At 46.3% G+C, this 71,104-nt stretch overlaps 2 protein-coding genes across 2 annotated transcripts; one reads left to right on the top strand and one right to left on the bottom strand.

Moving 5' to 3' along the window:
- The first annotated feature begins 22,153 nt into the window (after positions 1-22,153).
- Positions 22,154-44,030, top strand: AP3M2 (adaptor related protein complex 3 subunit mu 2). The gene is made up of 9 exons (XM_081221202.1): positions 22,154-22,210; positions 23,661-23,998; positions 28,042-28,213; positions 31,743-31,880; positions 36,904-36,989; positions 37,241-37,374; positions 38,990-39,197; positions 39,455-39,599; positions 40,755-44,030. The coding sequence occupies exons 2-9, from the start codon at positions 23,726-23,728 to the stop codon at positions 40,853-40,855; spliced, it is 1,257 nt and encodes a 418-aa protein (XP_081077328.1). The 5' UTR covers positions 22,154-22,210; positions 23,661-23,725; the 3' UTR covers positions 40,856-44,030.
- Positions 44,031-46,234: 2,204 nt separating this feature from the next.
- Positions 46,235-69,409, bottom strand: PLAT (plasminogen activator, tissue type). The gene is made up of 14 exons (XM_081221124.1): positions 69,314-69,409; positions 58,491-58,586; positions 57,427-57,475; positions 55,695-55,832; positions 55,229-55,339; positions 54,743-54,917; positions 53,983-54,074; positions 52,604-52,778; positions 52,076-52,161; positions 51,032-51,227; positions 50,803-50,939; positions 50,525-50,665; positions 49,497-49,663; positions 46,235-47,070 (listed from the first exon to the last, which is right to left on the bottom strand). The coding sequence occupies exons 2-14, from the start codon at positions 58,563-58,565 to the stop codon at positions 46,912-46,914; spliced, it is 1,701 nt and encodes a 566-aa protein (XP_081077250.1). The 5' UTR covers positions 58,566-58,586; positions 69,314-69,409; the 3' UTR covers positions 46,235-46,911.
- Positions 69,410-71,104: the final 1,695 nt, after the last annotated feature.

The following is a 71,104-nucleotide window of genomic DNA, read 5'->3' as shown; positions in this document are numbered from 1 at the left end:
TTATTTATTTTATTTTATTTACTTTTAGCTGCGTTGGGTCTTCTTTGCTGCACGTGGGTTTTCTCTAGTTGCGGCAAGTGGGGGCTACTCTTTGTTGAGGTGCACGGGCCTCTCATTGTGGTGGCTTCTCTTGTTGCAGAGCTCTAGGCACATGGGCTTCATTAGTTGTGGCACGTGGGTTCAGTAGTTGTGGTGCATGGGCTCAGTAGTTGTGGCACGCTGGCGTAGTTGCTCCGCGGCATGTGGGATCTTCCTGGACCAGGGCTCGAACCCATGTCCCCTGCATTGGCAGGCGGATTCTTAACCATTGCACTACCAGGGAAGCCCTGTCCCTAGAATTTACCTCTTCTGGATAGTTCACATAAATGGAATCGTATAATATGTGATCTTTGGTCACTGGCTTCTCTCACTTAGCCTAGTGCTTTCAAGGTTCATCCTGTTGTAGTATGTATCAGTACTTGCCTTCTTATCTATTCATCAGTTGATGGGTATTTGGGTTGTTTACACTTTTTGGTTTTTATGAATAATGCTGCTATTAAAATTCGTTTACCAGCTTTTGTGTGAACATATGTTTTCAGTTCTCTTGGGTGAATACCCAAGAGTGGAGTTGCTGAGTCACATGATAACTCTATGTTTCACCTAGTGAGGCACCACCATCCCGTTTTCCACAGCAGATGTACCATTTTACATTCCCACCAGCAACAGCAGCAGAGTCTCATTTCTCCGCATCCTCACCAACCCTTGCTAATTTTTGTTTTTTTATTATAGTCTTCTTAGTGGCTATGAAGTGGTATCTCATTGTGCTTTTGATTGGCATTTTCCTGTTGACTAATAATCTCAAGCATCTTCTCATGTGCTTCTTGGCCATTTGTGCATTTTCTTTGGAGAACTGTCTATACAAATCCTTTGCACATTTTAAAGTTGGGTGTTTGATTTTACTTGTTGAATTGTAAGTGTTCTTTATATTCTAGATACTAGAGCCTCATCTGATACATGATTTGCAAATATTTTCTCCCATGTTTTCAGTTACCTTTTAACTTTCTTGATCGTGTCTTTTGAACCTGGATGAAGTCCAATATCTATTTTTGCTTCAGTTGTTTGTACTTTTGGTGTCATACCTAAGAAACTATTGCTAATTCCAGGTCATGCAGATTTATACCTGTTTCCTTCTAAGAGTGATAGTTTTAGCTCTTACATTAAGATCTTTGATCTATTTTGAAGTTATTTAAAATTTTTAATTGTAGCAAAATACACATAGAATGTGCCCTCTTAACCATTTTTAAGCATACAGTTCAGTACTGTCAAGTATATTCACATTGTTGTGCAATCAATCTCCAGAACTTTGTCCTCTTGCAAAACTGAAACTTTATGCCCATTAAATAACAACAACAACTCCCCATTTCCCTCTTCCCCCAGCCTCTGGAAACTGCCATTCTATTTTCTGCCTGTATGAATTTGACTCTGCTAGATGCCTGGCATAAATGGAATCATATAATAATTTGTCTTCTTGTGACTGGCTTATTTCACTTAGAATAATGTCTTACATGTTCATCCATGTTGTTGCATATGTCAGAGTTTCCTTCTTTTTTAAAGCTGAATAATTGTGCATTATGTATAGGGACCACGTTTTGTTCATCCATTCATCCATTGATGGACACTTAGGTTGCTTCCACCTTTTGGCTATTGTGTGAAAAGTGCTGCTATGAGCATGGGTGTGCAAATACTTCTTCAAGTCCTTGACTTCAATTCTTTTAAATATATTCTGAGAAGTGGGATTGATGAATCATAAGGCATTTCTATATTTAATTTTTTGAGGAACTGCCATACTCTTTTCTACAGTGGCCACACCACTTTATATTCCCACCAGTTGTGCAAAAAAAAGGATTCCAATTTCTCCACAGCCTTACCAACACTTGTTATTTTATTTATAATAGCTGTCTTAATGAGCGTGAGGTGATATCTCATTGTGATTTTGATTTGCATTTACCCGATGATTAGTGATGTTGAGCATCTTTCATATGCTTCCTGGCCATTTGGGGGATTTTTGTTTTTGTTTTTGTTTTTTTTTTGGCTGTGTTGTCTTCGTTGCGGGGTGCGAGCTTCTCTTGTGGAGCACGGGCTCTAGAGCACGTGGGCTTCAGTAGATGCGGCGCGTGGGCTCAGTAGTTGTGGCTTGTGGGTTTTAGAGCACAGGCTCAGTAGTTGTGGCGCATGGGGTTAGTTGCTCTGCGGCATGTGGGATCTTCCCGGACCAGGGCTCGAACCCATGTCCCCTGCATCGGCAGGTGGATTCTTAACCACTGTGCCACCAAGGAAGCCCCTTCTTGACCATTTGTATTCCATCTTTGGAGAAATTGTCCATTCAAGTCTTTTGTCCATTTTTTATTTAGGTTGTTTTGTTGCTATTGAGTTGTAGAAGTTCTTTATATATTCTGGATATCAACTCATCACTGATAAGCCGAGTAATATACTGTGGTGATATTTTCTTTCTTGTACAACTTTGTTTTTCCTGAAATTAACACTTACTTCTTGTTTGTTGGCTTGCTCAGGTTTCTATGTACCCAAATCCTTCCTCTTTCACTCTCCAATAGAACTGTATAGTCCCTCTCCATTCTTTCCCACCCTTCAAATGCACCAGGTAACCTGTCAATCCTCCTCTTCTTCTTCCTCCTCCACTTTCTTTCTTACTTTCTTCCTTCTTTCCTTCCTTCCTCCCTTCCCACTCCCTCCCTCCCTCCCTCTCCCCTCCCCTCCTTCTTTCTTTCTTTCTTTTCTTTTTTTTCTTTCTTTCTTTCTTTCCTTCTTTCTTTCTTTCTTTCTTTCTTTCTTCTCTCTCTCTCTCTTTGAGTCCACATAGGTTTTAGATATTTTCTTTTCTTACTGTAAGTTGGTTTTCATTCTTTGACTTGGGTACTCAGTGAGGCCTTTCAGTTTAGATCCTCAGGCCCTTCAGTACTGGGAAATTTACTAGATTAAAATTTTTTCCTTCTCTCCATTTTCTCCATTCTCTATAGCATTCTGGCTAGTAAGATATTAGACTTACCTGGTGGCACAGTGGTTAAGACTCCGTACTCCCAATGCAGGGGGCCCAGGTTTGATCCCTGGCCAGGGAACCAGATCCCACATGCATGCTGCAACTAAGAGTTCGCATGCTACAACTAAGACCCAGTGCAACCAAAACAAACAAACAAAAAGATATTAGACTTCCTGCGTTGGTCTACTAATATTTCAATATTTTCTTTACTTTTTTTCCCTATACTTTCTGGGATATTTCTAGACTTACTCTCCCAGACGTTTTATTGAACTTTAAAGTTAAGATGGCCATACTTAAAATTTCTGAGTTCTTTCTTGGTCTTTGTTCTCTATTGATCCTTTTTCATATTGTTCTTTTCTCATTCCTTGCATCCCCTTTACCTCTCTGAAGATACTAATAATAGTTTTTGTTTTCCTCTTCTAATGGAAGATGCTTAATTACCTTTCCAATTTCTTCTATGATAAAAGACCATTCATATTTTCTACTTTTTCTTGGGTCATTTTTGTCACTTAAATTCTACGTGGAAATTATACATTTCATCTAGATCATCCAATTTGATGCCACATAGTTCATAATTCCATGAAGAAAACTTTTTAAAAACTCTCTTTTATACCCATGGTTACATCTTTCTTATTCTTTTCCATTTTTACTTTCTTTTTTTCCTTGATCAGTTTTCAATGTAATTAATTTCAATTATTACTGTATATTCACTTTCTCTTCATAATTTTTCCCTTTTTTCTAATTTAGTAAGATAAATACTTAACTCCTTACATACTTAATCAAGAGACTTCTTTTTTTTAAGTTATAGTTTGGCAAAAAAGTTTAAGAGTGTATAGCATTGTCTGGTTTCTTGTTTGTTGGTTTTTAATTTTATTTATTTATTTTATTTTTGGCTGTGTTGGGTCTTTGTTTCTGTGCGAGGGCTTTCTCTAGTTGAGGCAAACGGTGTCCACTCTTCATTGCAGCATGCGGGCCTCTCACTATTGCAGCCTCTCTTGTTGCAGAGCACAGGCTCCAGATGCGCAGGCTCAGTAGTTGTGGCGCACGGGCCTAGTTGCTCCGTGGCATGTGTGATCTTCCCAGACCAGGGCTCGAACCCATGTCCCCCGCATTGGCAGGCAGATTCTCAACCACTGCACCACCAGAGAAGCCCGAGGGGCTTCTTATAGAGTTGGGGATTGGCATTAGGTTGCTATATTAGTATAGTAACATGAAAAAATATTAGACAATAAGCTGAGAAAATTCATTGCCTAATTGACCAAATGCAAATGTTCATTAGTCCCTTCATATTCTTTCCTATTTAACTGTATGTGTGCTGAAAGGAGTAAGAGATGGATTGAATAGAAGCTAGTGGGTAGTTTGGCAGCTGTGGGAAGAAATGCCCATGGATGCTTATTCCAGAGATGAGAGAAGAGAAAAGAGAAGACTTTGACATCTGCATTAGGTTGTGGCCCTTTCAGAACTTCTGATAGATGAAAACCTACTAAGAGGGCAATCTGGGAGTCTGAAACAAGTAATGACAACTTAAAATTGAATATGGAGGGGAAAAGGAGCATTTCACTTACATACACAGTCAGTGTTATTACCATTCCTTGATAATTTAAGAATAGTACTGGGAATTATTTTATTAGAAAATGTCCAGATATTTTCCTGAAAGTGTTTTCAAGCTTAGGAAGAGACCACTGAAATTATTTTAGCCTCTGAACCCTATCCTCTGAGTTTTTAAAATTTTATTTTATTGAAGTATAGTTGATTTACAATGTTTTGTTAATTTCTGCTGTACAGCAAAATGATTCACACACATATATATATAGCTTTTCATATTCTTTTCCATTATGGTTTATCACAGGCTATTGAATATAGTTCCCTGTGCTATAGAGTAGGACTTTGCTGTTTATCCATTCTCTATATAATAGTTTGCATCTGCTAACCCCAAACTCCCAATCCATCCCTCCTGACCCCCCTCCCCCTTAGCAACCACACATCTGTTCTTTATATCTGTAAGTCTGTTTCTGTTTCATAGATAAGTTCATTTGTGTCATATTTTAGATTCCACATATAAGTGATACATATGGTATTTGTCTTTCACTGACTTACTTCACTTAGTATGATAATCTCTAAGTCCAACCATGTTGCTGCAAATGGCATTATTTCATTCTTTTTATGGCTGAGTAATATTCCATTGTGCATATATATATGTATATATGTATCTCACATCACATCTTCTTTATCCATTCGTCGATCCCTATCTGTTTTTTATTATTCATAGTGCATAGTATCCTTATGATCTTAATGGAGGTGTTTTTGTTTTGTTTTCTTTTGTTCTTACAGAGGGGGGATATGATTTTAAATGAAAAGTTCTAATGTTTTCTCAAATATCAGTCTTGTTTTGTTCCTCAGAAACTTGGAGAAAATGGAGCTTTCAGATAAGAATCTAATTTTCCCTCAACATCTGATCAGAAAAAATTTCAAACATACAGAAAATTGGAAAGAATTGAACAATGAACACCATATACCCACAAATTAGGTTACAGTCAGAATTTAATTTTTACTGGCTTGAATTCATATTTGCCTAAGCCACTGAGTGATGTTGAATCAAGTGATAGCTCTACCATAATTACGTAGAAAGTATTCTGTGCCTCCTGGTAAAGCCAGTGTTTCATAAGAGCTCTGTACTGTGGCCAATTTCATGAATGCTTTAAACAAGCCAACACAGGTCAGCTGTTAGCTGGGTGGAGGAGCTTCCAGAGAGTTCTCCCCAGCTTAAAGAAACAAAACTTCAAACTCAAAAAGTCATCTGGCTTGCTGCCTAAGACATCTACAGATTTTGGCTCTTACGAGGAGGTGTTGTCCATGGGCATAACCTAGGACTTTCTGGTTGCACAACAAGGGAGCAACAGCCATTGCTCTGGGCTAGAAGGTGACACAAATAGCAATGAAGAGGAGGGGTAACAGGGATAAAAATCCCCAACATTGATTTTCCTAGAAGTTTTACCCTAAGATTAGTGGTAACTGTCCCTGCAGATGGCACACTGCTCTCCCCAACGTACTATTTTTTACAAATTCACACAACCTTCTCCAGGGTTTCCAGAGCCACAAAAGGTTTTAAAGAAAAAAGAGAACACAATTCTTTGAAATTGAAGGAAAACAGTGCCAATCATCTCTCTCAGTGGGTTCCAACTACTGTATGTGATATCACAAGCTATATATTTCAATCATAGTAATTGCTGCATTTTGGCAAATCATCATGTATCTTTGGCTTCTTTCTTTCTCTGGAAGTTCTTCAGTTAAGAACAGCTGCCAAAGCAAAAAGATGGGTGCTCATCAGTGAGCTGCTTTTCACAGAAGAAAAATAGCATTGTGGCTGAGGAAAACCTATGTCAGTACATCTACCGTTCTTATCCTGTAAGAAGTGAAGTATATTTCTCATTGCTGAAGCTCCTGGGGACAGCCCTGAATGCACAGCTTTGAACACAAGTGGAATACTTGGGTGAATATTAAGATAATACTTTTAGAATGGGGCTAGAATTTTTAAATAATAAAAGTCCCTCCCTCTTTTGCCTTTCTGAGTGCATGACCTTAACTCTAGATCAATGATCAGCAAATATTTTCTGTAGGAGCCAAATAGGAAATATTTTTTAAAATTTTATTATATTGAAATATAGCTGATTTACAGTGTTGTGTTACTTTCTGCTGTTCAGGAAAGTGATTCAGTTATACTTTTTATTCTTTTTCATTATGGTTCATCACAGGATATTGAATATAGTTCCCTGTGCTATACATTAGGACCTTGTTGTTTATCCATTATCTATGTAATAGTTTGCATCTGCTAATCCCAAACCCCCAATCAATCCATCCCCCACACCCCGCTTGGCAACCACAAGTCTGTTCTATATGTCTGTGAGGCTGTTTCTGTTTCATAGATAAGTTCATTTGTGTCGTATCTTAGATTTCACATATAAGTGATATCATATGGTATTTGTCTTTCTCTTTCTGATTTACTTCACTTAAGTAGGATAATCTCTAGGTCCATCCATGTTGCTGCAAACGGCATTATTTCATTCTTTTTTATGGCTGAGTAGTATTCCATTGTAGATATATAGCACATCTTCTTTATCCATTCATCTATCAATGGACATTTAGGTTGTTTCCAAGTCTTGGCTCAAACAGCAAATATTTTAGTCTTTGTGGGCCATACAGTCGATCTTACAAGTATGCAACTCTGCCATGGTAGTGCAAAAGCAGCCAGACAATACATAGAGGAATGAGCATGTTTGATTCCAATTCAACTTTATTTATGGACATCTAAATAAAGGCTACATTAGTTATTCACAAAACACAGACCTCATATTTACTCTGCACAACCAAACTACAGCATGAGCTAAAATTTCATAGGTCCACTACACTGTTTACAATGGATGTTTCCTCAAATATAGTCTAATTCTTAATGGTTAGAAACTTTTGATTCAATTTGTGAAGCCACATCCAACAGGTACCTACTGTATAGCACAGAGAACTATACTCAATATTTTGTAATAACCTATAAGGGAAAAGAACTTGAAAAAGAAATATATATATGTATGACTGAATATATATGTATAACTGAAAGTAACACAATGTTGTAAAGCAACATAGTTCAATTTAAAAAGCTGTGAAGCCTCAGGATTAGAGATTCATACTGAGCCTATATTTTCACCGTAATTTGAAAAGTGATGTGTAAAGGTTACAAACAAAGGTTTTATTTATTTATTTGCCTTATGCGGGCCTCTCACTGTTGTGGCCTCTCCCGTTGTGGAGCACAGGCTCCGGATGCGCAGGCTCAGCGGCCACGGTTCACGGGCCCAGCCGCTCCATGGCATGTGGGATCTTCCCGGACCGGGGCATGAACCCGTGTCCCCTGCATCAGCAGGCAAACTCTCAACCACTGCGCCACCAGGGAAGCCCACGAGCATAGGTTTTAGAGTCAGTCACATGTGAATTCAAATCCAGCCTCTGCAGCTTTCTTAGCTGTGTGATATCAGGTAAATGGAAGAACACTTCTCCATGTTTCTTCACTTGTATAACAGGCAAAGGGGTGGTTTAGAAGATTAAAAGAAATAATGCATATCAAACCCTCAACACGGTGTTCAGTAAGTGCTCAATAGATGTTAACTCATTATCATTATTTGGTGAGTCATTAATAAGTAACCATTTTTATTTGTATCCGTGTGGAAAAATCATCCATGTCATTGGGATTCAATAGTTCATTTCAGTGACTATATACCATTTTGTAATTAGGAAAAGTGCCCTAATGTCATATTTGTTTAATTGGGAAGCCCTGTGATTAATTTGATATAACAGATCAATTATACAGTGAGCTCCCCGAGGTGTGTATTTAGATGTTTTGACACTCTGACTACCTTTCCAAATCTGTGAGTTAATGATACTTGTTGTCCACGTATACTGTTTAAACTAATATTTATTAAAACATTTTTTAAAAGAGCTCAGGCACCTTATGGAGAGCTCCAAATCTCATTAGATGGTGTTCAAATGCAATTTTAAAGGGATTTGTAAACGTTTTTTCTGTTTTTGGATAATACATGGTACATAGGACAAAATCCAAAAGGTACCAAAGACTATATAGTGAGAAGGAAGTTTTCATTTCCCCACTACATGCTCTAGTTCCACAGTGCTCTCCTAAGAAGATGCAGAATTTCCCTAGTGGTTAAGAATCTGCCTGCCAATGCAGGGGACATGGGTTCGAGCGCTGGTCCGGAAAGATCCCACAGGCCGCGGAGCAATTGAGCACGTGCGCTACAACTACTGAGCCTCACTCTAGAACCCGCGAGCCACGACTACTGAGCCCGTGTGCTGTAACTACTGAAGCCAGAGCGCCTAGAAACGGTGCTCCGCAATGAGAAGCCACGGCAATGAGAAGACCAAGAACTGCCACAAAGAGTAGCCCCTGCTCGGGGCAACTAGAGAAAGCCCACGCGCCGGAAGGAAGATCCAATTCAGTCAAAAAAAAAAAAAAAAAAAAAGAGAGAGAGAGAGAGGTACATGTAACACTCACGCTGTTCTGCACTTGCTTTATTACTTGAAACATACGGGACAGTCCCATAAGCTCTGAATATGGAGCTGCCCTTTGATTTTTAAATGGCAGCTTAATATTTCATCAGAGGGATGTGTCCCACATTATTTAACCAGCCCCCAGGGACGGACTTTTAGGTTGTCCAATTGTTTGCTGTTAATAAGGAAACGTGCCATGCTTCCTTGGAACTTTTAACCTTCTTTACACCGTGATTTTGTTCTCCTTTTTCTTCCAGCATGACTGCGAAGTGATTCTGTGGGGCTTTCCCGAGGCCCCTGGCCCCAGACCTCAGCTAGTACTGGTGGGGTTCCCAGGCCTTCCCCACTAGCCTCCCGTGCACCTGCCGGCCCACGCCCCGGGATGTGTGCGCACGCGCGCCGCCTGTGTTACCCACCCCATCTGTGTGTGTGTGTGTGTGCCGGCTGTGTTACCAACCCCTCTGTGTGTGTGTGAGCGCGCGCGAGTGCGCGCGCCGGTTGTGTTAGCAACCCCGTGTGTGTGGGCGCGTGCGCGCGCGTGCCAGCTGTGTTACCAAACGTGTGTGTGTGTGTGTGCGCCCACGCCGGCTGTGTTACCAACGCCTCCGTGTGTGTGTGTGCGCGCGCGCGCCGACTGTGTTGCCAACCCCGTGTGTGTGCGCGTGCGTGCGTGTGCCAGCTGTTACCAACCCCATCTGTGTGTGTGTGTGTGTTGGCTGTGTTAACCAATCCCATCTGTGTGTGTGTGTGTGTGTGTGACCGTGCCGGCCGTGTTACCAACCCCATCTCCGTGTGTGTGTGTGTGTGTGTGTGTGTGTGCGCGCGCGCGCGCGCACACGTGTCCCCCGCTGATCGCCGCACTCCCGCGTGGGAGGGGTCGGTGCGGGCGCGAGCCGAGTCCCGGCTGCGTCGCGACCCGCGGTCTGCGGTCCCGGCCTGAGACTCCCGCGGACGCCGCAGCCATGGTCCCCAGCCCTCCCGAAGCCGGGAGGTGTTTAAAGGTGTCTCCCAGAAACAGGCGCAGCCCGGGCAGCCCGCCTCCGGAACAATGGGTCCTTTCAGCCTCCCCTTAGATGGATGGCCCGTCACCATGACAACCACCATTGTGGGAAGTCGGAGCTGTCCCGGCCTCCGACGCTCCCCGGCGCCCCTCCCCCGCGCCCCGCCGTATGGTGTGTGTGGCACTGGCAGCTGTTGTCCAAAGAAGGCACCTCTTTGTCTCCAGGGGATGAAAGACATTTGGTTTCCATCGCCCCCCCTTTCTCTCCGTCGACCCCGCTCCCCGCGCCCCGGCCCCAGAAGGTGCCCCCGGTCCCCTCCCATAGCTTGGGTCTAAATTTCCTCTCGGATTGGCTCTTCCCAGAGCAGTCCTGCCTTTATCTCGAACTCTTCGAGTCCCCAGAAGTCCCACTCTCGAGTGGTGTCCAAACTGAGGCAACTCACTTTAGGCATCCCGGGTGCTTTCTCCAACTCTGGTCCCGGGTTCCCGGCGCCAGCCCGGCTCCCCTCAGACCCAACAGCACCACCTTCCGTAGCCGAGAGCTCATTACCGGGTCCGGCCCGGCTGCGCGGATGCTCTCGGCGCCAAGGTTGGGAGTTGAGTCTGTTCGTGGCAATAGGGCTAGTTGGTTAACTGTCTCGGGGATCTGGACCTCAAACTGCTGGACGCCTTCTGGCCAAAGAAGAGCCCACGCGGTAACAATATGACCTGTATTGTGATCAGAATTCTAATTTAAATGGATTATTAAACCATTTTTTAAGTTTTGTATGACTTTTCATGAATACCTAAATATGATTTCCTTTATTTTGCCTCTGGAGGAACTTTATAAAAATTAAATTTAAAAATGAGAAAAAAAATCTTTGGCTGACGGTGCGTCTGGGAATTCGAGTTGGAAGAGTATTGCTCCCGGACCTCTAATCTTCCCCAGAGACCTTAAAATTGGAACAGATGGTGTTTTCCAGACCTATCTGCAAAGAAAAAAGATTACAGTGATGAGAGGAAAAGCAGGATCAAGGAGGCGGGATATTGTGAGGAGAAAAATGCAGAAGCTGGGTGGAGATTGCCAGTGTGGACAGGAAGAAAGAGAGAGCAAAACTGTGTGTATTGAACTATTATGGAGATAAAAACACGCTTAAGGATTCTGCGTGGGTAGAAAAAATAATCAGAGTAGTCATAAAATTTTATCTGATACTCAAAGTGTAGACGCTGTAGAGGGAGAAATGTGAGGATAACGGTTCCAGATCTCATTAAGGCTTTCTACTGTTGTTTTTTTGAATACATTGAAGATTTGGAAGGACATTTGAAACACTTTGGGAATGTTAAAAGTATGACAAGTGTGAGGGAAAGGAAGTTCAGCAGGTGACTGACAAGAGGTGCGTTTTTCTGGTCTTTGCTTCCAGTTGCCAACAATTACTTTTGGTAAACAGGAAGCAGCCGCGCCTGGCACACAGGAAACAAGTATTTGCAAAACAAGGGTCTGTTTTGTTTTGTTTTCTCTGAGAATCATTTTTATCTAAATAACTACCTAGAAAATAATAAGTATGTTACTCTGAAAACTTTTGTTTATAATCCAAGCTCCTTTCCCCCCCATCACTGCTGAATAAATTTTGCTGGAAATTCTGTCGAGTTTTCTGTGAGATTTTATGAATATTTCCCCAGTGCTTTCAAGTGAGAGTCATAATAAAGTGTCACAATTTGAAACTCTAGTTATTTAATTTCATGGGTTTTAGAAAGTCTTTAAGATTGTTAGTAACAAGTAAAAGCAATTTTCCCATGGTTATATCTGTCATCTGATTTATACCAATAAGTACATCATTTGGTTTTATTAAAGTAACACATGGAACTATGTAGAAATGTGCTCTTTGGAGTTCAGGGGCCATCGTGGGGATTAAAACTGAGGCCAAGCGGACAGAACTCCAGGGTTCCAATCCCTGGTCATTCACAGCAGCTCTGCTTTATTAATTTTCTACACAAGCTTTCATTTGTCTGAAAGATTTCACTGCCAGAAAAGAAAGAAAAAAAGACCACTGTTACAAAAGAAATTTAAAGTTGAAAAGATCTTGGAGATAATTTAGTCCAATCCTCTCATTTTACAGATAAGGACCTTGAGATCCAAGGAGTTCATCTAGATAACCTGCCCAAGATAAAGCCATCTGTTTGTGGCTATTTATGACCCTGTGACCATTTGCCTTTCCTACAACCCTTTCAGACCAGAGCTGGCCACATTACCCCTTCCCTGGCTGTCACTTACTGAACCTTCTTGTTACTATGGACGTGTTTTTTGGTCTTATCTTAATCTTGTAGAGATTAAATAAAAGCTATCTTGTGGAGCTTTCCTGTTTTCTAGTCTGCCTTGCCTAAGGCCTTCAATTCCAGAGTTTATTTAAAATATCCAGTCTATTCATTGATTGTAGCTGCCATTCACTCCCACTGGCTGTGGACAGGCTGTTAGTTGTCTATCCAGTATCCATTCTCCTGTCTTCCTTATAAACAGTACCATTTTGGGGGTGGACGTAGTAATGTACCCAGGTAAAAACATTCCTGGGACTGGGTTAGGGGGGCGGGAAGGATAAATTAGGAGTTTAGGATTAACAGATACACTACTATAGATCAAATAAGTAAACAATGAGACCTACTGTATAGCACTATAGCAATATAGGGAACTATATTCAATATCTTGTAATAACCTATAATGGAAAAGAATCTGAAAAAGAACATATATATACATGAACGTATATATCTGAAACACTTTACACCTGAAACATTGTAAATCAGCTATACTTCAATTTTTAAAAACCACAAAAAAACCCTAAAAACAACAACAATAATACACAAAGTAAAAAGCAAACAAAACAAAACAAAACATTCCCAGGACTTCTTTTAGCTTACTTCTGAGCAATAGAGCACAAGTGGGACTTCAGGAAAAGCTCATTAAAGGCAAGTGACTCCAGTGACTCATGCCCATTTGCTCTTTGTCTTTTCTCCTTCTTTCTGCCTGGAATATAGCTTGATGACTGGAGCAACAGCAACAATATTGTGAGCATGAGGGTGAAAGCTCCACCCTAGAAATGGTGGAATGGGGCAAGCTAAGAGAAGCCTGATGTGAAGCTGCCATTCCAGCCCTGGGTCTCCTACTTCTTGACTTCTCATAATGGGAGAGAAAAATAAATCCCTATCTTATTTAAGTTAATGTTATTTGGGTTTTCTTTTACATGAAGCTGACATAATCTCCACTGGCTCCCATTTAGGATAAGAACAACGTAGGAATTCAGTTTTACTGAATGATCCTTTTTTGAACACTTACTAGTTGCTCATATAGAACTTACATACACCATCACAGGGCGTACAGGATAATAATAATTCATTCACTTACTCATACAATGAAACAATCTCCTCCCTGTATTCCCTACCCCTGGCTACATAGGTGCGTGTCTCTTGTCCAGAAGCTAGGTCCATGTGTTGTAAGACCTAAAATTTCAAGTGCTGCCTTGACGTCTTTGAGCATCACAGGGCCCAAAGTCCTCGCCAGATATGTCCCCACCAGCAGGAAATTCTCCCTGCCTGATGAGCTCCCCTACAGCTGGACCTGCACTCCACGCACTCCTCAAATTACTGGATTTTGCCTCCTTTTCGGTTCTCAAAATTATTCAAGAAAGCCAATCATGTAGCGCTGCAGGAACCAAGGGTCATCCCACCCTCTTGTCACTACAAGGTTGCATCCCACTGCCCCTGTCACTTCACTCTATTCCAGGGTGTGGCCCCCATGTGGCCCTGCATGCTGTGAGATGTCCCCTTTCCCCAGGCTGTGAGCCTCTGTCGCTCATAAACTGCTGTCAGGGTCATCTGCCCAGTGTTGCGTGTCATGTGTTTGGCCATCTCATACTATTAAGGGCAGGATGAATAGGAGGTGCTCAGAACAGTCCATTTCTTCAACAAACATTTATCGAGACTTCTTGGGTGCCAGGTACTGTGCTAGGCTAGGGCTATAAGGGTAAACAAGATGGATACAGCAAGACTCACATGCTCTAGAGAGGAAGACTGACAAAGAAAAAGGCAGCAGAGAAAAGAATGCAGTCATCACGGGCTGCGATAGGTGTTATAAAGAATAGACAGAGAATAGCCTAGGGTAGCAGAGTAAGAGGGAGATGGGGGTGGATTTACATAAGGCGATAATGGAAGACTCTGAGAAGGCGATCCAGGAAGACCTCAAGGAAGAAAAGGAGCTAGCTACAGAAGACCAGGGGAAGAGCTTTCCAAGCAGAGGAAACAACATAGTCTAGGGCCTAGAAAGCAGGGTGTGTCCGGGATGAGGAATGGCAAGAGATTCAGCTGGAGACCCAGGAGGAGATAAGATAACAGAGATGTGCCTTACTCCATTTCTGCTGCTATAACAAAAATACCACAGGCTCAGCAGCTTAAACAACAGACATTTATTTCCCACCATTCTTCAGCCTGGGAAGTCCAGGGTCAAGGTGCCAGCAGATTTGGTGTCTGGTGAGGACCTGTTTCCTGTTTCAGAAGACGGCTGTCTTTTCTCTGTGTCCTCACGTGGCAGAAGGGGCCAAGTTGGTCTCTGGAGTCTCTTTTCTAAGCGATCCACTCATGAGGGCTGCACACTCACGTCCTAACCACCTCCCAAAGACCCTACCTCCCACTGTCTCATTGGACATTTGGATTTCACACACAAGTTTTGAGGGGACGCAAACCTTTAGCCTATAGCACGGTGGTAAATGCATTTGGATTGAATGCCACGGGAAGGCATTGAAGGCATCTGAGCTGCAGGTAACGATTTACAGCTTGAAGAGCTCACTTTCGCTGCTGTAAAAAAAAAAAAAAAATGGATTCAAGGGGTGAGTGTGGAACTGGGAGACCAGTTTAGAGGTGGTTTAGAGTCGTTCAGGCCATGGTGGCCTGGACTAGGGTGGAGTTGAGAGGAGAAAGATTCCCGATATACTTTAGAGATAAAATCCACATGGCTTGCTTCTGGATCTGTTGGGGCAAGAGGGTAATGGAGGAGTTAAGGATGATCATGGGTACAGTAGATCCCCTTCAACTGAACCTTCAGGTTGTGAACTTTCAAAGATGCAAACGTGTGTTCGCATGTCCAATCACTGAAGTTAGTTCACGCGTCTGGCGTACCTTGTCACATGCGTGCATCCTCTACAAGTGGTTGTGCTTTTGTGTACTTTACTGTACAGTACTGTATCGAGTACAGTAGTACAGTATCTTTATTTCAAGCCCAGGATGTCTGGAAGCAAGTGTAAAAGCAGCGGTGATGTAGCTGGTACTACTGCACTTTTCAAGGTACTATACTGTAAGATTAAAAACGTTTTCTTTATTTTTTGTGTTTGTTTTTTATGTATTATTTGTGTAAAAACTATTATAAACCTATTACAGTACAGCACTATATAGCCGATTGTGTTAGTTGGGTCCCTAAGCTAACTTCGTTGGACTTACGAACAAATTGGACTTGCGAACACACTCTCGGAACAGAACTCACTCGTATGTAGGGGACTTAGTGTATCGGTTTGAATAGTTAAATGGATAGTGCTGTCGTTTACTAAGATGGGGAAAACTGGAGCTGGAGGAAGGAACAGATTTGGGAGGGAAACTAAAGAGTTCCTTTTTGCCCTATTAAGATGTCTGTAAGGCAGGCTCCTAAGTGGAGAAGTCAAGTGGGCAATTGGATATGTGCGTCTGGAAGTCTGTCAAAAGTTTGGGATTGGATGCATAAAATCAAGAGTACATCATTCAGGGACTTCCCTGGTGGCTCAGTGGTTAAGAATCTGCCTGCCGGGAGGGTGGAGGGAGATACAAGAGAGGAGGAGATATGGGGATATATGTATATGTGTAGCTGATTCACTTTGTTATAAAGCAGAAACTAACACACCATTGTAAAACAATTATACTACAATAAAGATGTGAAAAAAAGGAATCTGCCTGGCAATGCAGGGGACATGGGTTCGAGCCCTGGTCCGGAAGATCCCACATGCAGCAGAGCAAATAAGCCCATGTGCCACAACTACTGAGCCTGCGAGCCACAACTATTGGAGCCCGCACGCCTAGAGCCCGTGCTCCGCAACAAGAGAAGCCACCGCAATGAGAAGCCCGTACACTGCAACGAAGAGTAGCCCCCGCTCGCTGCAACTAGAGAAAGCCTGTGCACAGCAATGAAGACCCAACACAGCCAAAAATAAATAAATAAATACATTTATTTTTAAAAAATGAGTACATCATTCAAAGTGGACTTACACTCACGAGGTCATCTAGACAGGTAGGCAGAGAATGGATGAGGGTCTTGTAAGAAGCCGTAGAAGAAGGCCCGGACCCCAGAGATGCGAGTGGGGCCTCACAGTTGGGTGTTCCTGGGGTTACTTATGTAGGGAAGGGGCCATTTGGTGCAATGATTCCTTCCCCCAGGAGATGCAAATCAGTGGGCTCCTGGGGCTGCCGGGAGAGGGATGCTTGTCTTCTTGTCACGCATTGTTTGGGTCTCAGTACCTCAAGAAGGCTTTGCTGGGGCTCCCAAGTACAAGGAGTGACAGATAACCTCTGCCCCCTGGAAGCAGGTGTGCATCCCGAGATACCCCGATGATGTCACATCTTGTGAGCTGCATTATTGTTTGCATGTTACTCTTTCTGCTCATTCCCCCATTATTATCCCGAAATCTTTAGACATGCTTTGTCTGTGTCCGTCTAGTCTCAGCTCTGCTATGGGAAATTAAACAAAAACTAGTGTGTCTACCCTGGTGTTGAAGAGCTGGGGACACGGAGCCTCCCAAGCTCAGCATGGCGGGGACAGCAGCCAGCAGTGAGAGGTCCCTAAGACAGAAATGGGTCTCTGGTTCCAGAGCAGGGGTGTCAAGTTCAAGCTCTCCTCTCCACAGGGACAGGCTCATTCTACAGCCAGGCTTAAAGAAACCTGTTTTGATTTTTTTAGCGGGATCTGGTCTTTTCTTTAGAGTTTTTTTCCCCACGTTTGATTGTAAGGCCCATGAAACCACGCTTTAATTGTCTTTGCTCCTCGGTGTCCAGGTGGTAATAGGCCCTCCATAACTGTTAGTTTCATAGGTGAATGAATGTATATAAAGCATTGAGCTATGTACCCTGTGATCCTCAAAGCGTTCACAGTTCAGTGATGGGGACCAGATTTGTACACGACATACGGCAGAGAGACAAGAGTGCTGTAGGTTACCTGACAGAGCTGTGAAATGCTATTTGATCACAGAGGAACTACTTCCAGTGTAGGGGCATCAAGCTGGGGGCAGACTTCGTGGAGGAGAGAACATATGGCTGGGCTCGAGGGCTGGAGAGAATTTCCACAGAAAGGATGAGTAAGACATGTCAAGCAGAGGATCAGTGGGAACAAAGACATGGCGGGGAGGCATCCCATTTCTTCAGGGGGTGACCAGTGCAAGGGTAGCGTGTGTGGACAGGAGGTGGAAGTGTCAAGCCAGAGATGAGTGTTGGGGCCCCACTGAGAAGCCCTTGCAAATGTCATTCTCAGTGAGCAAGGCCTCTCTCATCTCAGGTCCCCAAATTAATTAATTAATTAATCATTACCAGGAACCCCTGAGAGCTGGCACTAGCTTTTTTTTTTAACTTTGTTAAAAAAAATTTTATTGGAGTATAACTGATTTACAATGTTGCGTTAGTTTCAGTGTACAGAAAAGTGATACAGCTCTCTCTCTATATGTATATATATATGTGTGTGTGTGTGTGTGTATATATATATATATATTCTTTTTCAGGTTCTTTTCCCATATAGGTTATTACATAATATTGAGTAGAGTTCCTTGTGCTAATCAATGGGTCCCTGTTAGTTACCTATTTTATATATAGTAGTATGTAGGTGTTAATCCCAATCTCCTAATTTATCACTTCCCTTCACGTTTCTCTTTTGGTAACCATAGTTTGATTTTGAGATCTGCGAGTGCGTTTCTGTTTTATAAATAAGTTCATTTGTATCATTTTTTGTTAGATTCCACATATAAGTGATATCCTACAGTATTTGTCTTTCTCTGTCTGATTTACTTCACTTAATATGATAATCTCCAGGTCCATTCATGTTGCTGCAAATGGCATTATTTCATTCTTTTTTATGGCTGAGTAATATTCCATTGTATATGCAACACATCTTCTTTATCCATTCCTCTGTCAATGGACATTTAGGTTGCTTTCATGTCCTGGCTATTGTAAATAGTGCTGCAATGAACATGGGGTGCATGTGTCTTTTTGAATTATGGTTTTCTCTGGGTATGCCCAGGAGTGGAATTGCTGGATTATATGGTAGTTCTATATTTAGTTTTTAAAATTTATTTTATTTATTTATTTTTGTCTGTGTTGGGTCTTTGTCACTGTGCATGGGCTTTCTCTAGTTGCAGTGAGCAGGGGCTACTCTTCATCGTGGTGCGCGGCCCTCTCCGTGCGGTGGCTTCTCTCGCTGCGGAGCACGGGCTCTAGGCGCACAGGCTTCAGTAGCTGTGGCTCGCGGGCTCTAGAGCACAGGCTCAGTAGTTGCGGTGCACAGGCTCAGTTGCTCCCCAGCATGTGGGATCTTCCCAGACCAGGGCTCGAACCTGTGTCCCCCGCATTGGCAGGTGGATTCTCAACCACTGCACCACCAGGGAAGCCCTATATTGTTTTTTAAGGAACCTCTGTACTGTTCCCCATAATGGCTGTACAAATTTACATTCCCACCAACAGTGTAGGAGGGTTCGGATTGGCTTTTTATGGTAGAAAACTTCGCAGCAGCAAGAGCTGTTAAATGCTAGGATGGTTCATCTGTGGCAGCTTTACAAAATCTTTTCCTGGAGATTTTCTTTCTTTCTTTGTTTCTTTCTTTCCCTTTCTTCCTTTCTTTCTTCCTTCCTTTCTCTTTCCTTCCTTTGTTCCTTCCTCCCTCCCTCCCTCCTTTCCTTCCTTCCTTTTTTTTTTTTTTGGTCACACCGCACGGTGGCTTACAGGATCCTAGCTCCCCGACTAGGGACCAAACCAAAACCCTCAGCACTGAAAGCACAGAGTCCTAACCACTGAACCACCAGGGAATTTCCTTCTGGAGATTTTCATGCCTGAAATAGACTCACCATTTGTCCATGATTTCCTGTGGTCTCTCTTAAAACCATGGGAATGTACTATTCGAGCTCCCAAGTTCTATATTGTTTGGTTCAACTCAAAAAATATTTGCGTGTCGACTTGTTAGTGACCCTGGGCATCGCTATGACTGAATTCATGCCACCTCTCCTTGCCCTCAACATGCCTCTCTTCCTGGGATCCCCATCTCAACATATGACACTTCCATCCACATGGTTGCCCAAATCAGAAACCTATGAATCAACTTTGATTCCTAATCTCTCTCACCACTCACTTTCAATTAGTCCCTGATCTCTAACCTTCTACCTATCATTGGAATTTGTCCACTTCTTTCTAATCCCCCATCTTGGCTGCAGTCACAAGCATCTATCATGTGGATTATTGCAGTAGTCTAAATGCTCTCCCTGCCCCCACGCTCGGCCTTCCCTAATCCATCCCATACACATGGTGTCTCTGAAATGTCAGCCTTGAAGGCATTTCACTCTCCCACTTAACATCTCTTAGGGGGCTTTCAGGCTTCTGAGAGAGGCAGGAGGTGGCACTTCGAGAAGCACTGCTTAGACCTCCCTGTGTGCTTGAATTCCATCTCTGCCACTCACCTACTTGCTTGACCTTCAGTAAGTTACTTAAGCACTCCCTGCAGTTTTCTCATCTGTAAAAAGGGGGTCATAGCAATGATTCATTTTAGGGTAGTTGGGGGGATGAAATGCACCTGGGTCTTCCCCTCTTCTATGAACCCTTAACTTTGGAGTCCCCCGACTCTGGGCCTCTCCTCTCTCTGTGGTCACTCTCTTAGTCATCTCAACTAGTCCCATGACTAAATATCCATATATATTGATAACTCCAAATTTATGTCTCTCTAGTTCAGACCTCTCTCCCAGACCCTAAACTCATATATATGGCTGCCTTCCCAACATCTCCACTTGGATGGCTACTAGAGGTGCAGTGTTTTATAACAATTAACAATTATTACACGCAAACTGTTGTATACAGAATGGGTAAACAATAAGTTCCTACTGTACAGCACAGGGAACTATATTCAATATTCTGTGATAAACCGTAATGGAAAAGAATATGAAAAAGAATGTCTACATGTGTATAACTGAATCACTTTGCAGTACAGTGGAAATTAAGACAGCACTGTAAATCGACTATACTTCAATAAAATAAATTTTAAAAAACAACAACAATCATTACAAAGCTCACGACCACCTGGCTCCTACTTACCCCCCCAATCTCAGTTTAGGAAAAAAAAAAAAAAAAGAAGAAAGTCTTCATTCTTTCTCCTGTTCTAGCTCAGCTCTAGTTTCCTCTCTCGTCTCTAGAGCTTTCCACGTGTACTCTTCTCTGTCCTTCCCCCAGTGGAATCTGGAATCTCTTTCAGGTTTCAGTTTAGATGGACTTCCCTGACTCTAAGTCTGCCCCTTCCACCAGCAACGCCCCGCTCCCCCACGTGCTCCTTGCTCATCACACCGTTTTGTAATTGCTTCTCATTTGTCTTCTCAGCCAGGCTCTCTGACAAGAGACTCTACCTGTGATGTTGGTCATTGCAGTATGCCCGGCACAGGGCTTCATACACAGGAGGCTCTCAAGCAAAGGTTAATTCAGTGAATGAGTGAGAAATGCCCGCAGCAGTGATAGCATCTCTGCACCTTAGACACACATTGCTTAGTAACCGTGTGTAATTGTATCTTGTGCTGCTTCTTAGGCAGCAACAATCGCTGACACTTTTCTAACTCAATCCTCACAACAACTTTCCGAAGTAGGTACTGAAGCAGGTACTATTAGTGTCCTTATTTGAAAGTAAGGAACTTGACATTTAGGGAAGTTAAGATACTTTCTCAATGACACAGCTGGTAAAGTGTTGGAGCAGGATTCAAACCCGGGGTCTGGCACCAGAGCCCCTAACCCTACGGGAGGATGCCTCATGACTCAGCCATTCTGATTTGCGGTTGTCTCTCGGACTTCGTTCAAAATTAGCCAACTATCTGCCCTTAGCAAGTATGGCAAAGAACAATCCATGCCACCTTCAATAAACACCTATCATGGTCCTGTGTCAGGAGGAGCTGCCGCTCCGAGTGAAAACCACAGCACAGGCAGGGAGACGCGCTCCTTGTCTGGGGCATCGTTACCATCATCACCACAGCTTACCACTTTATTGAACACATTCAACGTCCAAGCACCGCGGCAAACCCCTTCCACACCCCCATCCCACTTAACAACTAGGTTTAACCTTGTCTTTTGACTTCTACTGCACGCTTTTCTGGGTCACAGTGGCTTGACTCAAACTTAAAATAGTCATCAGAGCTCCACTGCAATTTGGAGACCTGCCCAACCCCCTCATTTTCAGATCTGGGAACTGAGACTCTGAAAGGTTAAGTGCCTTGCCCAAGGTCGAGCAGGTGGTGGTCCAGCTGGAGCTGAAAGAGGCCTCCTGAGTCCAGGTTCAGAGCTCTTGACAGGACGCCGTTACAGCCAATCACCTTTACTCAATGCACGTAAACGAAAAAGCATCACGTCCCTTTTTAAATGCACTTATTTAATGGACAGTAGTTATTACTGCTCAGGATTCATCATCCATGATAAATCGATAAATCGATAAATCGTGCTCTGGAAGTCACACTTCTTGCATCCGTTTCGACGCGCACTCCGCGGTTACGCAGGTGGCAGGGGAGACGCCCGGGCCTTTTGTGACTGGGTGGCTAGGAGCCGGGCGGTCCGCCGACTGTTCATGACAGCCAATCAGGTATCAGAGCCCCAGAGCTGCACCAATCAGAGATTAGAGGAGCCTGAACAAGGGCCAATTGCGGGCTCCAGAACAGGGTGAGCGGCGGACCGTGATCAATCAGAGGGGAGCAATGGACCGTCGATGCCCAATGAGCGGCCTTCAGACCTCGGTCGCGGGCGGTGCTGGCGAGAGTCCCGCTGGCCGGCCAATCAGCTGGCGAGCGGCGGCCGGCGGGCGCGGGGTGGGGCGCCTGGGGGCGGGGCCTGTCCGCGCGGCCGAACGGTGGGCGCTGCGAAGAGCAAGTGGGGTAAGGAGGGCTGATGACCCGGGTCCTGGGTGGGGCTGGGCGCACGGGGGTCTGGGCGGGGGCGCGCGGGGCAGGGGCAGGGGCGGGGCCACGGGGTGCCGCCGGACCGACCCTCCGAGCTACGTGATGCGGCAGGCAGAGGTGAGGGGCTGAGTCCCGGTCTGGGGAGGTGGCCTGCTCCGGCCGGAGGGCTGGGGGAGGAGGGGACACTGTTGTCATGGCGACGCAGGTGCGCAGAAGTGCGACCCTTTTCAGCCCCGGATCGTGCGCACACCTTAATCCGCCCGCGTCTACCTCGCCCCAAGCGGCCTCCATCCTCCCTGCGACCAGCGCAGAAATAACCCTTGTTGGCAGCCGACTCTGCGCCGCCACAGCGTGGCTCCCCGACCCCCTCTCCCTCCCGCAGCCTCGTCGCCGGCAGAGGGATTAAGCTCACCCTGCGGCACTTGGTACAACAGGCCTTCGCGATTTGGCCACCTGGACCAGTTCGCGGAGTGGCCACAGCTGGGGTCCCGCGCGGCCACCTCGTTTCTGGGGACTGGCACCGTAGAGATGACGCCGCCTGGGGGACCTGGGGGATCCCCCAGAGAGATTTTTTAAAAGGCATCCAATGTAGAGCCTTGTGCATAACATGTACTTAGAGAATGGGTTCTGACTGGATAAATCAAGACCACAACGACAGCTCTATTCCGTGGACCATCGCTATCCAGTAGAAATAGGCAGCGATCCACATACTATGTAATCTTACATGTTTTACTAAGCACATTAAAAAAATAAACCAGTTAATTAATTTTTATATCTTTTATTTACCCAGTATATCCAAAATATCAATATTAAGTATAATCCATATTAAGTTAATATTATTCATTGACTTAATTAATTGATATTAAATTATTGGTAAGCTATCTTATATTCTTTTTTTTTCCATACAAAGCCTTCAGAATCCGGTGCGTGTCTTACATTCACAGCACATCTCAGTTTGGACCAGCCACATTTGAAGTGCTCAGTGGCCCCATTGGTCCTATGGCTACTGTATGAGACTACACAACCATAACCATTTCTAATAAGTGTGTGTTGTTGCCAAATACATGAAACTCATCAGTGTTCTTTGAAGCCCTCTTGTTACAAGGAGGCAACAAAAACCATGAGGCAGGGGCTTTTTTTCTCAAGGAGCTCCCAGTCCAGTTGAGAAAATAGACACTCAAAAACTAAGTGGAATTTTAAATGGATATGATTGAGGCAGTAGTAGAGATAACAGTATATGATTAGCTGACAAATGAGATGGCTGATAATTACCCTTGGGGATTCTAGGGAGGGATACTTCGGGCTCCTGCAGTAGCGGAAGACTTGAGTCTCATCTTGAAAGGTGGGTAAGAAGGCTTGGGCTGCTGGACAGATGGGGAGGGGGTTTTGGTTGACTGGAACTGATCATAGCTTCTCTTGTTTTTAGAGTTGAGCATTTGCAGAGGCTGTCGGACGGAAAAAGACTTTCCTCTCTCACTGACAGTCTCCACCATGATTCACAGCCTTTTCTTGATCAACTCCTCTGGAGATATTTTCCTGGAAAAGCACTGGAAGAGTGTGGTCAGCCGTTCTGTTTGCGATTACTTTTTCGAGGCACAAGAGCGAGCAACTGAGGCTGAAAATGTGCCTCCAGTTATCTCCACCCCTCACCACTATCTCCTAAGTGTTTACCGTCACAAGATCTTTTTTGTGGCTGTGATCCAGACGGAGGTGCCACCTCTGTTTGTCATTGAGTTCCTTCACCGAGTAGTGGACACATTTCAGGTGCGTGAATGTGAGGAAGTTCATCCTTACAAAGTGTCTTTATAGTTCTGTTTCCATTGTTTTCAGCCTCAGTGAAGGAACTTAAAAAAGAAATTAAAACTCTGACATTGCTCACTTCCTCTCCCATCTGCTAAGACGCTTCTTTCTATTTATTGAACGGGCTGCATCTAGAATGACAGGTTGTATACTTTTGAACCCATTGCCTGGGAAAGCCACCCTACTTGGTATGATGGTATACAGTCATTTCAGTTCTAGAGATTGGAATTGTCTTACATTTTGTTCACAAAGCTGAGGAGTTTCGATTTTTTATTTATGGTAGACTTGATGTTAACCATCGTTAACGACATTGCTTTGAGTTGCATCAAAAAGTGATTCACTCACCCTGGCAGGGATAATTTGGGAACCCATTCTTCAGCTTGAATTTGGGGTGCTCATCCACAGCATATGAGTACCAGTGACGGGCTGTTTTGCAAACTTAACATTGGAAAATCTTCTGTACCTGTAAAAACTTAAGTGACACATTTTCCAAGATACAGTTTTCATTTCGAGTTTTTCCTTCAGGAATAGATTTGGAGATCTTGGGGCGTGGGGAGGTATGTCATACCAGGATGTCAGCACCCTTTATGGCACAGGATTTTAGGCTGCCCAGACTCTGGATTCAGACATTCTCTCCCTAAAAGGATTGCTCAACTTCTAACGGTTGTGGTTGTTTGCATAACTCAACGATCCATGAGAATCAAGGGCCCTTTGGGTTAACTTCTGTGTCATATGAGGCCTGGAATTGGTCACATGAATACAGAAATTGTGGGATTGGAGAAGAAGAGAACAAGCACCCAGACATTACGATAAAAATTAAAAAGCAAGTCAAAGAGTCCTTTCATTTGCCCTCAGATATAGATCACATGTTTAGAACAGTTTCATCCCCAAAGACTATACATATATTTATATTTTTTTCCCCAAATTCTTTTCTGGTAGTTCTACTCTGGGATTCCAGTGGCATACTTGTTCCATCACACAGTGAAAACCTGAGAATGATAAACCCCAGTACGTGGAAGAACTAGAAGAGCCCAGCAGTTTTGATCTTCAGCCGCTTGAGTTGGGCCTTGTTAGGATTTCCACAGGGATGCTTTACCCCGTTAACAGTCTGCTCCCTATCTCCGTAGTGATATGATGTAACTTATTACAAGGCAGGAAGTGAGAAATGTTGCTTAATCTAGTTGAAACCACAGAGGAATTGGAGAAAACATCAAGTGGCTACTTTGGAAGGCTGGGACTTCAGAGCTTGCCATTTTGGAAGCATTTGTTAAAAGTAAACGGACGCATCCTGATTTTAATGTCTTATCTGATGTGTGTTCTCTGGCTGCGTTCTTTCCCTCATAGTGGAAAGAGCTCCCGCTATGGAAGTGCACACACTTTGCTGTGGCACTGTGCCTTGCTCACCAGTCTCTTCCAGCTGCTGATTGAGAAAATTACATTCTGCCTGATTAGAAAATCGAGGGAGGTGTTTTTTAAAGTTTATTTTATTGAAGTATAGTTTTACAATGTTGTGGTGATTTCTGCTGTACAGCAAAGTGATTCGGTTATATATATACATATATACATTTTTTTCTTATTCTTGTCCATTATGTTTTATCACAGGATAGTGAATATAGTTCCCTGTGTTACACAGTAGGACCTTGTGGTCCATCTATTCTCTATATAAGAGTTTGCATCTGCTAACCCCAAACTCCCAGTCCATCCCTCCCCCACTTTCCCTCCCCCTTGGCAAGCACAAGTCCATTCTCTATGTCTGTGAGTCTGTTTCTGTTTCATAGATAAGTTCCTTTGTGTCATATTTTAGATTCCACATGTAAGTGATATCATATGGTATTTGTCTTTCTCAGTCTGACTTACTTCACTTAGTACAATGATCTCTAGGTCCATCCATGTTGCTGCAAATGGCATTATTTCATTCTTTTTTATGGCTGAGTAGTATTCCATTGTATGTATATATACACCACATCTTCTTTATCCATTTATACATCAGTGGACACTTAGGTTGCTGCATGTCTTGGCTGTTGTGAATCGTGCTGCTATGAACATAGGGGTGCATTTACCTTTTTGAATTATAGTTTTGTCTGGACATATGCCCAGGAGGGGATTGCTGGACCATATGGTAGCTCTATTTTTAGTTTTTTAAGGCCCCTCCGTACTGTTCCATAGTGGCTGCACCAGTTTACATTCCCACTGACAATGTAGGAGAGTTCCCTTTTCTTGAGGGAGGTGTTTTATTTATTTTTCAAAATAAAATCATTCTTGAGAAGGAAATGTATAACTTTTCCCCCCCTACAATCCTCATTTTTTTAAAGAAGAAATCTCTTTGTTTTAGAAACACATTCCTGACTCCTAACTGCTCTTGGATATTGGAATGTCTCTGACAGTTGACATCATCTGATGTCATTTAGGTCATATCTGGAGTCTGTGTTCCGTTTTGGATGTCATAATTTGAGGAGACTATTGGAAAACTAGAGCACATTCAAAGAAATGGCAAGACAGTGAAAGAATCTAGAAACCTTACTGTAGCACGAACAGTGGGAGGACCCATCAGGGAGTTCGGCCCTGTGAAGAAAAATGCAAGTCAAATCTTGTCCTGGTCTTCAGATCACTAGATCACTGTGGGGCTGTTATGTCAACCTGTTCTGTAAGGCAGACCTAGGAAGCAAATTTCAGTTTAGCAAAAGAAGGAACTTTCTTTTTTTTATTTTTTTATTTTTTTTATTTTTTATTAGTTTCTGCTTTATAACAAAGTGAATCAGTCATACATATACATCTGTTCCCACATCCAAGAAGGAACTTTCTAACAGTCAGTGCCACCCGTGAATAAAGTGGGCTTTCTCAAAAGGGGAGAACTTCCCTCAGTGGATGAAGCCCTAGGGGGCTGTCGGAGAGGCCCAGCGGCAGATGTGCTGGTAATGCCAGGAGGGGCACGCCAAGAGGCTACAGCATTTCTCCGCATCATTTCATTGCCGCACACCACAGTTTACATGGCGCTTTGTAGTTTACAAAGCATGTTCATACATGTTCTCAGTTCATCCATCAGGCCGAGTGTTTACAACCCTGTGCATCCCATGTTATTATCCTGATTATACTATGAGAGAAATCAAGACCCAAATTAGTCAGCATGACTTAATCTAGTAGGTGACAATTAAGATGATTACCCAGGCCTTCTGATTTGGAATCCAGTGCTTTTTCCACAACCCAGACAATTTAGTATCTAAGTTTAACCTTTGTTAATAAAAGGACAAAGTGTTACTAGAATCCTAGCATCTTAGAGTAAGGGGGTCCAAAGAGATTTTCAGGTGTGCTAGGTCACCCCCTCATTTCATTTTGTTTCTCTCTCAATTCTTTTTTTTTTGCGGTACGCGGGCCTCTCACTGTTGTGGCCTCTCCCGTTGCGGAGCACAGGCTCCGGATGAGCAGGCTCAGTGGCCATGGCTCACGGGCCCAGCCGCTCCGCGGCATGTGGGATCCTCCCGGACCGGGGCACGAATCCGTGTCCCCCTGCATCGGCAGGCGGACTCTCAACCACTGCGCCACCAGGGAAGCCCTCTCAATTCTTACTTGCTGCATGAGTGTTAAGGAATAGCACAACAGTAAGGGTTAAAAAGATTTTCAGGTCCAATGTATGTCATACCAGGTATTATCACTTTGCATATTTCTTTCAAATTCATGTTCATAAACACATAGAATAGTCTAGATTCAGTTTTGTATTCTTCATATTTTATTAGTTGAAGAAACTAACCCAAAGAGAGTAAATGACTTACTCGAGTTTATGAAAGAAGTTATTAATGACACTTGTGGAAAAATCCAGTCCGGTGTTCTTTCCACCAAACTGGGCCTGCCTAAGAGAACCATGGTTATGCTTCATTCACTTATTTTAGAAGATGCCAGAAACACAGAGTAAACACGTGTGGGCAGGGCTCGATCCTTGTTCTCTGGGAGCATTCCTTCACTCATCACAGTCTCTGAGTGACAAATGTATACACGTATTGTATTTTCATCAGGATTATTTTGGAGTCTGTTCAGAGCCAGTGATAAAAGACAATGTGGTTGTGGTTTATGAGGTGTTGGAAGAGATGCTTGACAACGGGTTTCCATTGGCTACCGAGTCGAACATCCTCAAAGAACTGATAAAGCCACCCACTATCCTTCGAACCGTTGTCAACACCATCACAGGTACGAGGGGGGCCCCAGGGAAGGCTGCCACCATCCTGGGTGTGGCTTAGCCTGCTGTTGTGCATTGTTTTGAGTGCTTGTCTTTGGGGATCTCAAATGTCCAGGTGCTTTAATTTTATTCTTTACAGTCTTTGAATATAACAAATATATTTTTGTTATATAGAAAATATTCTGACTTCAATGATAGAATGAGCTGTTCTCCTTTAAAAATAATTTGCCTGATTACAGAAGTAGCACATGATTATTGTAGGAATGTCAGAAACACAGAAAAGCACAAAAAACATGAAAATTTCTCATAATCCCACCACACTTTTAACATATGGTGTATATCTTTTATCTTTTCTAGACATCAGGATAATAGATGGACAGGTGGAATTTTTTAAAACAACTGTTGTGTGTATATATATATATATATATATATATATATATATATATATATTTTTTTTTTTTTTTTTTTTTTTTTTTTTTTTTTGCGGTACGTGGGCCTCTCACTGCTGCGGCCTCTCCCTTTGAGGAGCACAGGCTCCGGACGCGCAGGCTCAGCGGCCATGGCTCACGGGCCCAGCTGCTCCGCGGCATGTGGGATCTTCCCGGACCGGGGCATGAACCCGTGTCCCCTGCATCGACAGGCGGACTCTCAACCACTGTGCCACCAGGGAAGCCCTGTTGTATATTTTTAAACTTAACTTTTCATCATTGTTTTGTGAACATGTTCCCATATGATAAATATTCATCTACATCATTTTTGGTGACTTTACAATTTTCTGCCATATGGAATAGATCCCAGGTCATTTACTGTGTCCCTGTTTATGATGTCTCTCATTTTTTGTTCTTTTAAATGGCAAGGAATTGGCATTCTTATGCCTAAATCTTTGTGCACATCTAGAATGATACCTTTTCAGTACTAGGAATGGAAGTGCCAGATCAGAAGGTGTGCGTGTCTTAAGGACTTTAATGCATTGTGCCATATAGCCCCCCAGAGAAGTTACGTCAGTTTATACTTTCAGTAGCAATTATGCATCCTGGCCAACTCTATTATTATCGTTATTAATTATTTTACAACTTTGGCAATTGGATAGTTTGGTGATATCTTGTTATTTCCAAACTTGTTTTTTATTACTAAGGAAGTTAAAACCTGTTCAAGTGTTCATTGACTGTTTTTCCTCTATTGTGATTTACTTTTTCATGTCCTTTGCCCGTTTTTTTGTTGTTGTTGTTGAAATGTTTTTCTTTTTTCCTACTAATTGAAAAGTATTCCTTTCATTTAAGGATATTAAACTACCATATATACTGTAAATACACATGCTAGTTTTCAGGAGTCTCTGTGTATTTTGAATGCTCTGTTGTAGATGTTTTCTCACATCCTGCCCCTGGTCAGTTAACATTGTTCAAGGTGGTGTTTGTTTAGCCACCTTTAAAGTTTTTTGATGTAGTCAAAATAATCATTCTGCTTCATTAAGGTTTTACATTTTGGGTCTTGCTTAATATATAAACAAGAGTTTTCATGGAATTTGACAAACTGAATGAAAAATACATTTAAAAAAGTAATTACAGAGGGGTTGGAAGAATTTGCCCTGTCAAATATCAAGACATATTTAAGTTCACTTGGTACGTTAGACAAAAACTCATAGAATAGATATACTTTAAGAGCCAAGACAGTTTGGGGGAAAAATATTTTTTTAAAAAGAGCAAGAGAAAAAATGTGTCCTATCAGAATCAAGATATATTATGAAGTTTAGGTAATTTTTAAGATATAGTATTAGCCCATTAATAGACAAATAGATGATTGGGATAAAATAGAAAGTCCAGAAACAGATCCTTTTATAGGAATTTGGTATAGATAAATGTGCTCATATATCAAATCCATGGACTGCGGGCCAGTTGTTAAATATATTGTATCAGGGCAGTCAACTTTGATACAGAAAAGAAATGAAGTTCCCCTACTCACTGTATATACAAAATAAATTTTAGCTGGATCAAGAGTTAAACACAAAGAAACTTTATAATTGTTAGAAGGAAATATTGGAAAATGTCTTTTTGATCTCAAAGAAGGGAAAGTCTATCTTTTAAAAAAATACATTTTCTTCTAGTTCTTTTATGGTTTTATTTTTAGATTTAATTCTTTAATCCATTTGGAAATTGTCTTGGTGAAGTAAGGCTCTGTGTTTTTTTCTCCAAAACTGTCAGTTTCCCTAGCACTATTTATTGAATACTTTACCCCTTTTCCTCGTTTTTTTTTAAGTATGCATGCATCCATTTTATTTATTTATTTTTATTTTATTTATTTACTTTTGGCTGTGTTGGGTCTTTGTTGCTGCACGCAGGCTTTCTCTAGCTGTGGCAAGCAGGGGCTGCTCTTCGTTGTGGTGCACGGGCTTCTCACTGTGGTGGCTTCTCTTGTTGCGGAGCACGGGCTCTAGGCGTGCGTACTTCAGTAGCTGTGGCACGTGGGCTCAGTAGTTGTGGCTTGAGGGCTCTAGAGAGCAGACTCAGTAGTTGTGGTCCACAGGCTTAGTTGCTCCATGGCATGTGGGATCTTCCTGGACCAGGGCTGGAACCTTGCACTAAGTCATTATTGGATTTTTGGTCTGTTTTTAGGCTTTCCTGCCTTATAACCATACTGTTTTAATTATTATAGCTTGTTGATATGTTTTAATACATAGTGCCTCTTTTTAAGAAAACACATTGTCAGGTTTTTCAATATTCTGGGCTCATTTAAAACTTTAAAAGCTTTGTTAGTGACTGAATCACTTATAAATACTGTGAAGTCATTTTCCTGAATCTCACTTAAATCTAGAAAAGATATCTGAGAACCAGCTCTCTTAGTTGAATTGTTTTGTAAAGCTGCTGACTATATGTGTGTTTAATGTTTCCTTCTTTATATTAAAAAGATCCAGGTTACATTAGAAGAAAATAGATTTTAAATTAGTTCTATTTCAGAATTTCAGTATAGAACCTCTGAATTAAAAAAAAAATTTAATACCTGTGGGGAAAAAAACAAATCAAGGAATCAACTTACAATTCTTATAGACAGGGAACGATCTGATTTATATTCTTTTCCTAAGTTCCAGTATTGGTATAAGAGAGATTATGTTTATGTATACATTTTAATACCTGGCATAAATGTATCTAAAAACCTGCTTCAAACTAGAATACTGTTTTTACCCATGAAAATTTTATATCAGTATGTAGATTACCATCCCTACCAAAAGACAATGCATTATTTAAGCTGCAAGCTATTGTGCAATTTGAGAGACCAAGTTCAGGTTACTTTCAAAACCAAAATATGATATCTGTTTCTCAGGTAACTTGTTAACCTTTATTCTGCTTGAGGAGGCAGACCAGCTGGTGAAAAGTTTTTAAAATAGATTAGGTTACCAAGATAGAAGTTGGGAAAGCTATAATCTTTTTCTTGGAAAAATTCTTCAATTAAGTGCATGGATAGCGGATGTATAGAAACTTTTGGGGAAGTGTTCTCTGGTTGTTGGATAATTGGTCACATCTAATTATCAAATATTCATTGTCTCAGGAAGCACCAATGTGGGTGACCAGCTTCCCACCGGGCAGCTGTCTGTGGTGCCTTGGCGACGAACTGGGGTGAAATATACCAACAATGAGGCCTATTTTGATGTGATTGAAGAGATTGATGCCATCATTGATAAATCAGGTAAGTGCTTTCGGCCTGTTCACAGAACTATGAAAATAGAAAGAGGCCCCTTTTAGATAGTGCTAGCTAGTACCAGAATTACCCCCCATTCAAGGTCATTCATTTTAACTTAGTGGCTATTTTGTGTCAAGCATTGTGTATTAGGACTGGACTGAAGTGTTATGATGTAGATGACATGATCATACATATAGAAACTTCTAAAGACTCCAACCAAACACTGTTAGAACTAATAAATTCAATAAAGTTGCAGGATACGAAATCAACATGCAAAAATCAGTGGTGTTTCTATACACAGACAATGAACTATCCAAAAAGGGAACTAAGAAAACAATCCCATTTATAATAACAACAAAAAGAATAAAATACTTAGGAATAAACTTAACCAAAGAGACTTATACACTGAAAATTACAAAGCACTGATCAAGGAAATTGAAGAAGAGCAGATAAATGGAAAGACATGCTTTGTTCATGGATTGGAAGAATTAATATTGTTAAGATGTTCGTAATACCCAAAGCAGTCTATCCCCATCAAAATCCCAAATGCTATCCACAGAAATATCTCAATGGCATTCTTTATAGAAATAGAAGAAACAATCCTAAAATTCATATGGAACCACAAAAGACCTCAAATAGCCAAAGCAGTCTTGAGCAAGAACAAAGCTGGAAGCTTCACAATTCTATATTTCAAAATATATTACAAAACTACAGAAACCAAAATGTATGGTAGTGTCATAAAAACAGACATGTATCCCAGTGAAACAGCATAGATAGCTCAGCAATAAATCCATGTGTTTACAGCCAGCTGGACTTCAACAAGAGTGCCAAGAACGTGCAATGGGGAAAGGCTAGTCTCTGCAGTAAGTGGTGTTGGGAAAACTGGATATTCACATGTCGAAGAATAAAGTTACCCTTATCTCACACCACATACAAAATGGATACAAGACCTAAACATAAGATCTGGAACCATAAAACTACTATCAGAAAACATAGGGAAGAAGCTTCTTCACACTGGTCTGGGCAGTGATTTTTTGGATATGACACTAAAAGCAAAGGCAGCAAAAGGAAAAATAGATAGATGGGATTGCATCAAGCTAAAAAGCTTCTGTACAACAAAGGAACCAATCAACAGAATGGAAAAGACAACCTACAAATGAGAGAAAATATCTGAAAGCCATGTATCTGATAAGGGGTTAATATCCAGAATACACGAGGAACTCATACAATTTAATGGCAAAAAAAACCCAGATAATCTAACAAAAAAGTGGGCGCAAAGGATCTGAAGAGACATATTTCAAAAAAAGACATACGAATGACCAACAGGCATATGAAAAGGTGTTCAGTGTCACCAGCCATCAGGGAAAAGCAAGTTAAAACCACAGTGAGATACCACCTCACACCTCACATCAAAAAGACAAAAGATGACACGTGTTGACAATGATGTGGAGAAAAGGGAACCCTGTACGCTGCTGGGGGGGATGTAAGTTGGTGCAGCCACTATGGAAACAGTACGGAGGTGCCTCAAAAAATTAAAACTCCCTTATGATCCAGCAATCCCACTTCTGAGTATAGATCCAAAGGAAGTGACATTAGTGTCTTAAAGAGATAATCTGCACCCCCGTGTTCACTGCAGCATTATTCACAATAGGCAAGATATGGAAACAAGCTAAGTGTCTGTTGATGGATGAATGGATAAAGAAGATGTGAGATAGACTCACACGCAGGAATGTTATTCAGCCATAAAATGAAGGAAATCCTGCCGTTTGTGACAACGTGGATGGACCTGGAGGACATGATGCTAAGTGAAATAAGCCAGGCACAGAAAGGCAAATATCGCATGACCTCACTTATATGTGGAGTCTGCAGTAGTCAACCTCATGGAAGCAGAGACTGGAATGGTGGTTACCAGGGACTGGGGGAGAGGGAAGTGGGGAGATGTTGGTGAAAGGGTACAAAGTTTCACTTACACAGATGAAAAAGTTCTGGAGATTTAGTATATGGCACAGTGACTACAGTTGAGTACTTTTTTTTTCAGTGTTATTGAGGTGTAACTGACAAAAAACCTGTAATTGACAAAACTGTAAGATACTTAGCATGTACATTATGGTGATTTGATATACATATACACTGTGAAAGGATTCCCTTCATCACCTCACATGTGTATCCTCTACTTGAAATTTGCTAAGAGTGCAGGGCTTACGGGCCCTCACCACGGAGAAAATCCAACTAACTGTGTGAGGTGATGGATATGTTAATGAGCTTCATTGTGGTGGTCACTTCACAGGGTATATGTGTATCAAAACATCAAGTCGTACACCTTAAATATATACACTTTTTATTTGTTGATTATACCTCAACAAAGCTGAAAGAAAAGCAATAAGAAAAATGTGATGCAGACCAGTGCTCAGCTTACACTTTCACTGGTTTTATCCTCTCGAGTGAAAAAGAAAAGTAACAACCTGATCTCCTGTTGATCAGATTTCCTTTTGGAGGTATTTGACTCTCAATTCTCATGGCAGAACTACAGTTGTAATCACTAAAATTCAGAGAACCTTCTTTTCTGTCCACTGGGATAGGTTGATGTGACTACAAGTCCTTGGAGCTTAGAAATTTAGAGAAAGTTCTCTTCACATGAGTGAACTCAGTCATCCAGAAAGTGCTTACGGAGAACCAGTGGTGCTGTACCTGAGTGCCGGATCATGGGCATGTGATGGTGACTAAGACAGGGTCTGTGGCTGCAGGAAGCTTCCTGAAAGTCTAGCGAGGGAGAGAGAAAGGGAAAAAGATGGAGCATAAGAGAGGTCCCCTCCCACCCAGGGCAAATTGTAAAGCTAACCAACGCTTTGTCAGGAGAATGAGTAGGAGTTAGTAACACCTACGTGGATTTGGGAGCAAAGCAGTGCAAACACTATAAGATGAGTAAAATATTGTGGGGAAGTAAAGTAGTGTGATTGGATTGAGAGGTGTTCAAAAAAGAGAAGTAAGTGATGGGGCTTTAAAACGAAGTAGGCACAGCAGCTTTTCATATTAGCCCCAAACTGGAAAGGACCCAAATGTCCATCAGTAATACAAAAGATAAAGAAATTTCGATATGATCACACCATGGAATACTCTACAGTAAAGAAAAAGAACGGCAGGTACACCTGACAGCATGAATGAATCTCACGGTATTGAGCAGCAAAGTCAGATGCGTAAGATCATATACACTTATATGACGTTTGAAAACGTGCAGCTTAATCTAAGGTAATAAAAGTCAGGATTTTAGGGACTTGGGTGAACTGGAATGGGCAACAGGAGTGTGCAGGGATGCCGTGAGGGTCCACAAATTGACGCGGGTGGTATCTGCATAGATGTGAACATATTTAAAAATTCACTGGGCTGGACATTTTTTTTTTTTTAATTTTTGGCTGTGTTGGGTCTTCGTTGCTGTGTGCAGGCTTTCTCTGGTTGCAGTGAGCAGGGCTACTCTTTGTTGCGGGGCGCGGGCTTCTCATTGCAGTGGCTTCTCTTGTTGCGGAGCATGGGCTCTAGGCACGTGGGCTTCAGTAGTTATGGCACGTGGGGTCAGTAGTTGTGGCTCGCAGGCTCTAGAGCACAGGCTCGGTAGTTGTGGCGCACGGGCTTAGTTGCTCCACAGCATGTGGGATCTTCCAGGACCAGGGCTCGAACCCATGTCCCCTGTATCAGCAGGCGGATTCTTAACCCCTGAGCCACTAGGGAAGCCCTGGGCTGGACATTTAAGATGTTTGCATTTTACTCCAAGTTTGCTCTCAATAAAAAAGTAAAAAAACCAAACCCAAAAAGCTCTAGGTGGCCAGATGGTGAAGAATCTTGTATGCCATTTTAAGGAGGACCATTTGGAGCAATTGAAGAGTTTTAAGCTGGGAATAATTTGGCAAGGTTTGTCGTTGAGAACTGTCCAACTGGCTGCTGCGTGCAGTGTGGCATGGAGTTGGGGGGAGTCTGGGGGCAGGGAGGCGGGAGGCTGTGGTGGAGTCCAGGCCAAGGTACAGATTCCGTGATAGTAGTGAGGATGGAGAGGAGTGGAGAAGTCACGGAAAGAGGGGATGGAGCGTTGGCGGGATATGGACGCCAAGGGGGCGGAAGTCATCAAGGACACATCCGTGTTTCTGGCTTAGGCAACAGGATAGATGGTTTTATCATGAAGCTAAAGGAAAAGCGAAGTTGCAGATCCAGGACTGAAGATAAGGGACTCACTTTTTGACACGTGGAGCTTGAAGTGCCTCAGTCCTGTGCAGGTGGAGCAGTCCCGTTGGCAGGAGTGAGGCCGAACTGGAAAAAGGATTAGGAAATAATTGGCCATCAGTGGAAATCGAAGCCTTAGGAAGGAGGTAAAGTAACCCAAGGAGACCGTGTCAAGTTCAAGAAAAGAGAAGTTCTGAACTGTGATAAGATGTGGACATGTAAAGGATGTCCAAAGAAACCTGCGGAAGGCACGAGAGAGAAGAGCTAGAAAAACAGGAAATAGGAGCGGTTAGGAGAAAGGAACACTTGAAAGAAGGAAGTGGGCACAGGGCCCTGCAGCGGGGAGAGCCTGCAGGGTGAAGACCAAAAGTATCCATTCCATCTGGTGGCAAAGCTCCTTGGTGCCCTTAGGGAGAGCAGTTTCTGGTATGAATTTAGTGTTCTGAGCCATTGATTAAGGTAGCGGTGTTCTGTTTGATTCTGGCACTAGATTGAAGACTCTGTTAGGCTAGTAACTGTCTCACCAATCTTTTATCCCCACTGCTTCATTAGTGTCTTGCGCTTGTTATGCAGTCGATGAAGGTTTAGAAGGAGGACAGATGGACTGGGTAGATGATTTGGATGGATGGATGGATGGATGAATGGATGGATGGATGGATGGACGGAAGGAAAGAAGAAAGAGTGGGGGAGGGGAGGAAGAAGGAAGGGAGGAAATAGGGTGGGAGAAAAAAGAGAAAGTTAAAGAAGGAGGAGGGAGGAGGGATGTTGGTTGGGAGGGACAGAGAGGGTTTTACCTTCTTTCTGTCTTATTCTGTCTCAGGGTCCACAATCACTGCCGAGATCCAGGGGGTTATCGATGCCTGCGTCAAGCTGACCGGGATGCCTGACCTTACACTTTCCTTCATGGTAAAATCCTGGGCCAGAGATTTAGTTTTTGGGAAATGAGATGCTTCTGGAATGACAGAGTGGTGGGAAGGGGATGGGACCCGAAGAAGTGATCAAGGACAACCACAAAGCTCATGTTGGGCTTGAATTTCCTAAAAGTAATGACAGAATCTGTGTGTGTGTGTTTCAGTGAGAACAGCATCTGAGTTACTTTCCTGAAAGAAGTGCGGTGTTTAATTCCTGCTTGTTGCTTTCCCTTGCCTGTCACCCAGAACCCCAGGCTGCTGGATGACGTCAGCTTCCACCCCTGCGTCCGCTTCAAGCGCTGGGAGTCCGAGCGCATCCTCTCCTTCATCCCGCCCGACGGCAACTTCCGCCTGCTCTCGTACCACGTCAGTGCACAGAAGTAAGCAGCCATCGAACCACAGGGTGGAGTGTGCGTGTGCGTGCGTGTGCGTGCATGTGCGTGTGTATTTGGAAACAGTGTCCATGGTGATGAAGAACTCAGGCTCTGGAGTTCCCTGGGCTCCGGGTAACTAATTGGGTAACCTCAGGCGACTTGCTTATCCTTTCCGTGTCTGTTTTCTTACCTAAGAAAGTTGAAGTAATAAGTAGTGCAGTAATAAGTAAGTTGAAAATCATAAAAGTACCTTGTTATGTGGGTTAAAGAAGAGACTCTAAATAGTGCTTCACACAAAGTAAGTGCTCGTTAGGTTTACTGCTGTAAGTTTTATTGTTGTTATTATATATATAATATATATTATATTATATTGTTGTTATTATATATATTATATATATATATTATATATATTACATATATATATGGGAACTTTTTCTTTTCTCAGATTGGAATCTGAGAACACCTGTATTCAATCCCCTCCACTCAAAAAAGCCATGAATGGTGCTATGAAAAACCATAAAATCCAGTGATTTTTTGGTCTTGCACATTCTCTTTACTATGGAGTCTGAGGGCTTTTAGGGGAAGGTGTATAGTAGAAGGTATGCAGACTGAAGAGAGCTGTGGTACCTCACAGCCACTGAAGCCTTCCTGTGGGATTCGGAATGAATAATTTAGGGAAATGTCTGAGCGCCTGAGGGCAGAGGCTCTGGAATCAGACTGCCCACACTTAAGCCCCACCCATAGTGCTTATGATATATGACCATGGCAAGTTAGTTAACCTCACTTACGTATGAGGATGTCAGTATTCATGACATCAGGACAGAGGCAGTGCCTGCTTCATACTTACAGGGAGGATTAAATGAGCTAATAGAGAGAAAACCTTTAGAGTAGCGCTGGCCGTAGGAGGCGCTCCACAGATGCTAAGGATGGCTACAACTTTAGTATCATCCTGTAGCTTCTGTGTTTCCTCTTCTGTCAGATGACAACCCTACCCCTTAGGGTTTTTTAAGGATCAAAGTCAGGTAAACGCACTCTCTAGAAATTGTAAAAGCTCCGTGAGGTATGAATATTACCCTCTCAAGTACAAATAATTATTGGTCACATGTCACAAAGTAAAACACAGAAACGTGGTTTTTGTTTGCCCCGCCTTTTTCTCATAGTCTGCAGGGTCTGCGCCTTGGTTTTGTTGATATCATTCAAAGAGTCATTAGAAGGCTTCCCTGGTGGCGCAGTGGTTGAGGATCCGCCTGCCGATGCAGGGGACACGGGTTCGTGCCCCGGTCCGGGAAGATCCCACATACCACAGAGCGGCTGGGCCCGTGAGCCATGGCCGCTGAGCCTGCGCGTCCGGAGCCTGTGCTCCGCAACGGGAGAGGCCACAAGAGTGAGGGGCCCACGTACCGCAAAAAAAAAAAAAAAGAGTCATTAGAAGGATTAGTTTACTTACTAGTCAGCATCTTAGCTTTACAAAAAGAAAATAATTAAAGATGTCTAGAGGGTTTTTCTGTGCTTACTTTGTAAGGTGAGGGAGGAAAGGCTGCCAGCGGGGCAAAAAAAAGGGAAGTGTGGCCATTTTTCCGGTACATTAACGACACGGGCTTTTTGTCTCTCTCTTTTCCAGCCTGGTGGCGATTCCAGTTTATGTCAAACATAACATCAGCTTCCGGGACAGTAGTTCTCTCGGCCGCTTTGAAATAACGGTGGGCCCTAAGCAGACTATGGGGAAGACCATCGAGGGGGTGACGGTCAGCAGCCAGATGCCCAGAGGTGTCCTGAACATGAGCCTCACGCCGTCTCAGGGCACGCACACGTTTGACCCGGTCACCAAGGTAGGAGAGTAAGCGGGAGGCTTGAGCTGCCCTTGTTATAAATAGCAGGAACTCTGCAGGATCCATTTATATCTTGTGGCAAGGGGAGATGGATCAGAGGGACGTGGTTTAGGACACTGAGATAATTTATGGTAACAAATAGTATTCTCTGCTGGGAAACACCCTGGAGGCCGCTAGGAAAACTGTGAACAGACACCCTGAGCTCCGGCGCCTCAGATGAAGGTTCCACTGTTAACTTCTTTCCTGTTTCTTTGGAGATGCTGTCTTGGGATGTAGGAAAAATAAATCCCCAAAAGCTCCCCAGTTTGAAGGGGACCATGAGTCTTCAGGCTGGAGCTTCCAAACCCGATGAGAACCCCACGATTAACCTGCAGTTTAAGATCCAGCAGCTGGCCATTTCTGGTGAGTGACACCCAGCCCAAGGTTGTGGGGCGGGCAAGTGGCCAAGGCAGCAAGCGACATCACAAAGCCTCCCTGTCTGCAGAGTTGTGTTTCGTTACCGGATACGTGATCTTTAGGCAGATCTTTCCTAGCACATTTCTGGAGAAAGTCCGTAATCCTCACCTCAAAGTTGGCTTAAGTGACGTGAATAAAAGCGTCTGAGACACATATGAGAAGGAAACGGTATCGGAGACAGAAGCGTTCACAGGACGAGACTGAGTCACCCTGGGCCTGCTGATTGGGGTCCCAGGGCTTTCAGTAGAGGGATGTGTCCGCATTCTCAGCTGGTGACTGAAAGAAGAATTCCTTTCCCCCAGTTTCAGAAGATTTCACAGGTGCTGTTATCATTGGGAACCCTCGGGCCAATCCGAGTCATTGACTATAGTCTACACCCCGCAGGTTACCCCTTAGCGGACGTTTACTATGTGCCAGGCACTCGTTTAAGCTCTTTTCATCTATTTTCTTATTTAGTCCTTAGACCAACCCTTTCAGATGGATAGGAGATGACTTCAGCTTTATATGAAGTTCCTGGTTTTTTTTTTACCAACGGGCCTTGTCTAGTTTAAGTGATTAGAATTCATTTAAATGATAAGCTCTTTCATCTTAAAATACTTAATAAACTTTAAAGCTCTGCACAGTATAAAATGTTCCTTTCTTAGTATAGTGAGAATATTTAGCAAGCACCATGTATTAATTCATCACTTTTCATCATTAATTTATTCATTTAGTTATACCTTTATTTGATTATGAATTTGTTAATTTTGTTATTATTAATTCATATGTTCAACCCCATAACTTGAGAAAAATCTGGAGCGGTCTTCATTTTCCCTTACCCTCATTTCAGCCTGCGTGTAACTTTCTGCCCTTTCCACTTGAGGAATAGGTCTCCGAATAGGCTAGCTTTTCATTGGGGCAGGGTTTTATTTTCAGCCTGTATACCAAGAGTGAAGTATCTGTCGGCTGCGTTTAAGTGATATAAGTAAGGGCAGGTATTTTCCAGTTCACTGTTGCAGCTTTTTCTAGCCCACAGATCTCTTTGAGTTGAAACGAACCTAAACAGTTCTTCTACCTGCTTCTTTTGAATAATGCTTATGTCTTGTTCTTCCTTCCTTCCAGGACTCAAAGTGAATCGTCTGGATATGTATGGAGAGAAGTACAAACCCTTTAAGGGCATAAAATACATGACCAAAGCTGGCAAGTTCCAAGTTCGAACCTGAAGGGAGAGTTCTGCAAAGGGAACAGCCATGAACACTTTTTCATTGCTTACTTGTCTAAAAGTAAAAACTGTCAGCCCTCTCCTAGGTCACTGCCCACTCTGGACCACCTGCTCCTGTATTCCCGTAGCTTCAGTGCCCCGGAGCTAACGAAGGGAGGCCAGGCCGCCAGGGAGGCCTGCGCAGAACCCACACACCAGCAGCACCAAGTCAGTTCTCAAAGCAGAGGCGTGCGATGCAGGGGGAGGTACTTGATGCCGTATGTAACTACTTGTGACGTGGTTACCATAGGAAGAGACCAGCATTTGTTAACTCGCTTGGCTTTAATTATCTTAAGCCAAGGAAAGACGTCTTTAGTTTTTTTTTTTTTTTAATTTATTTATTTTTAGTTATTTTTGGCTGCGTTGGGTCTTCGTTGCTGCGCACGGGCTTTCTCTAGTTGAGGCAAGCAGGGGCTACTCTTCATTACAGTGCACTGGCTTCTCACTGCAGTGGCTTCTCTTGTTGTGGTGCACGAGCTCTAGGCACACGCAGGCTTCAGTAGTTGTGGCACGCAGGCTCAGTAGTTGTGGCGCACGGGCTTAGTTGCTCCACGTCATGTGGGATCTTCCAGGACCAGCACTTGAACCCGTGTCCCCTGCATTGGCAGGCGGATTCTTAACCACCGCATCACCAGGGAAGTCCTGTTTTTGTATTTCAAGCTGGGAAGAAAGATTAGAAAGAGCAAGCTTGGAAGAAAAGGACCGTTAGCCAAGGAAGGGCCGGGGAAGGCTCTGTTCTCGGGGCAGCGTGAAGCACACGTGCGCACCGCACACTGAAGTGAGGAAGGCGGGAGGAGCTGTCCAGCTCCACCTGCAGGGAAGCTGGGAGGAACAGAGTTGAGTGACTTTCTTTTTGACCCATCTGCTTTCATACAAACATAAAAATTCGTACTTCTGGAAATGCACTGGAAACTTCTTAAATTCGAGTGCACTGTTGACTCGGAAACCCCAGGAGAATCCGATTTTCCCTTAAAGACTACGGTGCTCTCTGACCGGTTTTCCAATACTGACCGCTGCATGCTTCCAGCACGTGGCCTGGCATCTTCAGCGAGGATGAGCTGCCCTCTTCCAGGGGGTGTTGCCTGAAATGCCTCTTTCCCTAACCCCCCAACGGCTCCACTCACTTCACTCTACAGAATTCCTGCTCCCTGAGGAGCGCTTCAGAGAAGCCAATCCCATCACCCCCAGGGCAGCAGGTTGTGTGTCATGGTATCAGAGTGTAGATGGCCCCCTCGTGCCACCTCTGTGACCCAGTGGTTCCTTGTTCATGTCTGTCAGCGCCGCCCTGGTGCTGCAGTCCAACCTTCCCATCTGCAGCTTTTCAAGTGGTGACCCTAAGTGAAAAGGATGCTGACCGCTGAGGGCACGGCAAGGTGATTTCCTCGGAGTCTCCACTATATATGTATTAACAATGTATATCGACCAGTCGGTTTTTGTTTTAAGACAAAAAAATCTCCTGAATCGTTGAATAAAACTGATGTTGTAGGAAGATGGGCTGTGTTGATCCTGTGTAGCCTGGTTTAAGAAACACGGGCAACTGAAGGCAGACCTCAGGTGTTCCCAGCAGGGAATTTTTACTCTAGTTTAATATGCCCATTACCCATTGAAATATTTATAGAAAAGACAGGTTTTTAAGATTATCCCTTTAGGAGTGATACTGCACCCGGCTTCGTGCAGGGAGGAAAATGAAGACCTTGTACTCTCCAAACCCTACAATTTTTCTGTAAAATCTTGTTTCCAGATACTTCAGCAATTTTTTTTGTTCTAGTTTTCTTCTCTTCCTACTTCCTGGACTTGTTTTTGCTGCAGAATACCGTTGCTTTATGGTTTTCCTCTGGGGTCAGTTGTGCTGTGGACAACCAGCACATGTGTCTCATACACCATCACTCCAGAATTTGTCCTGGATTCCCAGGTCCCATACACACCTGCCATGGAAGGGAGACGCCTCTGCCTGTGGATTCCAGAATACCGGAGCTGCTTCTCCCGAGGGCTCTGGAGGATTTCAGGGTTTCCTTGGTCATAGGAAACAACCAATATTGGTCCCTGAATATTCTTAGGTTTATAAGTCCAGCTGTCCCTCCAGGGCAGCTCATCCTAATTTCAAGGGAAGAACTTAAGGAGAAATAAAGCACCGGGGCTGTGGGACCCACAGGCCTTTGCATGGGAGGCACCCCTGGGCTGCAGACCCCTGGCCACCCCCTCCAGCCGGTGGTGTGTGAGCATAGGCGGGGCCGGGCGCCTCTGCTGAGCCGCTCGGTTCCATACGGTTCCATATGTGTTTAACGTGCAGAAGCATCTGCTGTGTTTAAATGTTTAATAAAGTTGAGTGTTAACAGTCCTTCATGTCCTGAGGGTCTTGTTACTAGGACCAGCGGTGATGCCGTGCACACACGCCCCAGTGGAAGCAGGAAGAAAGAAACCAGTTCATGGTGATCTCACTGCTTCTGCACTTTCCAACCAGCAGACCTGAAGCCATATGTCATTTTGAAGGTTGTGAGAACAAAGGTCCAGAGCCATCAAGTTATGTCCCGCCTAGCGTGTGAAAGACAAAACCATCCAAACTGCTGGCGTCTATTCTAGTGCTTTTCCCTTTCTCTCGATCTTCCTGGGTTGATTAATTAGGGCGTGAAACAGGGCTCCGAGGTCCCAGTCATCCTAATTGTAGTGGAGATTTCCCGGAGTCTCCTGTGAAGTGTAGACAAGGGTCCTTCTCCTACGTCTGTCCTGATTTCCTTCTCTAGGTCCCTCGTGGCCTGGGGGAGACTAAGACTTCTTTCTGTTTTCTAACCACAAGTGTTGTTGAGTGTTTATTACTACCCCAACCTATCTGTTTCAGTCGTTCGCGTCTCTTCCTTTGGTCGGGCTGCTTCCCTAACCTTGTCGCGTGACCGGGGACATTTTATAACATTTGTACTTTCCTCTGTGGCCAGTAGGTGGTGACTCAGTGCCAGCGATGACATTAATTTTTCTAATGGTTAGAATTTTTAAAAGGGAATTGAATTTGAAAAGCTTAAACTTTCCCCCAAGACCCCAAGTACTGGGGACTTTGGGTCTTTGGCTTTCAGAGTTAAATGTGGAACCAAAGTTTGTGACACTCTTTTGACAACCTGACTTAAGATTGGGGCTCCAGGGGGGTCAGAGTTTCAATCATTTGAGTTCCTCTAGGCCTTTACCCATTAAAACAATTTGCACAATTATCTGAGAATCTTTTTTGTTCTTTGGGTCTATTAGCATCTATCTGTTTTATCAGTATGAACCAGCTGGGGATAGTAAAGAAATACTACTTAATTTCCCCTTATACCCATTTCCTTCCCCCGACAAGTCCCAGACAGTTTACCCTGACTTTTCTCACCCACACCGGGTAATGATGTGTTGCGCTTTGAGTGTGTTTTAGCCTCATCCACATGAATCAGTCCTGCAGGGCTGGGACTCTGCCTGGAGCTCAGTCACTGGCCTCTGCTGAGCACCTGTCTTTATGCAGCCTTTGGTTTCCAGGACTTCACTCAGAGGAATGTTGGGGCCTTTTAACTTTGCATTTCCATCAAAGGAGCCCTCACTGCTTCAGTTCATTTCATTAACCCAACTACCCAAAGAAAAGCTTGTCCTGCAAGGAGGGAGGGGGTGAAACCAGCTCAACTCTGGCCAGAGATGCTCGGGGTCTTCCTTCCTGCTGTCCTCCAGCAGTGTTTTTCCGAAATGGCTAAGATGCACATCTGTCTAAGACAAAACCTGCCACTTTCACAGGGGAACTTGTAAGCCATCAGGCTGAAGTCAGGAAATCTGTGACTTACATTCCTGTGACCCACGTTTATGGAACTGGTCCAGGGACTTTAGCATTTCAGGGAAATTGGTGTTTTCCCCCCTGAACCAAGCTCTTGGGTTTTAGAGAGTCTCTTTCCTTTGTGAGTTGAAACTACTTTTCTTCTAAGAACCTCTAAGCTGAGCAGTTTTGACAGCCTCTCAAGATCTTGAGACAGCTATGACCACGTTTGCTCCAAGGAACAGTCAGCACTTACCCAACAGCAAGAATGGCATCATATTTATGCTTGTATCTGGGGTGTCAGTGATAACAAAAACTGTCAGGCAGCAGCCAGGAGTATGGGTTGCATCTCAAGAGTAGTTAAAGTCTAAGGCAGAAAGCATCATTACTTAGGTAACGTACTTGTGTGGACTGGTCTGGGAGTGAATTCTTTCTAATGTAGTTAAGAAAGTCTAAGAGAGGCAGAAAGCAGCATTACTTAAGTAACATACTTGTGTGGACTGGTCTGGGAGTGAATTCTTTCTAATGAGCAGAAAAGCAAAATGGACTGGGAAAAAATGGCCCTAATACTAGCTCCTAGTCTGGACTAACAATTGGGATGTCGCTGTGTCCACAAGGTCATGCTTAGCATCTTCTTACCCCTCATTCCTCCTTTATACTTGGATCCCACCCAGGGCGTCTCCCTATCTAGTCTGCTCGCAGGGCTAACTTCCCCGAGCCTCGCTTGGTCCATCACTCCCCTAGCCCAAGCCTCTGTGGTTCCCTGTTGCCAACAGAATTCAGTCCAAAGCTCGGCTTGGCATTCAAGCGCCGTAATTAAATTCCAGCCTACATGCTTCCTCATGAACTTCACTTTGGACAAACTATAACTCAATTCCTCCCCAGACTCCCCCTGCCTGTTTTGCCCTCCAGATCTTTAGATTTTCATGCAGTGATATTCCTTGCCTCGGGAACTATATTCAATATCCTATGACAAACCACAATGGAAGAGTATGAAAAAGAATGTGTATATATGTATAACTGAATCCCTTTGCTGTGCAGTAGAAATTAACAACATTGTAAATCAACTGTACTTCAATAAAATAGAATTTCAAAAACAATTTTAAAAAGAATGCCTTTCCCACCCCTCTCCACCAGCCCAAATCTTGCCTAGTTTTTGAAAAGCCTACCTAATTCTATTTTTTCCTTAAGATTTTTTTTAAATTTTTTTACTTTATAACAAAGTGAATCAGCTGTACATATACATATAATCTCCTCCCTCTTGCGTCTCAAGAATTCAAAGGTTCTTGAATCCTTCCTGCAAATGAATTTCAGTAAAACTTTCTGTCTGCTATTTTGTGGTCCATCTCCATTCAGCCTTCTTATTTCTCTAAATCCCTATCTTCCTGTCAAACCAAGAGCTCCTTTCTTCCCCCTTTGTACCATTACATCACCCGGCACAGGGCCTTGTATGCCGCAGCTATTCTGAATGAATGAAAGGAAATATTTCCAACGAGTCAAAGAACGTGGACACAAGTAACATGAATAAAAGCTGTCGGATACTGCATGTAACAGGACGATTCCACTCTGATTCAGAGAAAATATGTGAAAAATATATCAATTTATTATTCCAGTACAGTATCATACAGGTGTGCCAACAGAGTGTAAACAAAAATGAACTGATATAAATATGCTAGAGCCTAGTTTATTAGTTATTAAAATGATACATGTCTCCTGTCCTATGATGAAATTTATAAAGAAAAATTACACCCTACACAACAGGATTCCTTCCAAGAGCTACAGCCGGAGAAAGGGAAAACCCGACCCTTGATTTGAAGGCTGGATTTGAGGAACATGATGTGGCCAGCCAGCCCATCCCTTATTAGGAGGCTCCTGCTGGGCTTCCTTGTGACTAGAAATAGACATTCTATTCCTAATAGAATATTTCTAACCCTTCCTTCTTGAAGGATCGAGTTATCTTTGCCTACTGAGACACGCTTTCACCTTTGCGGTCCCGTTTCTAAAGCTGCTTGTGTGGACAGAGGAGGTGGGCTTCTGCCCCGGGGACTGGGATTCCAGGAGGGGCTGGCGTGTACCCCTCTTCCCGTCTGACAGAGTACGTTTCAGACCTGAAGCCCTGAAAACTTCCAAAACGGAAAGTACCTATGGAAATCCATCCTCCCCCGCTTGTGCTGCGTGAAGAACTCGCCCCCGCCGCAGTGCATCCTGGGAGGTGAAGGAAGCAGGGTCTCCGTGATGCAGGGAACCGGTGCCCCTGGTCATGGTCGTGTGTTGTCCCGAACCCAGTCCAGGTAATTAGTAACCTTGGTGTACACGCCCGGAATGCCCTTCTGGCCACAGCCGAGGCCCCAGCTGATGATGCCGACCAAGGTCATGTGGTTGTCCTTCATACACACCAGGGGGCCGCCCGAGTCACCCTGCAGAAGGGAGAACAGGTCAGCTCTTTGCAAAAATGCAGACTCCTTGGGGGGAGGTTAGGGTGAATGTTTGTAGTGTTCCTATGTATTCTTTTTTTTAAAATAAATTTATTTATTTTATTTTTACTTATTTTGGCTGCGTTGGGTCTTTGTTGATGCACGCGCGCGGGCTTTCTCTAGCTGCGGCGAACGGGGGCTACTCGTCGTTGCGGTGCGCGGGCCTCTCACTGCAGTAGCTTCTCTTGTTGAGGAGCACGGGCTCTAGACGCGCGGGCTTCAATAGTTGTGGCACGTGGGCTCAGTAGTTGTGCCTCGCGGGCTCTAGAGCGCAGGCTCAGCAGTTGTGGCACATGGGCTTAGCTGCTCCGCGGCATGTGGGATCTTCCCGGACCAGGGTTCGACCCCGTGTTTCCTGCATTGGCAGGCGGATTCTTAACCCCTGCGCCACCAGGGCAGCCCTTCCTATGTATTCTTCAAAGTGCTCAGTTCGGGGAGGGAAATTTTATCTCCGTGACCTTGGGCCTTTACAGAATCAGGTTGTAGCTACATGGTAAAGCGGAATTGAGATCATTGCTTGTACATTTCAGGTCCCCACCCAGGCTGTAACTCCACCACTTACTAGCTGTGCAGCCCCAGGCTAACTGGGCTTCAGTATTCTTACCTGAATGATACTGGATAATAATAATCTAAAATAGAAATCATACTGCCTCCCTTGTAAGGTTGTGGGAATTAATTGAAAGAAAGTTTGAAAAGCTCTGAGAACAACGTGTGGCATTAGTAAAACTCCTGGTAATTGTTAGCTGTTGTCCTATTGAATCGAAATGATTTCTGGTTTCGTTTTTAACTTGCTACTAGTGAGACAGGCTGGGACCTGGGACCCTTTGCTGCAATGCCTGCATCTGGATACACCTCTGCTGGAGCAACAAAATACAAAGAAACTGTATGGGACTAAAAATAGCTGTGTGCATGCACAGTTGGGGCAAATTATAGACAAAAAGATACAAAAGACCAAAAAACTCAATTGCCACTTCTGAAGAGCCGGGAGCAAAAGCAGGGTACTACACATGCCCCCCTGCACAAAACACCACCTAAGGGGTGGGCAGACCACCTAAGTGCCCCCTCCTGCCCAACCCCTGGACCCGACGCTACCCTCTCCTCCTATAAGGGACCAGCTCTCCCCCACTCAGCGAGCAAGCGAGCAAGGGAACCTGTTGTTTGTTCTCGCTCCCCCCTGCAGCTGCAGGGTCCGCAGTAAAGCCTTGCCTGAATTTCTTGTCAGGCCTCTGATCAATTTCCATTGATTAAGGAGGCCAAGCACCCAGTGGGTAACACTAGCTGATAGATCACGGTTTCACCTTGCATACAACCTTTTGTGACTGTCGAGCTAGGTGGTGGAGGTGTCTGAAAAAACCTTTCAAAGAGGGACCAGAGGCTGTCAAGGAGCTAAGAGGGGGAGAAGCTGGTGTGGTCTCCACATGAGAACTAAGCCTACAGTCCTCAGTGCAAGAGCCCGGCCTTGCTGTCTCTATCCCCTGCTCCCCAGCCTCAGTGGGGAGCCCGGCACACAGTGGGCACGAAAACAGCCCAGCATGGATGGCTCCCTGGCTCTATTTAGGTCCTAAGTACACAGGTTGGTCTGTGTCTTACACCCAGTTATCAGGAAATACAAGTACATACTAGCTCTGATAGGGATGCTAACACAGAGACCCCAAAAGAGTGTGCTTTCCCAGGGGAAACCCCTCACCTGAGGGCTGCACTTGAGTTCCTAAAACTTATCTCACAAATGATCTGTGTCCGCCTTCCCAGGAAGCTGCCATTCCTCTTTCCCCCTCCACACAATGGACTCCAGTTCCCCAGCACCCACAGAAGTCAAAGATGTCTTAATTTGTGTTGCTTTATCCATCACTTTGATAGTCATTTAATTGCCTGGGCTTACAGGAAATCCTGTACCAGGTGGTGGTTCCGGTGCGGACACTGGGGAAATTTCCTGCAGCTTAGAATTTCTTGAGTTTGGGAGACTTTTTTTTTTTTTTTTTTTTTTGCAGTGCGCGGGCCTCTCACTGCTGTGGCCTCTCCCGTTGCGGAGCACAGGCTCCGGACGCGCAGGCTCAGTGGCCATGGCTCACGGGCCCAGCCGCTCCGCGGCATGTGGGATCTTCCCGGACCGGGGCACGAACCCGTGTCCCCTGCATCGGCAGGCGGACTCTCAACCACTGTGCCACCAGGGAAGCCCCGAGTTTGGGTGACTTTGATCTTGCTCCAGTTGCTTTACTCTCTGAGGTCCTCATCTAGATCCCCAGCACCTCACTGAGATGAATCACTGCTTTCCGGCTATCACTTTCTTTCTTGGTTAAGAACCTGTCGGCCAAGGAGCACTTCTGCCCTTGGAGGGGGAGGCTCAGGGGAGGAGAGACGCTCGTGTTTACCTGGCAGGCGTCATGCAGGTTTGCTTGGTCCCCACCGCTTCGTGTGTCTCCGGCACACAGCATGTTTTTGGTGACAGTCCTGTTAAACAAATACTGGGAAGTGCAGCGGCTGGATGGGTACAACCTGACATGGGCCTCCTTCAGGCGCTCGGAAAAGAATGGAGAAGCTGAAACAGAAGAGGAAGGCATCTTGTGGTTTTACGGAAAGTTATTTATAAACCTTTTGGAAAGAGAAAGCCGAACTTTCCAATAAGAGCTAACGTTTATCAACCTTTTACACGTATGAAGTTGAATCCTATGAAATGGCCAATATTTTCTTCTTTTGACCTACAGAAACAGCAGTTTCATAGAGTTTCACCCAGGGTTTCTCGACAGCGGCACGAGTGACATTGGGGCCAGTTAATGTTTTTGCGGGGGGCTGTCCCGTGCATTGTAGATGTTCGGCAGCGTCCTTACCTTCTACTCACTAAAGGCTGGTATAAACCTCCATCCTGAGTTGTCACAATAACTGACATTGCCAAGTGTTTCCTGAGGGGCAAAATCACCCCAGTTGAGAACCACTGGCTTAACCTAATATCTCATTTAAACCCCATCATCTACCCTTTTCTTGCCACTGAGTAAACGGAGGCTTGGAGCACCATGAAATAAAGATCCATGTCTGGATCACACTGCTTGCAAGGTGCAGGGCAAGGAGCTGAACTCAGGGCTACCCGACGGCAGAGTCCAGGCACCCCACCCTTAACTAAGCTCACGCCACTTCTTATCAGAACCTCCTTGAAATCTTAGGCTCTTAAAACCCTTGTGCTACTCAGACCCCTCTTGACCTGCACGGCCACCCTGTGAGGCTGGTAGGGCAGACGCTGGGGCCTCGCTAGGCAGGAACCTGCCCTCACGGTCACGGTCATGGCGGCGGAGCCTGTCCCAAGGGTGGACACTCGTGGGACCACTCTTTCCTCCCTCTGGTCAGCACTTGTGCCCCGGTCCACCCCCAGGCGGACAGGCCGGGGCCGAGACGTCCTCCCACTCACAGGCCTCGTGCTTCCCGTAGCCAGACAGCTCGCACTCTGTCCAGTCGGGCAGCTGCAGGCCGGCGTCCGGGAGGCAGACGGTGCGGACGGTGTCGCGCTCCACGGCGCAGGTCGGTGAGTCCGATTTCAGCTGCAGCAGCGCTGGGAGGCAGGGTGAGGAAGAGAGCGAGGATTTCAGGGGAGAGGAGGGAGGGGGTGGGGGTCTGGGGGGAGGAGGTGGGATTGCACACGCGTGGGTCTGGAGTTCGCACGGCAGCAGGGAGAGCCAGACATCTTACCTATGTCATTGTTGTAAGTGTCATCATCGAATTCCTTATGGACGATGTATTTTTCTACTTCAAACGTCTGCTCCTCCTTTCCAGGGATCAGCCGGTACGTCCTGCCCAGGACCACCTTGAGATGGTTGGGAGGATACCTGATGGAGAGATGGCTCGAGGATGTTCTTCTCTAATGGGCCTGGTCTAAGGCCTTAGAGAGGAGGAGGGCCCGCCGGGTTCTCATCCCTACCTTTCCTGGAAGCAGTGGGCGGCCGACAGCACCCAACAGGAGCTGATCAGGATCCCCCCACACAGAAACCGCTCCCCTGGGGACCTCCTGTTCCTGGCGAAGATGGCGGCCTGCCACGGGTGGGAGGTGATGTCTGCGAAGAGGCCTCCTTTGATGCGCAGCTGGGGCTGCTTGTAGTGTCTCAGGCCACAGGTGACTGGGGAGGGAAGTGCAGAGCCGGGGTCAGACCTGTGGGCCTGGGCGAGGTCCCTGAGCCCCATCCTGGTGTCTTGACTTGGAACCCGGGTTTCTACCCCCGATGCACTTCTGCAGGCTGAACAGAGGGATGGAGCCATCTCCACGGCAAAAAAATCCACAGCCTGCATGCGGTGAGTATCCAGGACGAGCTAAGCACTGTATAGACACTATCCTTAACCCTCACAGCACTCAGCTTCAGAGAGGCCGGGACCTTTTTGCCGAGGCCACAATGGCACCTGGATTAGAACCCAGATCTGACTCCACAGCCGGGGGTCTTTCTGCGATGCTTTGTTACCTCTGCTTTTCTCCTGCAGCCACTTCCTGGCTTAAGAAATAACGAGGCGTTGCAGCTTCTTCCTGGGGAATGTCTACCCCATGGCTTTCCCATCGACTCAGCCGTACCCATCCTTCCAGGCCCACGGGACAGGCTGCCCCTCATGAAGTTTTCCTAATACTGCCAGCCCACCGGTACTGCCCGCTGAGGATGCGCCGTGTGTGACCTGGGTTATGTGTCTTACCTGCCCAGTTAAACTCTATGTGCCCTGAGGAACAGTCTGGCTGATCTGTGTGTTCACAGGAACCGAGTAATAACAATCGGTTCTCAGCCGATTTCTAAAGTTTCACTTTTTAGCAAAGTGTGCCAACTTGCATTTCTCTCGGTCTCCACCCCCTCTGGGTAAACCCCTCCCCCTGTGTTAACTGGCTTCTGGGAGAAGGCGGGACAGCAGCCTGGAAGACACAGGAAGCAGCAGAGGACAGGGTCAGGAGTGAGGCTGGGCACGGGGAGGTGGCCACAGCTGGCCTTACCACACTGGGGCACGTCGCAATACTCCCACGTCAGCTGGCGATCCTTCAGCACGTGGCACCAAGGCTGGGCGTCCCCATCTGGGTTCCTAGTCATAAGCAGGGAAGGTTTCCAATCACATCACAAGCCAGGGAAGAGGGGAAGGCTGCCCAGCTGGGAAGGAGGACCCTGAGCCCCGGGCTGGGCTCAGCCGCAGACCCCACCAGAGGGAAATGACTGTAACATTTTTCTTCTGTCATTAACATTACGTCTTCATCTCCCAGCTGTGCCGGGAGAAGACTCTTAGGACGGAACAAAGGGGCCACGTGAGGACAGCACAGATGAGGACAGACCCTCTAACATGGGATTTGGGTCAAGAAACCGGAGGACTTTCCTTTTCACGACAGGTGCAAATGAATAGGTTGGGCTGGGTCACATCCATGGTTCCCTCCCACCCACTGGGCCTCTCATGTAACTTTCAGCATCAGACCCCTCCCAACCCGCTCCAACCCCGCCCTCTGCACAGACGCCCCGGACCCTGTGCTGCGCACCGGCAGTGATTGTGCTTGCCCAGGCCCAGGGCCTGCGCGTTGCTCTTCCAGGCGGTGTAAATCTTGCCCATCAGGATCATGGAACTCCACGGAAGGCAGGAGGCCCCAGACGTGGTGAGGCTGTGGGTGCCGCGGTATGCCAGCCCTTTCCCCTGGTAGCACTCCCCATCTTTTTCTGGAATACAGGAAATCTCAAACTGAAACAAAGCCACTTAAATGCTAAAGCAGGCAAGTGGGGTTTGCAGCAGGGCCTAAAGCAGAGCTGCCGGCCTGGGACGCCCAAGGCAGCCGGCCCACCACCCTTTTTCTGTCCTTCAAGCCCTTTCACACGGGGTGGTAAGTGGCTTCCACCCGGTGCCAGCCCAGCCTCCATCGTGGGCTGTGGCTTCCTTGATGGCTGTGTTAAGAGAGACTCTGAGGAATATTCAGGTTCGGCAGAAAAGGGTGCTGAGTGCAGCTAGCAGGGATTATTCCTAGAGCTGCTTGGAAAGCAGTTAGGGGCTTCCTTGTGTATACTTGACAGGCTGCTGGGAACCTGGGTGCTTCAGTGGGGGGACACGTGGGCAGACCTAGTTTTCTCAGATATTGTCCGCTAGGGACCTGAAGGATTTGCTGCACTTGGGAAGGAAGGGAGAGTATGAACCTTCAAATGCTGCGTATTTGTCCCATTTTACCCTCTTTTCTCCCCACTTGAAACTGACAAAGTATACTACCATGCACAGATAGCATAGTGATAAGTGACCTTTAAGATCATCGGGACCAGTGACTCCCAAGTTATACCAGAGCTGGGGGGTGGGGAGGATGCTTTAGAGTTACTCTAAAGAGTTCTCAAATTCACAGGAATATCAGCGTCACCTGTAGACTGAATGTACACAATTTTTGTAAATGCATATTTAGAACTTTAAAACACATTTTCCCTACTACTGTGATAAATAGTCAGTTATCGTCATTTGCAAAAGCACCACTGAATTCACAGTACCTTTTTGTAACTGAGTGTTTTTTCAATCTGGGAAATTTTCTCACATTAAAAGTCTTTACAGAGACAGAGAGAGATCTTGAGAAACAGGTCCATTAATCAAAAAAGAGAGAACCTCCATGCCTTCTCAAAGGGATTGGAAATCACCAGTACAGCCCCGTCTTCTCTGCTGATGAGGAAACAGAGGGTCAGAGCTGTGCAGAGATCAGCTCAAGGTCAAACAGCTAGTTTGATGCCAAGCTTGGGCGAGGACCTAAGCCTCTTGACTTCCTTCCCTCTGACACCGAAATGATTAACTACCAGCCCAGTCCTTTGTTTCCTCGTTTGCAGAAGGACCGTCAGCGCTGTCCTCCAGACCCTTCCCCCCGTGAGGCCACAGAGGCCATGGGGAGGCTGCACTTACCCTCGCCGCAGGCTGGAGTGCTGCAGAACTCGGAGATGTACTTCCCTGCCTTGAAGATGTAGCACCAGGGCTTTGAGTCTCGGTCTGGGTTTCTGAAAAATCAGTCAGGAAAGCCAGGGGAGGTGAAGAGTGAGGCCCGCCTCTCGGGCCAAGGGCTCTGCACCTCTTCCGGGGATAGAGTTACGCGTGTTTGTTGTACACAGGAGAGTCAGATCGTGTTGGGTGGAGGTACGACCTTGCAGTCGTCTTTATTTGGAAATTAAGCGTGGTTTACGGAGGTGCACGTGGCTGCCACGTTGACAAGGGGTGCACCGTGATGGTGAGCTTTATGGGTTAACTTGGCTACTGCGCCCAGTTTTTGATCAAACACCAACCTAGGTGGTGCTGGGAAGGGCTGGGTCAATGTGGTTCACATCTGCAGTCAGCAGACTTTAAGTAAAGGAGTTTCTCCTCCATAGTGTGGGTGGGCTGCATCTAATCAGTTGAAGGTACTAAGAGTAAAAGCTGAGAAGAAGTTCTGTCTCAGGACTGCAGTATCGACTCGGGTCTGAGTTTCCAGCTCGGGGAGCCTGCCTACAGATTCCAGACCTACCAGCTCCCACAATCACGTGAGCCAATTCCTTAAAATAAATCTCTTTATGTATACACATCTCCTATTACTTCTCTGGAAACCCTGACAGAGCTGACGCAGGTCTTTCCCTGACTGTGGCAGCTTCTCAGCAGAGAAGATCCTCCAGGGCGGGGAAGGCGGCCCTCTCACCTGCAGTAGTTGTGATTCCCGAGGCCCAGCCTGATGGCATCAGGCCTGCGCCCACTGTAGGGCTTCGTGGCCAGGCTGCTGCTGTTCCAGTTGACGCACTCGGCCCCGCTCTCCGCTGTGCTCCACGTGCCTCTGTAGGTGATGCCCCGGTCCTTGTAGCATGTGGCGCTGGCATCTGAGGGGAAACCGGACACACAACACCTCCCGTGTGAATCCTCCTTTCATTTAGTTTCCAAAGGGGGTCTCACCTCAAACCACCGAGGCAGGAGCTGCTGAGCTGCCTGGGTGACTGGGTCACCCCGCTGACGGGGACCGCGCCAGGCTCCAGATTTGTGCCCGAGGCCCTAACCACCCTCGGATGATCCATCCCATCCCACCCCAATCCTTCCCCCATCACTGCATACTTGCTTTCCTTTCTGGGTAGCTTTGAAGGTGGGATTTCACCCTGGTGGGTCCCTGTCTCACAGCCACCCACCTATCACTCACCTATTTCACAGCGTTTCCCGAAGAACCCTTCAGGGCACTGGCAGACAAACTCTGAGGAATAGAGGGCCTGCCAACATGTCCCCCTGTTGAAGCACCGAGGTTTGCTGCAACCTGTCAAGTAGAAGCAAGGGGACCCCTAATTACTTTCCAAGCAGCCCAAGAATATATGAGTCAAAGTTGAAGCGTGCTGTCTGCATGCACACACGATTCCGAGCACTCCACAAAAACGAACTCATTGACTCCTCACAGCCGACCACGAAGTCTGAACGACTGTTGTCCCATTTTACAGATGAGCAAACTGAGGCTCACAGCCTCAGGCTTTCTGCTCGGCACCTTCACCTTGGCCTAGGGCAGAGTGTGACTGCAGCCCCAGTTGAAGGGTAGACAGGCCCGGGACCGTGACAGACAGGGCTGGGGCCGTGAGACTGGACTCGGGGCTCACAGCCTGGCTTGGGTGGACACGTACTGTTGACGGGCACCGAGTGGCACTGGGCCCGGCCACCGTTGCACCAGCAGTGCTCCACCCTGTTGCCCCTGAGCAGGGGCCGCAGCCAGGACTCATGTTGCAGGTACGTCATCTGTGTTTTCTCATCTCTGCAGGTCACTGTAACGACAGACAGGCCAGCCTCTTTAGGGCCCGACTCACCCCAAACTGACGCCACCCCCCAACCCCGCCCCCGGCAATCCTGCTCACTTTGGGGATAATCCGTCCTTTACTCCTTCCTTGCTCTCAGCCAGAAGACAACAAATACCCCATATTTCGTCACCAAAGACCCCTTTCAGCTTTCAAAAACAATTTCAGATTCAATTTATTCGGGGGCAGTGCCAATATTACTTTCCATATGACTGTGTGATCTTTGCATTCAATTTCCTATGAAAATCAGTTATTTTCTTGAAATATATAATAGAATATAATGGTGGATTTCTACTATTTCCTTATTTTAGTTTCAATGAAATATGAAATACACTTATGAAAAACAATAAAAAAGACCCCTTTTATTGTTTTTCCTCTGATGGGCCCTTGTTTTGAAAGAGTTTATCTATCAAAACACATTTATTAGGTAATACTCTAAGTTTTCATTTTAGTTCATCAAAAATATGCACATGTACGCAACTGCCTACCAGAATTTTGGATCCACATTAGCATTACCACATTGAGATGATGCATTTCTGGTCCCAAACAAAGAAAACTGACATTTTAGTCTGTGCAGAAAATTTGCTACTTCCATTAGTACTTTGGTATAATGAAAATAGTTGAAGTACTCCCATTAATACACTCTCCTTTTCTCTCTCTCTGTTTGCAACCCAGAATGTGAACTTAAAACATCTTTAACTTTTAATGAATTGAAGCAGTGACATACGTTCCCTGTCAACAATACTGCTGTTCCTTTAGAGGGCCTTCGGGGCCAGGGTACGCTTGCAGGAAGCACCGTGCTACCCGACCGTGGAAGCAGTGAGAGTGAAGCTGTGACTCACTCTGGGGAAACTTCCACCTTAAATGGGTGTTGCAGAGCCTTCTAGCCCCCAAAGACGTAGGTCACGAGGGAGGAGGGATGATCTGGGACCTGCAGCGGGGCCTGCAGCTCTTTAGATCAGAGTCAAGACAATCGGGCCGTGAGCACGTTTTATTCTTGGGATCCTAGTGGGAACATTCCTTGGGTTTCTAGTCTCAGCTCTAGACACGGCCTCACAGAGATGGTCTTCCCACAGCACTTCCGTGAAGCACCCCAGGTTAGTCATCCCTGAGTTACCAACCGAAGAAACAGACGCACAGAGAAGCTAGTTAACAAAGATGCTGAATGGAGTGCGAGGTGGTGGGGATCACAGCCCAGGGAAAGGCCCTGGAGGACCAGGACCGTGCGGCCTGGCGGCTGTGTGACCCTGGGCAAGTCACCCCGCCTCTCTGGGCTCTGTTCTCATCGGTGTAATATTCTAATCCGTTTTCTTTTGTGCTATTGGGCTTGCAGGCTCCCAGCAGCGAGCGACTCCCAGGCATCCTGACCCCTTGAGGACCTGTTCCTGTCCCCTCAGAGCCTGTGTGAGTGGCGAGACAGGACAAAAGCATCTTAGCAGAGTCTCACCTTCACGGACCTTGAGTAAGCAGGTCACGTGGAAAAAAATCCCCGCTGGAGCCTAAAGCACCCTGACCCTGAGCCTGACCTTCAGCCTGACTTGCCTCCACCCCAGTGACATCTCACCTCCACCTCTGTGCGATCTGGCTCCTCTCCTGAGTCGCCTGTGGATTTCCTGCAAAGAAACCGGGGGCGGAGGAAGAGTCAGCACATGCTGGGTGTCTTAGGAATAAGGGTGGTCAAACCAGAAGACCACCATCAACCCACCAATCAGAGGCCACCTGCCCAGAGTATCCCCCTCACATAATGGGCCCAGGTGGAATGTCCATCACCTGCTTTCCTGTCTAATTCTTTCCCCCCTTCTAGACTAGTCCTGTCCAAAAGGACTTTCTGAATGATGGAACTGTTTAACATCTGGGCCGTGCGATGCAGTAGCCACTGGTCACATGTGATGACTGAGCACTTCAAATGTGGTGTGACTGAAGTGAATTTTAAATTTTATTTAACTTTAATTAATTTTAAATTAAAATAGGCACATGTGGGTTAGTGGGGTTGTAGGCACCCGCCACCCCCGCGATCCCATCTCCTCCAAGTAGCTGCCCCGACTCTCCCTTCTCTAAAATCCTGCTGTGCGGGCATCGCTCACGTGGCCTGAATGATGCCCTGAGCTGCCAGGCATCTGCAGAGAGCACGTGTGTTGTGTAGCTTCCATCCCAAGTAGATAGTACACGGTACACGGGCAGTTCGCCTGCTTCCATGGCTCACAGCACCTGTACTGTCTTTTATAAATACTTTCTGGATTCATTCAGACACATCCTTTAAAAACAGCCCCAAAGGGCTTCCCTGGTGGCGCAGTGGTTGAGAGTCCGCCTGCCGATGCAGGAGACACGGGTTCATGCCCCGGTCCAGGAAGATCCCACATGCCGTGGAGCGGCTGGGCCTGTGAGCCATGGCCGCTGGGCCTGCGCGTCCGGAGCCTGTGCTCCGCAACGGGAGAGGCCGCAACAGTGAGAGGCCCGTGTACCACACACACACAAAAAAACCCAGCCCCAAAGAAGGCATTGAGAGGCAGTGTTTACTCAAGTCAGAACGAGTGCCTAGGGTTCCGCTGGAAGCCTGGATCCCAAGCATTGTCCACCGCGGGGAGTGTGTCCAGGTGTGTGCCGGCACAGACAAGAAGGCACACCCACCTGGCTGGGTGAACTGAAGACAGCTCCACACAGCAGCAGCACACACAAGAGCTCTCTCTTCACTGCGTTCATCATTTCCTCAGTGTCCCTTAAATTCTGGAAGAAGGGGGAAAAAACCCTTAACCGTGTGATGAGAGAGGACCAAGAGGAGAACGAAGTGCAGGAGTCAGCCAGCACCCCCAGCGTCGGCTCCCACAGCAGGAGAGGCCATGGCGAGTGTCTGAAGGATGGTGTCTTCTTATCGTATGCCTTTTTTATTGTGGTAAAACACACATAACAAAATTTACCATTTTAACCATTTCTAAGTGTAAGTTCAGCGGCATTAAGTTCCTTCACACTGTCGTGCAGCCGTCACCACCATCCATCTCCAAACTTTCATCTTCCCAAACTGAAGCTCTGTACCGGGTAAACCCGAACTCCCTGTTCCCCTGGCAACTACCATCCTACTTACTATTTCTATGAATCTGACTGTTCCAGGTACCTCATATAAATGGGCTTATTATATAGTGTTTGTCCTTTTGTGTCTGACTTATTTCACTGGGCATAATGCTCTCAAGGTCCATCCATATCATAGCATGGGTCAGAATTTCCTTCCTTTTTAAGGCTGGATAATATGCCACCATCTGCATGGACCGCATCTTGTTTATCCATCCATCTGATGATGGCCATGGGTTGCTGGAAGATGATTTTGCCCAGACATTTCTGTGGGCTGAAGGCTGAGACCACCTCTGGCACTTCTTGGCAGCCTGGGACCTTAGGGTGCTGGTTTGGTTTCCCTTGAAGTGAGTTGCTGCCCTGGGGTTGACTAGATGGACTCAGTTGCTGCCCTGGGGTTGACTAATGTCTCATCTCTGACTTTTTTAGAGGAAACCATAGGAATTTTGTTGCTGGCACATTGCCTCAGATGGCCTGAGCTCTCCCACTTAGAACATCCACGCCTCCTTGTCCGACAAAGGAAAGTCTCCCGCCACCAACTCCCCCCGAGCCCCCCGGCTCCATCGGGAAACCGGCCTCTTTTTTATAGACGGGGCCCGTGAAGTGCAGCTTTGCAGAAAGGAGGGGTGACATCTGGTCTGGTCATCAGACTCAGATCTTCCTGGACCCACATCCCTGGTTCCGTGTGCCTTGCCCTGGTGCTCTCACCCTCAGCAGCCCAAAGTGGGTTCGTGGGTTGGGGTGTTATTTTGTGGTCTGGCAGCTCCACTCACTCCCTCGTCCGCAAGAATTAAATCAGGGCTTTTCTTCCCTTGACTCACTTCCCCTCAGTCACAACAACTCTGGTCCCATCCCTCCCCCTCATCCCAAGCATCCGAAGGGTCCCTCGGATTCAGAGACGTCCGGGACTTGGACCCTGGCGCTGGCTCGGGCTCCTTTCCTATCCGAGGTGCAGTCCCCTCAACCACAAGCTCCCTTCAGAGCGAGGATGAAAACATAGAGGGAGATGGTGGGAGAGGCTCTGTGCCCCAGTGACCTTCTGGGGCCGCTGGCGACAGGCAGAGGAGGGCACGGAGCTGTGGCGGGGAGGGGAGGGGGCCGGACAGTCCGGGCAGAGAGTTTCCTCGGGCTCAGAGGGCGTCCTGCCAGGCAGCACACCCCTCCCCTACTGCGAAGGAAACAGAAGGAAGCCAGGATCTGGGTCTTTGTTCCAATGTGGCCTGCCCAGGGCCCCTTCCCCGGGCAGGGCAGGGCGGTGTGCGCTTCTTGGGGGCCCTTTTCTCACTCACTGCAGGAAGCTTGCTGCGACACACTGGTTCCAGGCAGTTTCAGAAGGAATAACTAGGGGGTCAAGGGCATCCGAACAGGAGCCCGCGGGGGAGCCTTTTGATCCCAGGCCATCATTCCAGAATTTCTTGCTCAGTGTTCCTCGAATTTCCCCTTTGCCAAAATTTCCCCAAATTCCTCTTCAATTCCCTGTCTTAATTTTAACCCAGTACTTATAACCTTTTAAAATAGGTCTTCTTAAACACACTCCCCCTCTCTCTTCCTGCTGTTAATCATTTTTCACGTTTATAGGTTGTCCCAGCTGCATTATCGCCGCCAAGCCTTGGCGACGGGAGAGCTGTGCCCTCTCAGGACTTTACGAGCAAATTCTGAATCAAAGAATGAACGAGCCCGCGAACAGGGAATTTGATTCTTCTTCATCTCGCCTGCCAACCAGCCGGGGCTTCCAGCAAATTCATTCCCCTCATACACGGTGGATGCCCGTCAAGTTACTGTGTAATTTCAAGAACTCAAGGCCATCCTAAGTGGAGCACAAGTCTAGAGGTTGGAAAATTGCAAAGAGCCAAGTGGAGCATTAAGACATTTGCATTCCCTGGACAAGTGGGGGAAGGGGGGCCAGGTGGGGGGAGGGATGCACTGAGGGCTGCGTGTAAAGGCGCCAACAGCTGCATGGCCTCAGACCCTTTTGCAGCTAAAGAATCAGCAGAAGGAGTGTATTTTTGTCTTCTGCTCTGGGACAGCTGGAGCCTGTCTCTCTTCTATCAGCCCTTATCAGGCCCCTGCTTCGTTTGGCCTTGCTGGGCCTGGAGCTGATCCAGTGCCTAAGAGCCTCACACAAACCACATGATGGCTCCATACTCACTGCACAAAGGGGATGGAAGCAGCTGGACGGGCCAAGTGGGGTGAGAGGATGACAAAGAAATGAGTCATCCCGCCTGCAGACAAGCAGTGCCTTCCCAGGACAAGGGAGTGAGGGGGAAGGAGGGAAACTGTGTCCTGGTTTTGCCTTGGTAGAGCTGGCAGGGGGTGTGGAGGTCTGGGGGCAGCGCCTGGACAAAGAACAAGTGACCCCAGAAAAGCAGACTGGACCCAGGACCCTGGGGTCCATGCCAGGGCGGACCTCAACCCTGGACCGCAAGCTCCCACCAAAGGGAGAGGCGCCGGTTGCCCATGTGAGGCCAGTAGGAGCGGGGGATCTGAGGAATAAGCATAAGAAGACCTTTGGAGGTTCACGTTATAAATACTTGTAATACTTGTAATTTTTTCTGTGCTCTTTTCCTTTTGCTGTATTTAATAGTTTCCCAGAATCAAAGAACTAAAAAAGTAAGGAAGCAAGAAGAGAAAGGAAGGAAAGAAGGAAGGAAGGAGGGACGGAGGGAGGGAGGAAAGACAAGGAAAAAGAAGACCGTGAGGATGACAGACTTTTGTGGGACTAGAATCCCTGAGTCACTGGAAGCATCACTGTATGGCGGGGAGTATGGAATGATTCTAAGGCCCGTGGTCTCCACGCTCCCAAGGCCCCAGCCCTGGCAGCCCACCCTGGCACATAAAGTCAAGTTTTGTAGATTTGCACAAGGCACCCTCTCAGCGGATGGAGTTCAGCAGATGCAGAGCTTGGCAAGTTGACAGAGAATCTGCGCAAATTAGAAACATCAGGACACGTGGCAAATAAAGCGTGGCCTGGATTCGCAGGCTGCGCTGGCGGGCATCCTTGTGTGGGACCAGCCTGTAGCCTCTGCCTCCAGGGCGTCCCCCGACCTGCCTAGAAGCGGTGCTGGATCCTGCTTGGCTGCAGAGACAAAGTGACTCTGTTCTCTGACCTCTGAACAACTGTGAATGAGGACTGCTCCGGGGGAGAACAATAGTGTGGTAACCAGGGAGGAGGGTTAGTCTCTAGGAGCCAAGGGTGCCACTGTGGCTGGGAAACTAATCACGCCAGCTAGAAGCACCGGGTTCCTTTCGGCAGTGGTGACACGGGGAATGCTGATTGATGGGCACCAGTTCGTAACGGCTGGAGTCTGAGGGTGGTGAGGCCATGGGAAGGGCAGCAGGACAGCCAGAGGAAGGGTCTGGGGAAATGTGGTGGAGGCTTGTCCTCAGGGTCTTTCACTGTCCCTTGCAATGACCCGTTCTGTCCACCTGCCCCTAGAAATTTCTGCTCTTAGGAAAAGGACAGATACGCTCATTCGCATATGGTGTGACTGCGTAAAAATGCATGTGCTGCTCTTCCAAAAAGCATCTATATTTTGAGACATCAAATCTGCTCCCAGGGATGCAAATACCAAGAGGGCTAGACTCTCAAGGCTTCCTCCAGGGCTGACGTTCTGTGGTTTCTATTGTGAGAACAGACGCTGTGTGAGCTGTCAAACATGTACACATGGGGATAAGTACTTTCATGTAAACACTCAACCACATCCCATAACACGACCTGCAATAAAGGTCTGGACCAATGCAGTCAATCAATCGAGTTCTGTGATTCTAGGTACAAACAGTGCAATTGCCCGGAAGTTAAAGAACTTGAGGACTTGCAGTGTCTACTGTTGGCAGCAAGAAAAAGGCAGAAACGTGAGCAAGCTGGAGGACCATGGAAATTGCAAGGGAAAGATGAAGGTAAGTTGAAACTGTTAGCAAATTTTGCACCAGTGTGCAAGGTTTGCTACCTTTATTTTTGGTAAAGAGGATTCTTGGGATGTTATTGCTTTGCAAAGCTTCTCTCTGGAAATCTGAGTAAGAGAAAGTCAGTCTCCAAGGACACCAATACTCCAGAATGACTCAGGACCTTAAGACAAACAACACCTTCCCCGACCCGCCCTGCCCTCCCCTCCCCCCTGCCCCGGGCAACCACCATGCCCAGGAGGGATGCCAACAAATTAGAAAAGAAGCGGTAGGTCAGAACGCCTTGGAACAGCAAAGGCATGTCACTAAGTCAGGGCAAGAGATGAAGTGAGATGGGAGGAGGAAGCAGGCTTTGGAAAGGGGGTTGAGCTCCCCGAAAAGCACACCTGTGTCTGGACCAGCGTCAGAGCCCGGGGCCGGAGCCGTTAGCTTGGTAGCTCTGGTCCCACCGGTCCCACCTATACAGGTCCTGCTTTTTATAGAGCTCATGCTCTCAGAATAAAAACCATTTCCCAAAACTGCCATCACAGAAGCAATTCTTAGCTTTTCCCTAGAGATGATCATACTAAGTGAAGTAAGTCAGACAGCGAAAGACAAATACCATATGATATCACTCACATGTGGAATCTAATTTTAAATAATGATATAAATGAACTTATTTACAAAACAGAAACATACTCACAGATTTTGAAAACAAACTTAAGGTTACCAAAGGGGAAACATGGAGGGGGGAGGGAAAAATTAGGAGCTTGGGATCAGCATACACACACTACTATATATAAAATATCAATAGATAACTAATAAGGACCTACTGTATAGCACAGGGAACTCTATTCAATATTCTGTAATGACCTATATGGGGAAAGAAGCTGAAAAAGAATGTGTGTATATGTATACATAAACTGAATCACTATGCTGTACACCTGAAAGTAGCACAACACTGTAAATCAACTAGACTCCAATAAAATTTTTTTAAAGTAATTTTCTATATGCCAAAGCTTATTTCCTCTCTTCCTGAACAGAACTCTTTATAACTAAGGAAAAAGAGAGGAGTCTGTTTCTTATCTAACTGGATTGATTCCAGTGAGGTTAATAGGATAAAAATACTCTCCTGGCACCTCCCATCCACTCCCACCTCCACTCTGTTACTCAGCAGAATTCCCTGCAAAACGTCTTCAAAATATAGGCACATGACCTGTGTCCAAGTTTTATACGACATCAGCCTACTTAGAACAATCTGTCCTGAGCATTGCCATTGTCTCCCCTCTCCACCGTCTGCCAGGTAACCCTGCTTATCTGGAGGAACGCAGGGAGTGCAGCTGTGGGTCTAGGAAAATAGAAGTCCATCTTGCCTCCTGTACAGTAAAAACAAAAGAAGTCCTTTCCTTATAAACTTAGACCCTTGCAAAGAAAACAGAAGGTTCAGCTGGCAAAGCTAACTTCACGAGTCAGTGCAAGGACGTGTCATCCCCAAGTCTGAATCTCAACAAACCTGCAATCAAATGGTTATCTAAGGGAGGATCTTGTTCAGCCATGAGCTAGTTTCGCCTGTTCCTTCCACTCCCTAGAGCAAGCATCACTACGAGGAATGAAATACACAATCATTTGATAATTCTTCAGTCTCCTTCCAGATTTCAACACACGTCAATCAGGAAAAAATGATCAGAGGCTTTCCTTGTATCACTACATGCGGAACTTTGTCCACATTTTATGAGGCTCACGTGAAAGTGACTGATAGCAGAGTTTTGAGAAACGCGTGCGGGTGAATGCCACTTACTCATCTGGTACGGGAGTCGTGACCCCTTGCCAGGCATCCCTTGAATCGCTTAAGTCAATATTGTTATCTCATGTTTGCGGATGAGAGAACTGAACTTCAAAAAAGTATAAGGAACTTGCTCTGACGTGACACGTCTGGGAAAGGGAGGAGTAGGGTCTCAAGACACCCGGTTCTACCGAAAACCCAGCACTCGCTCTTTCCACGACTCTCACTGGGTCCTGATGCCGGACTGTCGTGCTGTTGTGTGCTCAGAGTTGCTGTGGAGCGGACCTGCTGGTTGGCACTCAGGGAGCATAGCCTCTGGGGCCTTAGTTCAAACTCTAACCACCGCTTACAGGCTGTATGCGGTTCCCGGTTTTCTAATGGGCTAGTCCTTTCCACCCTGCCTGACTGTGATGATGACAGCTAGCGAAGAAGCAGGTAAAGCCCCCAGTTGCTGGCCTGCGCACAGCAGAGTAAACTGTACCATACTTACGGCCAGGAGTGCCCTTTGGACGGGGGAGCGCCAAAGTTTACAGCTTCTGCTTGGAACGTTGACTAGAAGGGAAGCCAAGTTCTATGGGGTCATCATCAAGGTCAAGTGTTAATACCAAATCCTGTCTCCTAGATCATCTGGAGATCTTGCGATAACCTCTAACTGGATTCTTTACGATTGAAGTCAAGTTTCATGCCCTTCAGCTATGTGCACAGATCTGTATTAACTGGAGCCCTTATTTCCTGGATTATGGGGTGATGTCTTTTATCCGATTTTCAATCTGTTTGTTGGTTCATCTTTCCCAGGCCTACTTACACCACACACACCAGGGCCACTCTGGCCTCTATGGGGAAGGTGGAGTTTGCGGCCGAGGCAGCTGGAAGGTCAGGCCCTCAGTGCTGATAAGGGCTGTCTGATGCAGACCGTGCAAATGTTTGAAACCCAGAGACATTAGGCAAGAAAAGTAAGGAAACTGGAGCTTCTCAGAAAACAAACCAAAACCAAACCAGATCTCCCCTTTCTCTCTGCAGCCCAGGTGGCACACACCGGCTCTTTCTGCAAATTAAAGCAAATTCCTCTTTTGTGTGAACATGACCACATGTGAATAACCAGCAGAGACCAGTTATTGGTGGGCTTTCTGTTTTACATTATTCATAGTAGGATACCGGGTTTAGCATCCTGCCGAGCCCCTCCCCGCGCGCCTTCAAGGAACTGCCTCTGCAGAGGTCTCTAACCAAGGGGCTTGAGAGCCACCTGGGTGCCATCCTCCTGGTTTCCATCAGATCCCCCATCCCATCCACCTTGACCCGAGCCCTGGCTTATTCTGGTTTCCTCTCTTCCTGAATTCACAGGTGATGACTTACTCTGTGTATCATCAACAAACCTGAGCACCAACCATGCACCAGGCACGGGCTCTGTGCTATAAAGACACATACGCTCCATCCACAAAACCTCATAGTCTAGGAAGGGGACAGACAAGTAACTAGACAAGCACACCCCGCAGATCGGTGCTGTGACATGCGGGGGTCGGGTGGGTGGAAGGTGGGCACACAGAGGAAGAAGGCGTCCTGCTGGGATGTGAAGGAAGGGATGCAGGTCACTCTTGGTGAGGTGGGCGCTGGTCGAAGTGGGCTTTCTGGAATGGACACTATATAAGCTGTTTGTCGAACAAAGGCAGGAGTGAGCCAGGCACTGGAGAGGTGTCGCTGGCAAAGCATAGCCCCAAGATGGGCCCATTGTTTGGGGCCCCGGGTAGCGGCAGCAGGCAGCCAGAGCCTCTTAACCTTCAGCACGAACACCTTTCTTTGGGCAAAGGAGTCTGAGTCACACACCCCAGGCTCTCCCTTGGAGGGTGTCCCTAGGAGGAAGTGTGGCTTGGAAAGCCCAAGAGTCCTAGGGGTGTAGGGGCCTTGGGGGAGGAGTTCAACTTGGATTCCCTAATGCCTAATTGTAAGTTAAAGGAATCCTTGCGACTATATAAGAAACAAAAAAGGCTTTTAATACAAAGATCTCCTAGTATCTGGGTTCAGCCTGACCCTGAAGTGGTCTTTCAGAGGCTTCAGGTGGAATCAGGCCAAACCTCTCCAAGCCACTGGGTATGTATCAGGAGCGTCACGTAGCCCTCCTGGGCAGCTCAGCTGAACCCATGGCCAAGACTCACCTTCCAGATCGTGGCCATTGGTGTGGACGGTGTGGGCAGCTGCTAAGGACCCTTGACTGTATCCGTTCCACAAGAAGAACAGCCGCTAGCATTTCCTGGGGAATCATGATCAGAACCAGAGCTTGCCTGAGTCGTGCCTTCAAAAACTGTTTATGAAATGCCTGCTATGGACTTGGCACCTGGTTCCTTTTCCCTTCATCATAGGTCTTAACTTTCAGGAGATCAAAAGGCTTATCCTTCGCTCTACACCCTTCTACAGAAGTCCTTTTCCCAGGAAGGAAAGTGGAATGTAAAATGCACAAAATATCACTAAGAGAATGTGCTGTCCTTATATGTAAATAGACACCTAAGCCAACAGCAGGAGACCATGTAGCTGGACTTGGGGTTGAGCCAGGGCAGATGGTCTTGAGGATTCTTTCTAGCTGGAACTTTCCATCAGTCTAAATCATCCTCGCTTTTTATCTGGCTTCACTGGAGACTCACCACTAGGTTTTGTGAGCTGGTCGACTAGGGTGAGGTTTACCACCTGACACTAGCGACAGAATTTTTCTCTGTGCAAAGCGAGTGGCCCAAAGAAGGAATGGACAGAATATTCTGGTCACTCATTGTCCATCTTGGCCGTCTTATCAGAACAGAGCTGAAAATCACTCATAGAAAATAGGAATTTTATTCTGAGACTGCAGGTGCCAAAGAGTCATCAAAACTGAACACTTTAGCTCAGAACCCAAATGTTCCCTCCCCACCAGATACTCGGTATTCAGAGAAGCACGTGGATTTTGAATTTTGACTGGAACTAAGCCCACTATTAACGCCACGAGTCACGCTGCCACCTCAACCTCTGATCCAAATAACCTGCCCAAACTCTGGAAGCTTTGGAAGATCTAAAGCCAGCACTACGCCTCCCAAATGATCATCTAGCCAAAGGGCCCCTTACACTGCTGTAAAACCCCAGGACCAGAGGAACTCCTGTAGGTGGATTAGGGACAGACCCCCGGGCTGTAACTTCCCCAGATGCTCTGTGGTCCTGGCCACCCATTTACAAAAAGCCTTACATGGTGATGGTGGCTTCAAGTCACACCACCAGGGGTGTGGCTGGGCTGCTTGTTACAATCATCTGAAATATACTGATCACCAGCTCTGCTCACCAACATGCTAGGTCCCCAGGTCCAAGAGTTCCGCCTCCATGAGCAAAAACTAGTAACAGGATCACTTATCTTCCCCTCGAAGCCGGAACTTTTCCAGGCTGGTGCAGAAGCACCTGAGAGCAGCACCGTCACGGGGAGACTCTGCTATGGGGATCCACGAAATAAACTGAGGCGGTCCTGGAGCGTCTGCACAGAGACTGAGCCATTCAGGCAGAGAGCAGCCTCTCACTGGCTCGTGACAAGAGCAATTCAAGGCTGGTGTCTCTGAGAACGTTTTAGGTGGACTCAGTTGATGGGTAGGACGGAGCTATTTCTATTTCAATATTCACGGCATCTCTGCTGGTGCCCCGTCTGGCTTTACTCTCACAGGAAGCACTTACCCGGAAGCTCACTCTGACCGTCATCTATTGATTCTGGACCAGTCAGTGTCTAGATCCCGGGATGAGTCTCCTGTCCACTGGCAAGAATTGCTAGGAAGTCCTTTGGAGGGAATTCCACGGAACGGTTGTGTTTCAGAATTTCTTCATGGGATTGCACACACGTACACACACACACACGTAATCTTTTTCTGTCATCCACCAGCTGCTGCAGGAGACCACCCTTGCTATCCACATCGGTCATCACTACCACACGGCTCTGGGCTTGAGTGTGTCTTCAGTTACCTGACAGCTCCTTCCTTTCCCTTTGCCTCCTACCCTCCCTCCCTGGGAGGTTATGAAAATAAAGATAATAGCACTGAAAGCCTAGAGAGCCTGATCCGGTCCCTGCAGAGTGCTCTGGGAATAGAAGACATTGCTGTTACTCTCCCCTGTAAGCGAAAAGTCCTCCAAGAGCCCCACCCCTTGCACCCCAGGCAAAAAGCCAGAGGACGAAACCTGCCGTGGAGGTGGGGGACGAGGGGGGAGATCAGAGGCCTCCCCGGGACTGTCCTCCACTTCTCTCGCCCAGCACTTCCCTCCCGGTAAATCCTCTGGGGGCGATTCACTCACTGCCCAGCCCAGCCTCAGTTTCCCCATGGGCTCAGACCGCCCCCCCCCACCACCAGGGACCCTCCCGGCTCTGACCCCATCAGCCCATTTCACATTTCTTGCCCGTGAGTCACAAGGTGTGCCCATTGACTATTCAGAGCATTTCTGTGTCATTCTTTTCACTTTCCCGTTTGCAAGCAGAGATTTCCTCTCCAGGAAACACAAGCGTTCTATCTTCTCTCTTCCCCTGACGACCTGGCCCCTGCAAACACTTCAGCCCATCCCAACGAGATGCACATTCAAAAAGAAATCTCCCCCTGGACGAGGATTCTAGCTAATCCCCTTTTGGCCTGAATTACAAAGTCGGCCCCTCGGTGTAAACATTCCTTCACTGGCTCAGAAAGACTTTTAAGAGAGAGAACAGGGGCTGGGGTACAGAGAGGCGCAGAATCCAACCTACCACCGCCGCGAGCCTTCTCCCGTCCTCCGAGAGGCGACCTCTTCGGCCCCAGGCTCTGCTGCCCCTGCACAGCTCCCGCCTCCTTTAAATTTCGAGGCAGGGGGTGGGGTCTGTGGCCCCGGGTGGGCGGGCTTCTCTGTGGCTGGAGGATGCCCAGCGGACAAGGGCCACAGGAGGCAAAGCAGGGCGGGCCTGTTTGTATAAAGAGGGGGAGGAATTCCCCAAGGAAGCAGCACTGCCCATCCTGGCTTGAGGCCAGGCTGATTATTCACCGTTCTGATGTCTTTGAATCACAGCAGTTTGGGAGTTGGACGGGACCTGAAGAATCCTAGTCTCGAGCTCCTAAAGGGACCCTGAGGATCTGCTGGCTCTGAGACCCCCACTGGGAAAACAGGCGTGTACAATTCTAAACAAACACCCGCGGAGGGGACAGGGTGCTTCTGGAATCTCCAGAAGTAACCACCGCTCCGGACACAAGAGGTGGGACGGCTACACTGGCGGACCGGCTGCCCTCCGGGCAGAGGAAATGCCAGAGCTGGAGCGCCTGGGGGGGTGGGGGAACACAGGTAACAGGTGGGTGGGCTCCACCTCCTCACCTGCAATGGAAAGTGCTCAGCCTGGAATCAGCCACTCCCCAGCGCTGTCATTTTCGGGGAAATCATTCTGTAAAGTGAATCCGTGGTCGCTGAGGTCTTTTCGCCTCCCGAGCTCTCCAGCTGGGCTGTGGACACACGTTGGGGCGCTGAGCCGATGCTCTGCCTAAACGTGGCTGTGCACGCCGGAAATTCCACCCCTCCCCCCCCCACCCCTGACACCGGGAAAGCGTTTCAGTGTTCAGGAGTTTGTTCTTAAATGTAAATGCCCCCGTTGGGCTTGGTAACCCCTTGCAGAGGAGTCATAAATGAGGGCGCACCGTGTAGGGGAAATGGGCCATGCCTGAATCAGCTCTCTCAGGAATGAGGGATGTGACCTCAGTCAAGTTTTTCAATTACGCTGCACTTTCGCATCTGATGTCATGTATGGCTTAGAGAGAGACACTGCACACGAGATCCCTGGCACATCCCAGGGTGCAGTCGGTGGCATGTGTTATGTCGGTGTCTAGCCAACACCAGGCACCATTATGGTGAGAGAAAAGTAAGAGAAAGGGTGCCAGAGAGGGTGCAGGAGGCTGGATGAGGAAAGTGTGGGATGACTGGCCGGATGTCCTGTATTCTGATCCTAACTATGCTCGTATTTGTCAGGTGCTGAGAGCTGCTTTCGAGGTTGGACAGTAAGTCAGTCATAGACAACGTTGAACTGGTTTTCCATATTTTTATCAAGCCATAATGGGTCCACCAAGGGCTGTTACAGGAAAGGGGCAATGGGGGACCGAGTCAGGTACGCTGGCGCATTGGAGCCAGGCAAGCTGCAGATAAGCATTATCTGCAGACAAGCATTGGATAAGCTGCAGCAGTGGGAAGGGGCTGTGCCTCGAGACGGTCTACTTTCCTGTAACATGCTTTGCCATGATGATGCTTGGAGGGTTTTGTTTTTTTTTTTTTTTTTTTGGCATTTCTATTCAGCAGGGTGGAAGGGAGGTGGTACTAGGACTTTAATTTGGGCTCCTGTAGAGGATGAATGATCCCATTTAAATGCTTAGATCACATAGAGACAGCAGTCTGGGTAAGGGCTCAGAAAGCCAGGGCAGAGACCCTACTGGGGAGGGGATGAGGGGCAGGATGCGGTTAAAGAGGGGTTAGGGAGAGTCCTCCCCCCATTCTACCCCGCCCCCACCCCTGCCAGGGCGCCTGC

The sequence above is a fragment of the Mesoplodon bidens genome (assembly GCF_964165515.1).
Source record: "Mesoplodon bidens genome assembly, chromosome: 20".
Taxonomy (NCBI): Eukaryota; Metazoa; Chordata; class Mammalia; order Artiodactyla; family Ziphiidae; genus Mesoplodon; species Mesoplodon bidens.
Note: the sequence above shows the minus strand (reverse complement) of the source record. Positions and strands in the feature narration are given on the sequence as shown.

Excerpts from the sequence above, each read along its gene's own strand:
- AP3M2 (XM_081221202.1), top strand. The coding sequence starts at position 23,726 with ATGATTCACAGCCTTTTCTTGATCAACTCCTCTGGAGATATTTTCCTG. Across the intron at positions 23,999-28,041 it reads GAGTAGTGGACACATTTCAG|GATTATTTTGGAGTCTGTTC; the intron begins GTGCGTGAATGT and ends TATTTTCATCAG. Across the intron at positions 39,198-39,454 it reads CGTTTGACCCGGTCACCAAG|ATGCTGTCTTGGGATGTAGG; the intron begins GTAGGAGAGTAA and ends GTTTCTTTGGAG.
- PLAT (XM_081221124.1), bottom strand. The coding sequence starts at position 58,565 with ATGATGAACGCAGTGAAGAGAGAGCTCTTGTGTGTGCTGCTGCTGTGT. Across the intron at positions 51,228-52,075 it reads TTGCGACGTGCCCCAGTGTG|TCACCTGTGGCCTGAGACAC; the intron begins GTAAGGCCAGCT and ends TTCCCTCCCCAG. Across the intron at positions 50,666-50,802 it reads CACTTACAACAATGACATAG|CGCTGCTGCAGCTGAAATCG; the intron begins GTAAGATGTCTG and ends CCTGCCTCCCAG.